The sequence below is a fragment of the Lactuca sativa genome, chromosome 3 (genome assembly GCF_002870075.4).
Source record: "Lactuca sativa cultivar Salinas chromosome 3, Lsat_Salinas_v11, whole genome shotgun sequence".
NCBI lineage: Eukaryota > Viridiplantae > Streptophyta > Magnoliopsida > Asterales > Asteraceae > Lactuca > Lactuca sativa.
The window spans coordinates 59,930,545-60,002,633 of NC_056625.2; the positions used below are offsets into that span (position 1 = coordinate 59,930,545).

General features: G+C 39.6%; 3 protein-coding genes and 1 non-coding gene across 9 annotated transcripts; 3 read left to right on the plus strand and 1 right to left on the minus strand.

Annotated features, from left to right (window-relative positions):
* The first annotated feature begins 14,973 nt into the window (after positions 1 to 14,973).
* Positions 14,974 to 15,046, plus strand: TRNAE-CUC (transfer RNA glutamic acid (anticodon CUC)). The gene has a single exon. It is a non-coding gene; the product is annotated as a tRNA-Glu (tRNA).
* Positions 15,047 to 15,071: 25 nt separating this feature from the next.
* On the plus strand, positions 15,072 to 16,906 carry LOC111904335 (uncharacterized). The gene is made up of 2 exons (XM_023900100.3): positions 15,072 to 15,230; positions 16,087 to 16,906. Exon 2 carries the CDS (start codon positions 16,139 to 16,141, stop codon positions 16,778 to 16,780), a length of 642 nt encoding a protein of 213 aa, XP_023755868.1. The 5' UTR covers positions 15,072 to 15,230; positions 16,087 to 16,138; the 3' UTR covers positions 16,781 to 16,906.
* Positions 16,907 to 18,467: 1,561 nt separating this feature from the next.
* On the plus strand, positions 18,468 to 20,198 carry LOC111904334 (NADH dehydrogenase [ubiquinone] 1 beta subcomplex subunit 9). The gene is made up of 6 exons (XM_023900099.3): positions 18,468 to 18,644; positions 18,752 to 18,793; positions 19,425 to 19,506; positions 19,628 to 19,683; positions 19,777 to 19,849; positions 19,953 to 20,198. The coding sequence occupies exons 1-5, from the start codon at positions 18,519 to 18,521 to the stop codon at positions 19,816 to 19,818; spliced, it is 348 nt and encodes a 115-aa protein (XP_023755867.1). The 5' UTR covers positions 18,468 to 18,518; the 3' UTR covers positions 19,819 to 19,849; positions 19,953 to 20,198.
* Positions 20,199 to 20,913: 715 nt separating this feature from the next.
* LOC111904333 (arginine decarboxylase) lies at positions 20,914 to 25,903 on the minus strand. 6 transcript variants are annotated; one of them, XR_002854481.3, is made up of 3 exons: positions 23,308 to 25,903; positions 22,933 to 22,977; positions 20,914 to 21,147 (listed from the first exon to the last, which is right to left on the minus strand). XR_002854481.3 is itself a non-coding variant. In XM_023900098.3 (2 exons), the coding sequence occupies exon 1, from the start codon at positions 25,501 to 25,503 to the stop codon at positions 23,335 to 23,337; it is 2,169 nt and encodes a 722-aa protein (XP_023755866.1). In that variant the 5' UTR covers positions 25,504 to 25,903; the 3' UTR covers positions 22,688 to 22,977; positions 23,308 to 23,334. The 6 variants fall into 6 exon arrangements, 1 of the variants encoding a protein (XP_023755866.1); XR_008230849.1 differs by having other exon boundaries at positions 23,062 to 25,903; XR_006189164.2 differs by lacking the exon at positions 20,914 to 21,147 and adding an exon at positions 22,688 to 22,802.
* Positions 25,904 to 72,089: the final 46,186 nt, after the last annotated feature.

The following is a 72,089-nucleotide window of genomic DNA, read 5'->3' on the forward strand; positions in this document are numbered from 1 at the left end:
GTCCTCCTGCACCGGGCCTTCAACCCACTTGGTCCACTCTCTGAGTCTACAGTATGACTAGTCCGCCCGCACCGGGCCTTTAGTCGGCCTGGTCCACTCTCCGAGCCTCGACACATATGGTCCGCCCTCTTGGGGCCTGCAGCCTATCCGGACCGCTCGCTGGGCCTTCGGAATATATGGTCCGCCCTGGGTATGTTGGCCTACAGCACAAAGCAGGACCCGCCTCAACCCAACCCTAGTCAAACAGCCATGTGCACATAAACATATAATCATATAACAATTCATAGCTAATCAACCAAACTAGCATATCACATACATAACACATCCCTACCAGGATTCCGACCTAACCGGTCACTAGCATAGCATCATCCTATAAACCAAGATACCGACCTAACCAGGTCTCTAACATATACCATCCTAACTACCAGGATGCAAACATAACAAAGCAATAACATAACAAACAACTACCCGGATTTCCATCCGATAAAGGGTCGGCCTTGGTGCCGTAGACCCTGTCAATATAGTGAGGATAACTCATCTCGTAACTGCTGACTGAAGAGATAAGATCACGCTGCTCCAACCTCCGACACGAACTTCACCACTGGTCAATACTAAATAACCAAAAACAATAATTACCAAAATATCCCTGTAAGTCAACTGGTCAACCCTTGGTAAAAGTCAAAGTCCTCAGTCAAAGTCAAACTTCATGACTGACTCTACTCGCCGAGTCAACACGCTGACTCGTCGAGTTCCCATGCTCTGAAACTCCCATATCGCGACTCAACTCGCCAAGTCGCCCCAAGACGCCGAGTCCAACAACTCTGAATCCCTTCACGCTCAACTCACCGAGTCATCCTTCGACTCGCCGATTCACTGTTCAACCCGAAAAGGTTAGGACTCCTTGACCAGACTCGCCGAGTCCAAGAACAGATTTGCCGAGTCCAAGGCAACATTCAACAGACTCGCCGAGTTGTTCTTCTAACTCGTCGAGTTCCTGCCTATCTTCATCCAACTCGTCGAGTTCCTGCCTATCTTCATCCAACTCGCCGAGTCCACTCATGCGACTTGCCGAGTATCTCCAGCTCTTAACCCATGAAGTGGCTTTCTAAGCCATGCTAGGGCTCAAATCCATAAATCTATTCTTCTTCAAGCTATCCCTCACATTAAGTTGCAAACTTTACGTGATATCAAGGAAATATAAACTCAAAACACACTAGGGCTTGGGTTTTAGACAAAAGGGGCTTCACCAATCATCCAAGGACTGATACTTTATGAAATTAGGACCCAAAAGAGGTTCAGATCTGAAGTTTCAGCTTCAGATCTAGCTTCTATAACGTTTCCCTTGATCAAGGAAACCCTAGCCTCCACATATGAACGATTCTAGAAGAAAAGGGGCAAGGTAACAGCTTAATACCTCACAAATGTGTCCCAAACTGGAGTGGGTTCTGGATCCACACGAAATCCTTGATGGTTGCCTCTTGCTCTTCAAGTCTCCTCCACCAAATTCACTCCTCAAAGCTTCAAACACTCTCCAAGCTCTCACTCACGGCTATTAGGGTTTCTGGGACTCAAAGGGAATGTAGAGAGGCTGAAGAGAGGGTATTATGTTCTTTATATATGGAAAAAACTCCGGATTAGGGTTTTTCTCATTCCAACACCAACTCGCCGAGTCCAGCCTCTGACTCGCCGAGTTGGTCACTTAACGCGTGACCAGAATCGCGACTCGACTCGTCGATTCGGCCTTCCTCATTTACACTTAGAACCCTGAACTTGCACTTCTGAACTCGGGGTGTTACCATTCTCCCCCACTTAAATTAGGCTTCGTCCTCGAAGCCTGTTGCAGCACACAATTCCCGATAATACTCCCACAATGCACCTCCTGGTATCGACCGACCCAGGTTCCTCCGATCACTGCTATCGAACCTCTATAAAGTCCAACTCTTCCCTCCTAGAGTTTTGAAAACTGATTCAAGCCGGCCACCAGCTTCTTTCTCTGATAACAACCCTCATTAACCAATGATCGCCCGATGATACTTTCATCACCCCAAATCACAACAATCACTTGACCCTTACAAAGCTAGACATCACCCTGGACCATCGGGTCCTGGCCCGGTACCAAGCTGCTACCCCTTTACTCAACTGGCCTATCCTTTATTGAATTCACTTCTGGGACTTATCCCGTTTTCTTTTCCGAATCCAACTTTTTTCTTTCCGAGCTGACAGGATGGCACATCCTTCAGCTCCTGAGCAACTCTCATGAGCTCCTCCTTGCAATCACATACGCATGCTGAATCTGCTCTAACATCCTCGGGGTGGAAAACCCGACACACTGACGATACCTCCAGACATTCCTGGGATGAATTATTGCTACATGCATAACCTCCTTATCACAACCATACTGGAAATCCAAGGCTCCATCCTTGCATCCCTTCTGAACTCCTCTGGTTCTATACCACCGAAAATTCATTCGCAACCTCAACAGACACCCAATTCGAATGTGCTTCCATACCACTGGTACAGTCACAGTGCTCAACAACCATAATTGAAATACTCTCAATCATCCATTCTCACTACTGCTTTCACTTCCGTGAACCAACACTTCCTCCCGGAGTTACATACCTTTCCCTTTCCTTATCCAAGGAAATCTATTTGCCAACCTTGCCACTTCAGACAAGTGCCACGGTGCTCACACCCCACTCTACACTATCCCTTGTAGAGTAATCGCTACTCCATGCATCGCACATGCTCTGAATCTGCTCGCAAGGACTCTCAGGTCCATGCACTGCCTTCCACTAACTTGATCAAATACCCGGGGCCAGACCCATTGCTTGCTATTGCATAGCAGCATACTCAAATCACTTTCCGCATACATCTCTATCAACACTTACAGAGTCTTCAGCATGACTAGACCACCTTACCAGGCCTTCAGCCAATCTGGACCACTCTCAGAACCTTCAGCATGCCTGGACCGCCCTCCAGGGCCTTCAGCCTGTTCGGACCATTTTCCGAGCCTTCGGCCTGACTGGTACGCCCACCGGCCTTCAGTCTCCCCGGACCGCTCAAACTATCATACATCATTCCGAACTATTCCTCCTGGGAATCTCTCCCATACATATTGTTCTAGCCCTCTATGGGTTCCGAACCCTAACTCTATTCCATATACTCAGATCTCGGCCTAATCCTAGGCCTCACAACAACCAATCACCCTTTCCGAAATCCTCGGTCTGTACTCCGCCCCATCGGTCTGTCACTTACTCATACCAGCCCACACTCTTGGTTGACTGAAACACTGTTGGATCCCAAGCAGCTAATCAAACTCTAACGCTTATCGACCCTCCTGAGAATTTTTCAATTCTCCCCCACTTAGAGCACTGACTTCCAACCACCGGTGACCCAACCGACATCACTTAAACAACCCTACTCAATATAATCCCCTTATCCATGAACTGATTCCCTCTAAAACGAGCAACCTCCCCAAAATCACTCCTCTGACATCGCACATCTCGAACTCTAAGGGAGCTCGACTCTTCACTGAACACTTCATAAATCGCAATTGCTATATCCGACAACAAGACCATACAACCAAATGTTGACCATCAATCCCTTGGATGCTAACCATATACAACTCCTTACTACTATCACTTTCAACCAACCCATGAAACACGCAGAACGGCGAATAAAATACAACACCACAAAATAACAAGATAACCAGACAACAACAAAACGTAAACATACCCGCAACCGCATCCGGCTCTGCTCTGACCTCCTCTGCTGTGAGCTGAAAAGTGCGCCCCTGAGCCCTCGGAGGCTCCGCTCCACCCTGGCCCCTGCCAGTAGACCTCAAAGTGGCCTGTGTTGGAACCTGCACTGGCCTGGAAACAAGCTGTGGACAGTTGGCCCTTATGTGACCAACCTGATGACACTGATAACAAATCCTCATATCCTGAACCGGGGCTGAATGACGGCAATCCCTCGCATAATTCCCCTCTCTCCCGCACTTGCGGCACGCACCACCGGTCCTACAAACTCCGATATAACCCTTCCCGCACTTCTCATAAGTGCGGCCGCTCTGACTGCCCAATCACTTTAGGCCCAAAATCGAAAACCCAACAGAGGGAGTATGCTGGGCGTACTTCAATTCTCGCGGACTGGAAACGGGGCACTGACCCAATACGCTGGGTGTACATCAACTTACGCAAGGCGTACACGCGCTGATCTAAAACTCCTCTTAAGTTCTTAATGGCTTAAGCTCTTAAGCCCAAACTTCAAATCCATCGACCAAACATGCCTAGGATTCATAAAGTATCAAACTTTATTACTTGGGACATCCATAAATCTCTTAACTCAAGGTCTTAATCCATTAAGACCTACCTACATCCCTCATGAGACAACCAAAGCCATTGGGACCTCATTTTTCTCAATCAAGACCTCTCCTAAGGTCTGAAAGGATAGCTAATCTCAGCCAACTCGCATCATGCATCACTCTGGGGTTTTGGGGACAATAAATGGTGTCAAAAATTGATAACACCTAGATCTACACAAAATAGATGTCAAGCAAGAGACTTTATACCTCAAAAGGGCTCCAGAAGATGATGTCTTCCCAGATCTATGAGCTCCAGCCACCCAACTCCTTCCTTGACAACTTCTTCTTTCTTCTTCAAGGCTCTCCTTTGCCAAACCAAGCTACCCAAGGTCAAATATCCCCAACAATGGAAGAAGAACGACTACTTAGGGTTTCTGAGGGTAAGAGGGCAGATATGGAGGCTAGGGTTGGAACCATAATGTTCCTTATATAGTGGTTGGCCCTAAAATTAGAGTTTCTAGACACTGGACGTACGCTGGGCGTACATCCTGTATGTTGGACGTACGCCCCCAACACCCGCGTTCACTTACCCAATCTATGTTGGGCGTAACCTAGCTTATGTTGGGCATACCCAGCCAATCACACACATGCACTCCATGCATTCCTAGGACCCCTTTGTCAAATATTCCCTTTATGGACCATTATTGACACTATCTTCAAAGTGTTATAACTCCTTTATTCTAAGTCCGTTTCCGACAGACTTTATATCCACGAAAAGGTGACGAGAAGCCCTACGCTTCTAGCAACACACCCCGTCCCGAAACCTTCTCGAATAAAACCCATTGCCCATAAAAGATCGAAATGCCCTTACTCATGATCTCGGGGGTCCATAAATAATTACTCTTAAAACGAGGAGTTACACTCATGGTGAAGGCCAATAGACTCGGGCGGACTAGCTTCATGTTAAAGGCCAAGGTGTGGTCCATGTAGGCATAGATAGGTCGGACCAACTTTATGTTGAAGGCCAGGGGCGGACCAACTATATGTTGAAGGCCATTATGCGTATGTATTGTATATGTGTTGTGGTATGGAATATTTTGAGGGAAATCACTAAGCCTTGACTTACAGTTGTTGAATAACTACTTTGCATGTTGTTCATCAAACATGGAAAGGCCTATACATGACTGTATCAACATTGAAGCATTAATAAGGTTTTATCGACTTATGCTAAAATAATCCTTTATATAATAATGATTTTTTTATATTTTGTAAGAGTTATATATTAAATAAATAAAACTAAAAAATTTTCCTTTGAAATTTTGGACGTTTCAACTCTGATACCAACTTGTAACATCCCAAAAATCAAGGTAAAATTTTCATTTTTGAAACCAATCCAAAAAACAAAAGTGTTTACAAATCATAGTTTCCAAAAGTCATAACATGAATCGGAGTATCCCAAAATCATAATCTCATAAAAATCTAGGATGATGTACACAATCAAGCCTTCGCCTTGACTCTATCCTTTGATGTACCTGAAACCATAACAATAAAATCGTAAGTCATCGCTTAGAGAGTTCCCCCAAAGTACCACACACAACCAAACAGATAACATCATGCATATACGCGCCTTTTGTTGGATTATGTGTCTAAGCTCATAACTATAATTGATATAAAGTTGAATTGATGATAACACAATTCTTTTGAGTTGCCCTCAAACCTACCAATTGGACATGATGTTTTTGAGAGAAATGTTGATTTATTATTTGATTAATAAATTGAAATAAATAATTTATTAATATATTATGAGAATAATATATTAATTAGAAAAAAGTGATATTTAAATAATAATTAATCATAAATTAATTGGAATTAATTTGGAGATTAAAGGAATTAATTAAAAGTGCATGGACTAAAGTAAAATTGTTCAATAGTCGAGCAAGACACTCCAGAACCTTCCACACATAGGTGGACGGTTTTCTATAGGCTTTAGAGTTTCTAGAATTATCCTTGGAGGATAATCAGGAAGGTGGATAATTATAAAAAACAAGATAATATTATTATATTGGTTTTGGGCTTATCTAGGGTTTCCAGGTTGCACTATATAAGGATGCCTAACCCTTTGATTTTCGGCACTCGTACTTCCCCAACGGTTGGCTGAAAATATGATCTCCTACCTCCTCTATCCTCAATATCTTTCTTGGTTGTGTTGGGTGTTGTGACATCCCCAATTTCACGGCCAGAAAAGACCGATTTGTTTATGCTTTATTTTTAAAATCAGAGTAATCGTTTAAAGAAAACTGTTGCGGAATGTGTTCCCAAAAACGAAAATATGATAACCATTTATCAAAACATTTCTCAAAGAGAATGTATTTTCATTAAATAATAAAACCTCGGGATGTCATGTTCGATACAGACCAAAAGCATAAACAATATAAAATAAACCTTACAACAGTTATTTATAGCTACCGATCTATAATCCAAAATCTCTCGTCAAGTCCACCAACTTATACCCTTGTGCCATTACCTGTAATGCAAAGAAAACTGAGTGGGTCAGGCTTGGGAGTCTGGTGAGCATATAGGGTTCTCAACCCACAATAATACATTTATTATATTCCATTATCAAACAATCAACCCAATTACCCACCCTTATTATCTTCGTTTAATCTTCTCAAAAGATATTATCCTAAGGGTCATCTCCTATATCATGTTTACCTCTCATCTCCTTACATCTTATTTCCTTATATGTTTGTTCCTAAGAACTTTTCCTAAGGATCATCGCCTGCATCATATAGACAATACTAATTCGGGGATCACTCCCTCAATATGTGAATAGTAAGGTTTAGGGTATCATCGCATGATTACACAGCCACAACATCGCCTGGACTCGTAAATCATAATAAGGGTTAGACTATCATCGCATGAATACGCAGCCACAACATCGCCTGGAGTCGTAATTCATAATAAGGGATAGACTATCATTGCATGAATACGTAGCCACAACATCGTCTGGACTCGTAATTCATCACCTATCTATCATCACCTAATTATCATCACCATTATATCCTCACCTATCTCTTATCAGAATTCTTTCAACACACATCAACTATTTCATCTACCCATGTTCTACCCAACATATTTGTAGATATAAATTACATATATAGTTTAAATCATTTAACACCTATATAAAAACATCAATTCCAAGCCCATCTCAAATAGACAAATAATATATAACACATAGCACGTATTTCATATCTAATACTTTATATTTATGTGTTAGAAGAGAGTAACCACACACTCACTTGATCAGAAGATGATCGGACAACACTACGACTTGTAAAAGTAGTATTCTTCGGTAGATCTGGAAGATTGTCACAAAAATCAGCTTCTCGCGGGCAGAGCTTCGGCTCGGGAATCGTACTTCTCGGGATATTCGGGGCCTCGGGACTTGCTTCGGGGCTCGGGAATGATACCGGGGCTTCGGGATATTTCTTGCACGAAAAATGATGCAAAAACGCGAGAGAAAGAAGAGAAATGAGCAAAGGAATGAGGCAGCCTCGACTTCCTTTTATAGGGGCTGGAACTTCGAATTACGCTGGGCGTAATCTTAGGTTACGCTGGACGTAACTTGGATAAGTCCGGTGACTCCCCCCTTGGATAATATCGAAAATTTATATTTAAATTTAATAACGAAAATATTTAATAAACTTCAAAAAATCATATATTCCTCATACGAACTCCGTTTTCGACGTTCTTTATATCCCCGCTTAGGTGAGAATATGCTCTACAACTTTCGTTTAGACTCCGTCGGCTAATTTTGACTTTATTTTTATTATTTGTTTTTAGTAGGCCGGGACAGGAAAACTCTGTTATAAATTCATAACTTCTTCATCCGACGTCCGTTTTCGCCTATCTTTTTATCGTTTCACTACAATTAACGAGATCTTCGATTCTCGTTTAGATTGTTTCGGCTAAAAACCGCTCGATCTCAAATCGAGTATTCGGGCTGCATACTGCTAAGTCGAAACTTAGAAAAATCATAACTTCCTCATACGAAGTCAGATTTGGACGTTCTTTTTATGAACGCTCACGGTTTAACGAACTCTACGAATTTCGTTTAGATTGCTAAGGCTAAATATCGCTCTAACGTAAATTCACTATTTACGTCGCGCTGTGTCGTGCCGGTTCTTTCGCGAAACTTCAACAGGTCATAACTTCTTCGTTATAACTCGGATTTCGGCGTTCTTTATATGCACGGAAACCTTGTAACATATACTATAACTTAGTTAAGATTATTCATTCTAAATAATATTTCATCAAAAATTCATTTTTAACGTCTATCGTCTCTAAATTAACTAGCCCAGATCTACGGGCGTTACATGTGTGAACCACTACAGACACAACGTTTGTAGTGCTTGCTTCCAAAAGATCAACAAAATGGATTCTTGCTTGTTTACTTCAACAATCATCAAGGTATGTGTTCTTTCTAATGAATTCAGATTTTATTAGGAAATTTTTTGTAGTTTGATAGTTCATAGTATGTTGCTTTTATGTGAAAGACTTAGATCCTTCTTAGGTTGCATGTGCCCTAATCATTTAATTGTTAAATGTTTTTCCACTTAGAACATTGTTTTTGTAACCTTCATAACCCATCAGTGGTATTCGAGCATATGGCTGCCTTTCATGTGATTGCACATTGGTGAATTTGGATTAATCGCATCTCACGACATGAGCATTAATTCTCATGACGTGGGATCTGATCATATTAGATTTTATTTGGTAAATATCTGCTTTAAATATCTTCTAAATCTGAATTTGCTGAATATTTGATGATAAATTACAAGTATTAAAGTCAGCAGATAAATCTCTGACTTGATTAATTATTTCACTCGAACCGCTAGTACGCCTTATCCACGAAACAATACTATAAGTAGAGTTTAAGGAAGCCGCCTATAAAATGACTGTCATTTGGTATCCACTCTTACCCACCGTTCTCTTGTATGGTGGAGGGTCGTTAGCCAAATGGGTTTAATAGGCCAATTAATTCTCAATAATAAGTATAATGCGATTAAAAGTAACTAAACCCTTTTATTTTAAATCATAATCTTAGTTACTTTAGGGAAAATGTGAATTTGTATGCTATCCCATTAAATTGCATATTATACTTTATAGTAGTTAGTGGAGTGTGTGTGGTTAACCGGCGCACTAATAGTGACTATACAGAGTAATAATGGGCATCTCGAAAAATATCATTAATTAATGGAGCACGTGTGGTTAACTTGCACATTAAAATGAGATGATAAATGACATCGAGGGTGCCAAGTTAATTTTCATGGTTATTCACATATTGTTTGTGATCATCGGTATCCCAGTCACAAATGGAAGATCATAATATGAGATTAAACATGTCATTGAATAGTTTTAATGAGTCTCAAAAGATCTAGGAATTTCATTTAACTTAATTTCCTTCAAATTTCGTTTTCCAATGGTGGAATTGGTAAATCGTCATTTGCCTACCTTTATAAAATTTAAAATTAGATTACGACATCCTTTTTCTAAGTTGTGAATTTTTTAGTTGGATCTTAGCCTTAATATTTCATTTTGGGTTGTTATATTAAGGATTATTCTTATCTGACTAAAACTACCTTCCTTTTACAGATATCTGCTCCAAATGATGCTTCTAGTTCCTCTTCATCTTCATATCAAAACTTCTCGTCGCTTAAGATCTGCTCAAGGGTGATATCGGATGGCACCAACTATAATGACTGGATGCACAACATCAAGATGGCCCTTTATTTCGAGGACAATGAGTATGTCCTTGAGAAAGAGTTGAATGAGATTGACGAAGAGAAGGCCAATCATGAAGAAATGACCGCCTATAAGAAGCACTGCAATGATGCAACAAAAGTTGCTTGCGTCATGGTGGCCATAGTGACTCCTGAATTGCAAATATACTATGAGGACTACTGAACGTACGATATGAACAAGGACCTTATGGAAAAGTACCATAAGTGAGCTCGTCAAGAAAAGTACAAGGTGGTAAAGTCCCTTATATCAAGCAAGATGAAAGAGAGAGAATCTGTTAGTAGCCATGTGCAGAGAATGCAACGATACATGGATCAGTTTGTCAAGCTTAATGTGAATTTTGATGAGGAGTTGGCTATCGACATAGTCTTGAACTCCTTACAAAGTTGTTATGATCAGTTCATCTTGACCTATTATTTGTTAAATAGTGAGACCATTTTGTCTCAATTTCACAACATCCTGCGAACATCTGAAGCAGGGATGAAGGGAATAAGTGTTGCCTCCACTCCTGCTAGTGCTCCCATTCTGTCTATTGGTCAAGGGAAAGGGAAAAAGAGGAATGGTCCTCCAAATAAAAAATGGAAGGAAAAGTCTCAAGCTGGGTCATCATGTAATGGACCCAAAGGTAAATCCAGTTTTGATGTCCCCTTGTCTCTAATCCTAAAGAGGCCACTTGCTTCTACTGCAACAACAAAGGGCATTGTAAACGAAGCTGCCCAAAGTATCTGCAAGACATTAAAGATGGCATGGTGAAGCCGACTTCTGCACGTATATACGCTATCTTATCTAATAACTCATCGTCTTCTCGTTCTTGGATCCTTGATACAGGATATGGATTTCACATATGTTCTGATTTGCAGGGGATAAGAATAAGTGAGGATATGGAGCATGATAGAATAAACTTGGTCATGGGGAATAGGCAATATTCACTTATCACCAAGATTGGTGTTTATAGTCTAGTGCTTAGTGATGTAGTTAGTTTATATTTATTAAATCATTGTTACTAGTCATAAAAATAATTATGCTCTCACTATATTTCTTGCCAATAAAAGGTTCGAAATCATATTTTTGAGTATTTTTATTCAAATGAAGTATATCAATTTTGGATGTAATATTTTTTAGCAAAGGTTTTATCATGAAAGGAAAACCTAAATTAAATTCTCATTTTATCCTTACTCATCATGTTTTTGAAACTTTTAAGATATACATTTTAAATTAGTTTTGACTATTTTTATTTTTGATGTATAGAAATCATAGTAATTCTTTTGTTTAATAAGAAAACAATATCTAACTTTATCAACTCAATTATCGTTATTGTAACATCATACATATTTATAAAGCTAACATTTTTTCTTGAATCTCATGCATTTGAGACCCCATTTTTTAACTTCCTTTCATCACATTCATTTGAAACTCCCATGACTTTTCAATTTCTTTATAGTAATATTATAAATAAGTTAAATAATGTTCTATAAACAAGAAAGGGTGTTTTATTACAATGTCTTCATCCCACATCGATGGTGAGCAAACAAAAGAATGTTTCATCTTCTATAAATAAGAAAGGTTGTGAAATGTTTCAAATGGACCAAACCATGAAAACTTCCTCATGTCTACCTTTGTAGGATTTTGAAGGTATTATTTGGTGAGATTGTTTATATTGGCAAGTGTACAGTTAACTTTTAGAATTCCAAAAATGGTTTTGAACCGAATTTTTTCAGGTTTAAACCGTGTTTCAGTTAGAAAAAAATTTATGTAGTTGGGCATATTGAGTTGAACCAGAGCTGGATCAATTTGGACCGATAAAGGAATCATATTTTTCCTTTCACAACAAACATTTGAAACTCCTATGATTTTTCAAATTATTTCTAATAATATTATAAATAAGTTACGTAATTTTATATAAATATAAAAAAGCATCTACCTAAACCTAAAATTATAACTGTTTGAAAAATCACTTTGATTCAAAAGCACGGAATATATACAAACCGGGTTTCACTTGAAAAAAAAATATGTAGTTTGGTATATTTAGTTGAATCGGTCCGAGTTTGATCTATTTGGACCATAAAAGAAGTATTTTCCTTTCACTACATACATTTGAAACTCCTCATGATTTTTCAAATTGTTTCCAATGATATTTTAAAAAAGTTACATAATGTTATATAACTATAAAAAAACATCTACCTAAAAATAAAATTATAATTGTTTGAAAATTCGATTTGATCAAAAGCACGAAATATATACGCAAATTATATTTTATAAATGAATACTTTTTATAATGAACTTTTGAATCTTGAAAATACATATAAACAAACTTTCTATATTAAGTACCTAACTGAATTTTATGATTTTATAATTGAGCAAAAAGTTATTCAATAAGAACTTACTTTTTTTGATAGCAACTTCCGAGATTATAGAAAAATGGAACTATTGAACAATAAAGAAAGGGTGTTTTACTAAATAAGTTGAATAATGTTTTATTAACAAGAAAGCATGTTCTATTACAATGTCTTCATCTCACATCGATGGTGAGAGTAAACAAGAGAACGTTTCCTCTTCTATAAATAGGAAAGGTTGTGAAATGTTTCTAAGAGTCCAAACCATGAGAACTTCCTTATGCCTACCTTTTTAGGATGTTGAGGGTATTCTTTGATGAGATTGTCTTTATTGGCAACTGTCCATTTAAGTTTTAGAATCCCGTAAATGGTTTTGAACAAATTTTTTTTAGGTTCAAACAGAGTTTCAGTTGAAAAACCGTTATGTAGTTTGGTATATTGAGTTGAATCGGTATGAGTTAGATCAATTTGTATCGATAAAGGAAACATTTTCCTTTAAGCACATACATTTGAAACTCCCACGATTTTTCAAATTGTTTCTAATAATATTATAAATAAGTTACCTAAACAAAAAATTATAATTGTTTGAAAAATAAATTTGATTCAAAAACACAAAATATATACAAACCGGGTTTCAATAGAAAAAACGTTATGTAGTTTGGTATATTAAGCTGAATCGGTCTGCGTTTGATTAATTTGGACCGATAAATGAAGTATTTTCCTTTCACCACATACATTTGAAACTCCCATGATTATTCAAATTGTTTATAATAATATTATAAATTACATAATGTTATATAAATATAAAAAAAATCTACCTAAACATAAAATTATAATTGTTTGAAAAATCACTTTGATTCAAAAACACGAAATATATACTCGATTATATTTTATAAATGAATTCATTTTATAATGACATTTTGAATCATGAAAATACATATAAACAAACTTTCTATATTAAGTACCTAATTGAATTTATAATTTTAGGATTTAACAAAAAGTTATTCAATAAAAACTTAATTTTTTATAACAACTTACGAGATTACTGAAAAATAGAACTATTGAACAATAAATTTTTTTGGATAACGTTTTATTTTTATTATTAAATATTTTATTTAACAAAATAAAATTATTGGCAAATAAAGAAATGAGTTTAATTAAAATGTCTTCATCCCACATTGATCGTGAGAGTAAACAAGAGAATGTATTCTCCTCTATAAATAGGAAAGGTTGTGAAATATTTCAAAGAGACCAAGCCGTGAGATCTTCCTTGCATCTAACTTTGTAGGACGTTGAGTGTATTCTTCGGTGAGATTGTCTTTGTCGACAAGTGACCAATTAAATTTCAGAATTTCGAAAATGATTTTGGACCGTATCTTTTGGATTTGGATCGAGTTTAATAAGAATCTGAGTGTCTTCTGGCCGTTTCCATTGGAGGCCGAGTTTAAGTAACATGCCGAGTATTTGGTTGTGTTAGCCAAGTTTTACAACCCTGTATGTAATACAATTTAAAGTTTTAACCTTATAAAAGACATCACTATTATCATATGTTCTACATAATTATGGTAATATTTATGATACAAAACATTTTTTTTACTATTTAAGATAAAAAGTTGTCTCTATTATGATATGTTGTATACAATGATAAAATTTAAGATAGATAAAAAAATGTTTCTATTATCATATTTCTACATAATGATAATATTTAATATAAACGTTTTAATTTAATTTGAAATTATTATTTAATAGATAACAATAACGATTTATTTATTTTTAAAAATTAATTTTTTTTTCTATTTTAATCATATAACTTTGTATATGCAAAACAACTTCAAGTTCCAACCTTATCTCTTATAATATAGTTCAACATAATAACAATACTAAAAATCATTTTTTATGAAATTATTATTTAATTGTTAATAACAATGATTTAATTATATTATTTTATACCCCTCGCAACGCGCAAGCATTCGCCTAGTTAATTACTAGGGTTGTAAACAAATCGAAGGTTCAACGAATCGTTCATAAACCGTTCGACGGGAAATTAGTTAATATTTGTTTGTTTAATAAATAAAAGAATATGAATACAAATTATTGTTTGTTTAGTTAAATGAACACATATGAACAATGATCTTGTTCATTCATTTATGTTCGTGAACGTTCATTTATATTGTTCGATTACGTTCTTTTTAAGTTTATTTATGTTCGTATATATTCAATTGTTTTCTATTACATTTGTATATTATATATTCGTTTATGTTCACATATGACCAATTCTGTTTAATTTTGTTCATTTATGTTTGTTAGCATGTTCACGAACACAAACAAATGAATACGAATAAGATAATTTGTTAAATGAACAAACATAAATAAAAAAAAATTGTTGTTTATTCGTTCATGTTCATTTAGTTTTTTTAAAAGACCTATTGATTTTTTATCATATGGTTGGTTAATTTTAGTTCTTCAAAAATGCTAAGTGACTCATGTAACAGGAACTACATATTATTAAGTGTTTTTGCTCACTTATAAACAAAATCCGTTGTAGTCTAGTTGGTTAGGATACTCGGCTCTCACCCGAGAGACCCGGGTTCAAGTCCCGGCAACGGAATTAATTTTTATCATCCATTATTTTTTTGATTTCCAATCTTAATTTTACTGCAGAATTTTAGCCAAAACCCTAATCTTTTCCAAGTCATTTTGACGATTCACTTCGCAATTTCAATCATCTTCTCCAACCTCTGCTTTCAGTTTCTTGGTGATTGATCTGTTCTTCTCTCCTCCGACGCCAAACGGTAACTTTTTTCTCTACCCTCTTCGGGTTTAACGTACGTGCCTGTGCTTCATAATTGTATGATTTCTATTCACGATTGAGAATTTTCAAAAGCTACTTATGAAACATCTAAAGCTATTATTTCTGTTGTGTGATTGGATGAGATTATTTTTGCTCTGAAATTAGATTCCATCATAATTTTGTCTGAGATATACGAAGAACATGACTCAGTTTATAAGGATTTCTATCAAGGAATAACAGTGTCTGAAGCAGCAAAACACGAAAACCATTAGGTTTTGAAGTTCGAAAACTTCATTGAAGATAGATTGTTCTTTTGTTTGGAATAGATGGTGTATAAATGATAAATCTAAGAACAGTGACAATGTCATTGCTTAAAATATGTAAAATTGTTCAGTGGCCATTCACCTATTTAGGACATGAACTTGATATTATTGAAGTATATGTAACAGATATGATTCTTAGTTTGCATTTTGTAATTTACTTTATCTAGTTAATCAGCATCATTGTTCTAACAAGTGATTAATGAGCCACACAGTTGAGTGTCTTTATAGTGCTTAATCACCTAAGAGGCTAAGAACAACTCATATAAATGGACATGATAGAATTATTTTCAGATTATGGAAACATATAAGAATTAAGATTCAGATGCTATATTGTCTGATGCAGTTATAATTTTAGGTAACTAGCTTTATAAATTTTAGGATACAAAATTACAAATATAGAAAATTTGGAAGATTCTGTCATGTTTAAGGAGGGCTTTCATGCCAAACACTGTTCAGTTTTGTAATATGATATATTTGTACTGTTGTACTAATATTGGTATTTAACAAGATTGGCTTCATTGATTATCATGTCAGAAACGATACTATTATCCCTCATAAGGCTAGTTGTTCATTGTGAGTCGTGATTATGGAGGATAATGACGAAACTGCCCTTGGTCTACAAGATGTTTACTCCAAACAAAATCAGGATCAAGATGAACTCTCTGCTGAAGATTTAGCCTGGGTGAACTCCTGTCTGATTGAAGAACCTGAAATATCAAAAACTAATATTGATTCTCTAAAAGAAGCTTTACTCAGTATTCTTGATCATCATTCTGAGATCTTCAGCCCTTATGAAAACGAACTAGAACTAGACAACTCAAATGACATAATTGACCCTGAGAATTCACCTTCTCCAACAGAGGAAGTAACAGATGCCAACGGGGATTCTGGGGATGATGAAAGTTGTGATGTTTTATCCCCATTAAATCATCCTTTTCTTCCGAATTTTAACGATGAGATGATGAAGATTGAGTATTCTGATTCTGATTCCGGTTCCGATTCCGATTTGGGTTTCCGGGTGTCAGAATTAGTGATGGAACCGGAATCGGAGGATATTTTTAAGGTTTGGGAATTGGATATTCCGGTTGAAGAAGATGAACTTGTTAAAGAGTTGAAGGAGGCTCTCTCTGAGAATGATGCTACTTCTAGAGTGCCGAGAATGAAAAGTTTGAAAATAGAGTCACTTGATAGTCTTGTTGAGAGCATTGCAGATCTTTCTTTGAAGTAAAATGTGTTGTTTGTTTATTAGTTTTAGACCAAATGTTTCATATATATGCAAATATTTGTGCTTCTTATTCTTTCACTTCTGTTTTATCTATTTTATATTAAACGGTTAGTGAACTTCAAGGCAAAATTGAGGGCAAAAGCTGATCATGAATTTATAATTTGGTTTTTTCATTAATTTATAATAATCAATTCGAAGAAATATGTCCGGGATGTTTGAGCATTGATGTATGTATTCTTGTGATTTTTTTTGGAGCTTCTATTAGTAATACAAATGAAAGATTATGCAACGATCTTATGAAAAGGATATGTTTGCCTATGTTTAATCGCTCCAAAAACCATATTGTTACGAAAACGCTAAAGCAAACAAGTAGTTGTTCAAGATAATCACACCCAAACTTCTTATTTGCATGGAAGTGACTTTCATTTGATCTGCCCAAGCATTTCAATACGAAATAGAAGAGTCAGTTGTGCAAAAATTGATCATCCGTCTCATGTTCGACAAGTAAATCAAACCCGATCCCTCTTTTATCCAAGTTATTTCTAATCGACACATTGCTTAAAGATAATTTCTAAGCCAAAAACGAAGTAATTTCCACATCTCATATATAATGGAATATGGATGCAACACAAGTAAGGTGACAAAAACTGACGCATACACACTAATCTGATACGAAATAACGGGGTTGGGTAAGATATTTCAACTCGTTTGTTTATGGGTTGACAGGGTATGACTCGAAAATTATACGAGTAAGGTTGATGTTGAGAATTTCAACTCGAAAATGATATGTTTATTTATATGCTAAGTTTTTTTTTGAATTGTTTAGGTAAAATGGAAAGAACCAAAACCAATATCATAAGTAAAAGAAAAACTTTGGTTTAAGTCATTTGTAACGTGGGAACGACTTTTATTTTCAGTTTTTCATGATTTCCCAAACTATATAGTCCTCTGGACCACTTTGCTCCTTATGATCATGCCTTTCTACCTCCCCAACTCCTATTATTTTACCTTCTAAACTTATTATTAATTTAGTTATTCCACTTCCAAGCTACTAATTTTTCCGGTTTTTATTTTTTTGCTTAGTTCTTCCTATTTCAACATGTTTTGTGTTCAACCTCATATGATACAACACATTTCAAGGGCTAACCATAAACCGAAAATAAATTGATTGACATGATACAAAACGATTATTAAACGGATCGGATTAGGGTTGTGTTTGGCGCGCCACAGTTAGCTGATAAACTAGCTTATTTTTCGAGCTTTTTTATGTTGTCGTGTTCGGTAAGCCAAAAAGTAGCTGATAAACTAGCTTTTTGAAAAGCTACTTAGACTAGCTTTTTAGGAGCTTTTTTAAAATTTTTCAAATACACCTTTTAATTAATTATAGAAACACATATTCTTACATGTCTTTTTATGTAATTTTATATATTTCAACTAGTTTTACCAAACGTTATTTTTTATCAGTTAGTTTTTTCAGTTATCAGCTAGCTTTTTATTTAACAGTTAGCTTTTCAACCATCAGTTAGTTTTTCAGCTAACAACTAGCTTTTCAACTAGTGTGTAAAATATAGTCTAGATGTAAATTTTGAAAAATAATGATTTATTGGATGACTTAAATGCCCTTGACCATGTGTTAGGTAAAACGGCGACGTATCAGTGATCTGGTCTGCGCCTCCGGTCGTATAAACTCACAGTGGAGACGCAAATCGTGTGTGTGTGAGAGAGAGAGAGAGAACCAGTGATGAGCGGAGCAGCGTCGTATCTGGCTAGGAGGGCAGCGCAGAGGGAGAAAGTCAGAATCCTCTACAGACGTGCCCTGAAAGACACTCTCAATTGGGCCGTTCACCGCCATCTCTTTTACCCCGATGTATTTTCCCTTCAATCTCTTAGGGTTTTCAACTTTTAGATTCGTTTCGATTTTCATCATGTATGTCTTTGATTTGGTTTAATCATTCAGATTATGAATTTTTTCAGGCCGATGCACTTCGTGAGAGATTCGATGCGAACAAGAACGTGGTTCGTTTCTCCTGCCTCTTGTTATACTTTAAATTTCCCCTTTTTTATTTGAATTTGAGTTATCGAATTAGCCAACGATGTTTCTTCGCTCTAGCTCTCATAAAACCCTAATATGCCAAAAAAAGAGCAAAAATGTTTGCTTCAGCTAGCAAGTCTTTTGCATTTACATCCAAGATGTTTACAAAACAGCTCATTCTTGGAAAATGCATTCCTTTTTTTGGTATTAGAGCAAGAATGAATGTTAGTTTGCAACTGTATTAAATCACTCTTGCAATAGGTCATTGGAAGTGTATCTCATTAGTTCTTTACCTGTATGGATGTTGTATTGTGCTGAAATATCCCATTTGTGGCTATAATTATTAACACCAGGGACATGATTTTTGTGTGATCTAGAGTTGTATATTGAACAAAGAATTAGTTCCTTGCTTCACAAATTTCCTCTTGAAGGCAATCTAAAATAATGGATTCTCTTAGTTGTATGTTCAAAGATCCATTGCATTTGCAGTTCAAAACTCCCCTATGCTTATGTGTTTGTGGTTAAAATGTTCCTGCTTGAGTTGTGGCTACAAATGCTCAAATTAGAATTGTGATAATCATCTGATTTGCACTGTGTGTGTGTGTGTGTTTGCAGGAAGATATTGAAACAATTGATAGAATGATTGCAGATGGTGAGGCACAGTACAATAAGTGGCGACACCCTGATCCTTACATTGGTAAGCTACAGTAAAATCTAAGTTTTATATTTTGACTGGATTAAAACCAAATTTATATATATGCAAATGTCACTTCTTTTCTCATTTTTCTTTTTATCCCATTCCCAATTTTTTTTTACAGTTCCATGGGCTCCTGGTGGCAGCAAGTTTACTCGCAACCCTACACCACCTTCTGGGGTAATAATATAATCTTCTGCTTCTTTTATGATTTTGCATGTAGTTTTGTATGTGTCTTTATGCTTATGTTGTTCATTTTTGTGGTTATTGTAGATTGAGATTGTGTATGATTATGGTCGAGAGGATCACATTTGAATCTAATATGGCTCCATAGCAATAAATCAAGGTTAATTCTCATTACCCAGTTCATCATTTTATTAATTATGATTGTTATAATAATAGTCGAGTGGCTTATTATTATTATTATTATTGTATTTTGTTGTTGGCAGGTGGTTTGAGTAGCAAATGTTTTGTGTGACTTTTTGTCATCAAAGACAGACATAAGACATTGGTATGAATTGTTTTAATGAATATGTGTTTTGATTGGGGCATGAATGTTGATGAAAACTTTCTCCTTTCATTTCATGGCTTTTTGCAATATTTCTTTTTTTCTTTTGGGGGAACTTTTATGGACGACTTTCATACTTGTCTGTTATCATTATTATGAATAAGTTGATGATACTGATTTTTCAAAATACCAACTTTATTTCTTTTCCATGTAAATGCTTCAATCTTCATTATTTATATAAATAGAAAATATGCAACGAAATAGATTTGAGTGCATATCTTTTCTGCAGTATGGAACAATTCTTACTACTTTGCATGGAAACAACAAGGTAGAATTTTTCTTCTATAAATCTATATCTCAAAAAAATATCTTACAGAAATATCCAAAAATCTAAATATAGAAATAACATAGCTAACAGGAATGACATGAATAAATAATTTCTATTCGACTCGATATTAAGTGACTCAGTGATGTTTTTAATTCTTATACCACTTATATGCAATGAAGTGGATTTTTTTTCATAAATTGATAAATTTTCTTATGAAGTTGGAATGTAGTTTTTCTATTGGATTTTTTTGTTTGTTGTTTTTTCGGAGTTTTGTATCGGCAATTTGTATTTAATTTAGAGAAAAATAATCAAAATTGATATGATTGTGGAAAGAATAAACATATAATCCATATTTGATTGAGTATGTAATTAAAAACAAAATACACCAAGTACACCTAGCAGTTTTATCTTTTCTTTCTTGCGAATTGGTACGTACACCTTACTTGTTTCATATCGTACAGAAGATAAGCACTCAAACTTATACTTACATTTTGAATTAAAAAGATAGCATGGAACATAAATGTTTAGTTTGGAAAATTTTATGATTCAGCCTCTAGTTGGTAATATTATCAAGTGAAGAAGCAACATAAATATTGATTTTTTGTTGGTATACAAATACAAGATTTATGATATAATCCTGGTTTCATTTGCTTATGAAGTTTAAAAAATGATTAGGATTAATGTTACACGTAACATAGCTTAACATAGTTTCAACACAAACTCCCCTCCCTTTGTCTTCTTGTCTTCCCCAATTATGAGCATTATTGTCCTCCATTCCAAGTTTCCTCTCTTGTCCCATTCCATAGATCTTGTTTACAAAAAACATTAAAAAGAAAAAAACAGTAGATGGTTGGTTAGCTTTATTTCACCAATTTGTAAATCTTACAACTAAATAACCACATATAAACGTAACATTTTCATGCTTAAGTTTGTCAGTTTTTTTTGTATGGATTGCATCGACTCCAAAGTAGGTTAAATTTACAAGGGCTAAAGCAACATATTCCATCTTATCTCCATGATAACAATCAGAAGAATCCGGCAAGAGGCCTAAAGGAAAGCTCAATAGTGACTACTTCAAAAGAAAGAATATGTCCATGCATGCAATGATAAGTTGTAGGGTACAATCCGACAATACATCCCAAGACCCCTGTCAATTCTCATCACCAATAAGCATGAGTAGTACTCATGTAGGTCATGATGCATTTAGTTGTTGTGAGAATCTGGTAATTTGCCCCATGTTGGGCGTGGGACCCTTTTATCATTAGGAAATAAGATGATTAGAAAAGCAAATCTAGCTATTTAATTTTGAATTTGATGCTTGGAGGCATGAAAGGTCCGGATGCAAGATGGAAGTTGCAAGTTGAGTCCATTTGTTGTGTAGTGTAGCAAACAGCCAAACACACACCCATTTCCCCGTTGCCACATCTGCTTTTAACAAACACGAATGTTGAACATATCCTAGCAGACCCCATCATGAGTCACCAAACCCCATAACAAAATACTATTCTATAACCCAAAATTTTAACTTTGGCCCACCACACCACACCAAAAAAGAATACTCTCATCATGTTAATGTTAGGACCACATATTTTGTGGCTCACCTCACATTATATGCCTTATGCTAAATCCCTTTTCCTTTTCTGTATATTCCAAGATCCCCTGTCAACTAGATGCATCTTCTAACGCGTATCCTAAATTTTAAACACACACATGATACGAATATCCATATAATGCCTATAATAATAATCCTCTATTTTAAACAACACCTCATTTTACTGTTTCTTGACTTTTCCCCTTCACCATCTCCATTTCTGGCATTGCAAACCCTCCCTTCTTCGTCATTTCTTCTTTGTTTCCTTCATTATTATTATTACTATTATTCTTTTTAAAAAAATGATATATAATAGTGGGTATACCAAGCTCATATGATGTAGGAGTGGTAAGTATACCATATGACCTTAAATAAAACACCATTTAAATCTATGCGTTTGGGTTTTAGGGTTGTTTTATTTTACTTAATAGACCAAGCACTTAATATGGATGTTTCTTTTTACTTAATCCCGATTTAATCACCTACCAAGTCACTGTACCTGTTTGGCCTTTTTCTTTTTTCCTCCAAACTCCTCTCACTTTGTTGGAATGTAAAGGCAAAATTGTCATTTAGTGTTGTATAATACATACAAACTTTAATTAATTGGGGAAAAAGAAACAACCCTTGGTCTTTTTTGTTGTTAAAGCTTGACCCTTAACACGCTAATTAAGTCGGCAATTGGTATAGATAATGATATAATATGTGTGTGTGTGTGGGGTATATGTGTCACAAGCAGCCACCAAAAGAGATCACAAGGTTTTCCAACAAATTAACTTTAGCCAAATGGATGGTTACACGACATACAAGTAAAATTAAAAACCACTTGTGTAAATATAGGAAACGGGAATCAATTGTCACTTTCCACGAATCTTCTTTCCTCACATGGTTGGTACCAATTGCATAATTAAGATAAGAGGTCAAAACAGACGCAACATATTCAAATCTTTCAACAATATATCATATGCTTTATGCTTGCTAATCATAATAGACAAGAAAACATACCTTCCATCAAACATAAAAAGCCTGACCATGTGTACGTATATGGTTCTGCAAGGAAGAATTCATAAGAATCCGTTTATTAAATTAAAAAAAAATAAACAAACATAAGCAAAGAACTTGTTGTATTATTACCATAGAGAATAATAATAGACTACAAGGTGAAGAAAGAGAAGGGGAATTAACAAATCGGGCTACATAAAAAACCCCCCAACTCTTTATCTTCACAAATTTATCAGAAAGATCACCAGCTCTCTTTTTAAATCTTGTTAACGGATAAAAAGAGAGCAGACCCAAATTAAAGATAACTCTCTACTTTAATTAACTAAAAACAAGAAAACCAAATAAAGTTTGCAGAAACAGAAACAGAAACAGAACGACCTCACTGACAAACACCACCCATCACCATCACGCACCCACATATGACCACTGATCATCATCCTCACCGGAAACCACCTCACCTCCGGCGGTGAAATCCTCATCAGAACAGTAATAGTATCCCTTATTGCCACTTGCAGCAGTTAAACAGCAAGAAGATCCGACACTTAGGTAAGGCATGTTGTGGAAAGATTGAGCAATGCCACCTGCAATCATATCACCTTCTTCATGAACATACTCTTCGATTCTGTGTTTAAGGGTTTCAAACATCATCTCTGGTTCATGATGCATTGAACGAAGAACATCACTGCAAGACGTCCCTGGGACAGCTCTAGTAACAGCAAACCCGAAAGGACCATCACTTTGAGATACACGAATCACACTAGGGCCGCCGAATAGATTGTGGACACCACCCATAGCCTCCTGGTATGCCCCTCCTAAGAACATACCCAGATAGTACTTCATTCCATTCTCTCCTTCTAATTCATGGAGGGGTAAGCTGGATTCACCTCCGATGAATTTATCAATCTTTCCATCACTGTCGCAAGTTAGATCTGATAGAATCCCCTTTTTCGATGGGCAATCGGTAAGTCGGTGGATTGGAAGGATAGGGAAGAGTTGTCCGATGCCCCAGAAATCAGGAATCGAAGTGAAGACAGAAAGATTGACATGATAAGTGCTTACAGGATTGGATACTCCAATTGCCTTCGCAACCAAATCACAGAACCCATCAATAGCAGCTAACTGTTCGATGTCCATTAATCCATCTTTGAATTTCTCGACGCATGTCTGCTTTAGTTGATCGGAGTAAGCCAAACAAGCATCGTACTCGCCTCTCACAGCAGACTGGGACAGATTATTGTAGTCGGAATGAGCGTCCCCAGGGAGCTGCTCGATGAAATGCTGGACGTCGTGAGAGGACATGGTTGGAACTGTATAGTTGCTAGACGAAACTGCCTCGAATATCAGAATTGAATGGTGGGAGACGATGGCACGGCCGCTTTCGCTGCAAATCACAGGATGCTTCACGGAATTCCGGTCACAAACGAATTTTACTGCCTGAACAACCGCCATTGCGTATTCTTCTAAAGTATAAGCAACGGAGACATCAGAATTAGTGGATTTTGAACCATCGTAGTCGATCCCAAGCCCACCACCTATGTCGATAACTTTCATGGAAGCACCAAGGCGGACTAATTCGCTGTAAATCTGGGCGGCTTCACCTACACCATCAGCAAGCAAGGATGTCGATGGGATCTGAGAACCGATGTGGAAATGGAGCAATTGGAAGCAATCCAACATGCCACATTGTTCAAGCTTTTTCACAACACGGAGAATTTGCGTCGTTGTGAGACCAAATTTGCCCTTTTCGCCGGAAGTCGATCCAAAATGGCCGGAATGTTTAGTCCGCAGCTTAGCACGGACCCCGACGACGGGACGAACGCCTAGCTTTATGCTTATATCAATCACAGAATCCAGCTCTTCCTCTTGTTCGAGAACAATCACGGTGTTTAATGATAGCTTTCGAGCTATCAAAGCTAGCGAGATATATTCCGCGTCTTTAAAACCATTGCAAATCAGGAGGGATTCGGAGCTACCTTTGCAGAGGCAGCTCATGGCCATGAGAAGCTCAGGTTTGGATCCAGCTTCCAACCCGAACCTGAACGACGATCCAAATTTGACAATGTCCTCGACGACGAATCGGTCCTGGTTGCATTTCACGGGATAAACGCCTTGGTAATGAGAGCTGTACCCTTGTGATTTAACGGCATAATTGAACGCCGATTGGAGACATTCAAGGCGGTCCTTCAGGACGTCTGGAAACCGGATGATGAGAGGGAGCGGGAGGTCTAGGCCTCCTATGGATTTGGAGTCGGAGGCCTTCTTCACGACCTTTAGGAGATCTATCTCCTGGTGGTCCATGGTTCGGGAACCGTGTGGACGGACGGTGACGTTACCGGATGTGTTGACGGAGAAGTAAGGCGCTCCCCAGGCGTCAATCTTGTAGAGAGCATTAGAGTGGGATGACGTCCAAGGAGTGAGGGATGATACAGATACATCATCCAGAACGGTGTTTGTCGATGGAGGTACGCCGGAGAATGGCTCCGGCGCGGGAAGAGAGCTATCCCAGGCGGTATAGCCGGAAGGAGGAGAAAGAGCGGCCATGGCGGCGTCAACACAAAACGCTAGGGCCGGCATCTCTTCCCCGATCTGCTTGTAAGGGGGTTAAAATGAAAGAATCAAAGAATTGTAAGGGTCGAATTTGGCAAGGTTTGTAAAGGTAGGGGGCTTTACAACCCGCCGAGGCCGGAGCCCCGGCTACCCCCTCAAAAGAAGCAGAAGGAGATCTGAATCAAAGGAAAAACAAACCCTACGCTCCTGATCAACACCGATATCCCCACAATTACCGCTCAGAAGAAGAAATCAACAAATTGAAAGAGAATTTCGAGGTTCAAAAAGAGAGGCGGAAGCAAATCTAATGGGTATGCACCGATTCCACCATGCAGATTTTGAAACAGGTAATGAGAACGGAAACCTAACGGCGGCGAGATCAGAGAGAGAAATAGAAATGAGAGAAGTGGGCGAGAATTGCATGTGAGTTGATGGCCGTTTATATAGGGGGCCGTTTATATAGGTTGGCCAGAACTCTACCTTTTATTTATTTTCTTTTTTCATTTCTTTTTAATTCCAGAAGTTGGAAGAATTCAAGTAAACGGTAAATAAAAAACACCTCGTGTTTATTGGTTAGACGATAATGCCCTTTATGCATGCTATCCTCCTCCCTCCCTCCCTCCCTTCAAGTGACCTTCCTTTAATTTCCTTTCTTACACAATAATAATAATAATAATAATAATAATAATAATAATAATAATAATAATAATACTTCATTAGCTTAACCTCATTAATTTGTTAAACTGTTAAACCAATAAATGTATTTAACATAACTTGTGCGTTACATATATTGTATTCATTACAATATATATATTGTATTCATTACAGTATATTTAGGTCATGATTTTACTTGATAAATGTTGATAAGAATGTATAAACATGATAATTACACGTGATAATTTGTTTTATGTGTATTTTCTTTATCTAATTTGAATATAAAGTTTTTTTAAACTAATTATTTTGAATTTATTTTCAGTTATAATATTGATTTAAATATATATTAGTTAAATGTCCATAAAGTGATATCCTAGGATAATAAAATAGTGGATAATTGAATTAGTTGTTAGTCTTGATTAATGAATTCACATTTATGTATATTATAGTTGTAAAGAAAAAAAAATAAAGGGCTCGTGTATGAGATGCATTTTTGTTTCGCATGATATACAGTTGATTAATATTGATGATTTATAATAACTTCGAATGGATCCAACATGTCTAAAACTTTGTTTAAACATTTAATTTCATACTATTTAACATCATTAAGAAGACCAATTTATGAATTGATGATGTAGTCATCGTCTTATTAAGCTAAACCTACAATATATCAAAAAAATGACCATTAGAATGAATTTTTGTCAATTATTTGAACACGAGACACTTGAATGTATATAAAGATCATATTAGATCACAAAATTTATCATCAATTTCGAATTAGATGTATCATAGGGCAATCCAATATTAAAGAACACTAAAAACTTAACTGAAGCTTCACAACTTCATGGATAACAATTTACATGAGTTTTTTCAACGGTTTATATGTTAACCATTATAATCCATTTCCGAAACACAATGAATCCATAATTCAACAACAATTTCATGATATATGGATCCAAAGGATGATCCACAAAGGCACAAATGTTTGAAGTTAAAAACTCAAATCAAAACATCAAATGAAGAAGGATACCACCTCACTTTATTAGTTAGATTAACCCTTATTTCCATTGAACTTGAAATGAATCACAATTCTCTCATCATAAATCAGAAGATAGAAGACAGAAATTGAAATTGGAAATTAGGTGGTTGCATGAAAAAACCAAAATCTATTATATTATGAATTAATTTTTTTGCCGTTGAAAACATCATAATCGGTTTTTCTTCCCAACACGATGCTTATTCCAGAAGAATCACACATTCCTTTTGTTTTGCATCTATTTCCTTTCCTTTTTTGCTTAGTCGTTAATCCGTTAGGCCATCCGGTATGGGGGCATCAAACTACGCGTGATGTCCTATGTGGCATAGTAGGCTACACGTGAACACCGCCCCAAAAATGGGTGAGTGTCTTGTTGCGTGGTACCCACTACAGAAGAAGACGATGGTTGTGATTGGTGGAGAATTTCTTTGTGTCTATCTCTCTCTTCTCCACCACCACTTCACTAGTGAACACCATTTCCACAACCTGGTGGGTTGGTTGTGCAATGGTTAAAATAATAACGTGACCTTTTTTCCTTCCCTTCTCACGCGTAAGGATACCTTTCATCCTTATATATGATATATTAGTTATTTTATATTAACACTAGGTTATAACCCGTGTACCACACGGTTAGTTGATATAGTAAACAACATAGGACTATAAAATCGTACTCATTAATCATAAATCATAAATTTACAAATAATTATCTTTATATTAATTTGATGTTTTCTCTATGTATCTATTATCATTATTTTTACATGCAACAATCAATTAGATAAATGACCAAATCAATTCAAGTGTTTTGCTATGAGTTCTCCTTCCAGTCTTTAAACAAAACCAATATTGGTAAGGTATTGTGGTCTTCCCCTCTTCCAACCCTTGCTATGGATCTTGTAACGACCCAATTTTTTTTTTTGATATTACTTTAGAAAACATTAATAAATAAAAACATTGTCTAAATAAAAAGAAACATTGTTTGTTCACACCATAACACATTGCAACCATGTTCTCAAAAGCCAAACCGTACATCCCATCAAATATCAGAGTACAATCCCAGTAAGTCTCATAAATGCGGAAACCGAAGAGTGTGTGTATGACGTGCCGCTACCGCGCCGGCTCCTTCCCCTTCGATGCAGAGGTACCTGAAAACAAAACTGTAAACGTAAGCACAAAGCTTAGTGAGTTCCCCCAACGTACCGCATACCATACAAACACATAACATATATACTGCCAGGCTATTCTGGGGTGCCTGACTACCCGGTACGGCCATTCTGGGGTGCCGACCTACCCGTGTCAAGCCATTCTGGGGTGCTGACCAACCCATACGGCCATTCTGGGGTGCCGTCTTACCCGTGTCAAGCCATTCTGGGGTGCTGACTACCCATCGGTCCTAACAACCGATCCTCGGGGACTATTTCACCCCTACTACTACGATCACATATAACAGAACAGGCCAGCATGCATACATATCGTCACATACTGTCAGACGTATCTGGGGTGTCTGACTACCCTTCGGTCCGAACAACCAAACTCTACTACTATCACATACAGCATATCATGCTAGCATATAACATGTCAGGTACTAGCGAACTTAGATGATATCACAAAGACAATCATCTATCATACAACTCCTACTGGTGGGTCGGCATTGTGGCCTTAGACCCACCGCTACTGGAAGGTAACTCACCTCAAAGTAGCTGCTGAACTGATCGGGAACTAACTGACTGCTGCTGCTCCGGGAGTCCTCCGGCTGCAATTTCCACGACATACTCAATCAAACACTGCTAACTGTCCTTTAGGTAAAATGACCATTTTACCCCTGGATTAACTCTAAGCCAAAGCTGGAGTCAACTTTCAGTTGACCCGACTCGCCGAGTGGATCACCACTCGCCGAGTCCCTAGCAAACCAATGTCCTGGGTCCCTGGTTCTACTCGTCGAGTCGGGCTATGACTCGACGAGTTCGCCTTCTAACCGCCATTCAACACCTTCATCCTACTCGCCGAGTTGTATGAACAACTCGTCGAGTTCATCTTCATCCGATGAACACTTTATGCTAAGACTCGCCGAGTTGTATGAACAACTCGCCGAGTCTGTTCTTGAGCTATGAAGATTGCCTTGGACTCGCCGAGTCAGGGCATTGACTCGCCGAGTTCTAACATGGGTGAGTTCAGCTCCCAACTCACCGAGTCACCCCCTGTGACTCAAGGCTCAACTCGACACATGAGGAAGGGACCAATTCGGTGACTCGCGACCAGACTCGCCGAGTCACCTATGCGACTCGCCGAGTCGTCGCCATGCACTCCTTAAATATACCGATTTGCTCGGTTCCAGACCATGCCATTCATAGATCCGGACTTCTAGGACACGAATCACACGTAAAGTTTCCAACTTTACGTGTGGATATTCACCAATATGGATTATAAGGCTCAAAATGTCTCAAAATGGTAGATCTAGGGCTAACAAGCCTTATGGGGCCAAAAAGCTAACAGATTTGAGCTCCTGGAGCTCAATCTTACATAGATCCAAAGGCCAAACGCCTTATTACAACATATAATGAACATGCAAACTTGGGAAATTGACCAAGAAGGACCCAAATGAAGTTTTAAGCATAGAATCAAGGGGAAAACGGGTTATACCTCAAAGGAAATGTTGAAATGACACAAGGATGGCTGATCTCCTTCTCCTCTTCTTGATCTACTCCTCTTACTCTTCAAAACCTTCAAGAACACACCAAGAACACCTCAAACTCTCAAGAAAACAAGGGAAAACGATGTAGGGGGAGTTCTGGGGGTGAATGGGGACGAGTTGGGGCGGAATGAGAGTTTAAATAGGGTGCAAACCCTTGAAACTTAGGGTTTCATCCCGCAGCGGTGACTCGCCGAGTCCAGGATATGGACTCGTCGAGTCGCCTACTTAAAACGCGTCCTGAGTCTCGTCCCTACTCGGCGAGTCGGACCCTATGACTCGCCGAGTCTAAGGCTAAATTAGGGCAATGCTCAAATAAAATTCACATACCGGAAACCAGGTGCTACAGATCTTCAAGCTTTCAACCCTTGCTATCGATCTTCAAGTTATTCTTTAACAGTATACAAATATGGTTTAAAATCCAAAGTCTATTGAACTCCTTATTCCCATTCAACTCTTAATATTGTTAGCCATTTACGATGGATATGAAAACCCAAGCAATAAAAGTTGATGATCGGGTCAAGTGATGTTGCATCCAAGACTAACTTGCAACTATTCATTCGACAAGTGATTATCAACTGAGAGAATGCCAATGAATAATGAAAGACACCTCTATTTTGGAACTCTGTTGGGTCTTGTGGTATGTTCGGCATAAACTAAGTTCATACATGTTCCAATGAGTCCAATTAGAAAATAAACACTTAATTTGAAGAAAAAAAGTATAGCAAACATGCCAATTTAGAACCAACACGTAATGGATAAGTGGATATACCAAATTTTGAATTCACTTGACTGCACAAAAAGATTGCACTATATAATTAATAATTTATTTAAACCACATCATACAAACCAAGATATTTCTTCATTGGAAAAACATGATATGTCGATAATAAAATCTTCCATTCTTTTAGGAACAGTATAACTAATAACTAATCCAACAAAATATCATTCTACAACGGCATATAATAATCATGAATAACGACACCTAGTATTCTGAAAGTGTCTGGTTTTTTATGAAAAAAATCTAGTTAGTACTACCTAATAATAAAAAAAAATATGTGATTATGATATAACGAATCCTACCATGCTTTTCTAATTTAAGTTAGAGTATCCGTTGTTTAAATTTTAGACCATGTATACTCCACATCAAGCACTACAACTTTAATTATAAAACATATTGTAATTGTATGTTGTGACAATCAATTTATTTTACTTGTATCACTTGATATATTCATTCGAATCTAAACTACAATAAGGTTTCAATAAACTATTGTAATCATCTGAAATTATCTTATAAAATCTTTTATTTTTAATTCTCTATCAAAGTTTTATTTCTACATAATTAAATCAAGCATATTTTTCCGGTCAAAGTTTAATTTTTAGCAAAAAAGTTTTATTTTCTTACTTTAACCAAACCCAAAATCAAGCTAAGACATACAAAACTCAGATTCGACTACAAGATTTTTTCTAAAACTTTAACTCAACTTAATCATGGTAATCAATCTTTTATTAGGACTAAGACAAACATGATAAAAATCCAGCATATTAAAGAAAATCACAGTCAAGCATTTCACCAAACACTTACTGTGCAGATAATTGGCCACGGGTTACCAGTGCTAGTGATAAACCCCTGAATCATGGTAATCAATCTTTTATCAGGACTAAGACAAACATGATAAAAATCCTGCATATTAAAAAAATCACAGTCAAGCATTTCACCAAACACTTACTGTGCAGATAATTGGCCACAGTTTACCGGTGCTGGTGATGAATCCCTGAAGAACCAGATCTCTTGAAACAAATGTGCTCATCCTTTTAAGACAATTTACGATAATCAATTTTCCAAAGAAAACCTAATTCGTGAAAATTGCTATCAAACCAACAAACAAACCACATTACCATTACGTAAGAGTAAGTTTTCAAAAGACGGTGGAAAGAAAAAGTAATTAATGAGAAACACAAAAGGGAACATAGGGCTCACAATTAAATGTAGGACAACGTCTTCAATGTCAACACAGACTTTAAATTTTAAGAAATTATTTGCTTACACAAAGCAATTTGATTGAAAATGGCATCAGAATTGCTCGATTGACAGTAAAATCAGAAAATAAAGATGTAAGTTTCAAGGAGAAAAGCAATGCTACAAATCCCAGTTAATCTTAGAACATGTGATGCCCTAACCGCAACCGTCGCTACGGTGCTGAACATTGATGCATTGTTTGCAGAATCACCAAACCTTGCGAGTTGCGACGGCGCACCCAAAACCTAAGTAATGCGGGAGGAAGCAAAGATAATTTTCTGGATATATAGTTGTGACGAAATTTAAGGCAATCAATAACTGAGAGATAGGAGTCGAGATCCAAGAAATCGGGATAATCGAAGGCGATAAACGATAAGAATTCAGAAATTATGTTTAGCAAGAGATATGATCATGATGCGGATGTGGATTCTTTTAGTGGGCGGGAAAACGATTCATAAGATGGCTGAAGATTTGACACGTGGAACAAAGAAGGTTTAGAAAGAAGACACGTGGCAGTTTAAGAGGCTTTTATTAGGGATAGGGATAATAGGGTATATAAAAATGGGGCCTTGAATAAATATTAACATCTTATAACAAAAAATTGGATTGACTGAATTGTTAATAAATTGACAAAAAAAAAAAAAATAATAATCAATTCACTTGAAATATATGAATAAAAATGATACTAGTACTTTTAATAAAATTACGATTTTTTTTTCTTATAGATCGATATAGTCTATGAACTAGGAAACCGAAAATGTCAATATCATGATAAGAAACCAAGTTTGTTGGACTTTGAATCTCAATTATTGACTTAGAGGTTGAGCAACTTAGGTTTGCTTTTCTTGGACACTCCACATGCAAAATGGAATTTTAAGTCTTACTTCATTTGACCAATTCCTTCTTTCACTTCGACTACCCATATACTATTCTTTAAAAAGTTGATCTAAGATATAATAAAGAATATTAAAAAGTGTTTGAGATTATGTTTTAAAAGATAAAAATAAAAATACTAAAAAAAATACTAAAAGGGTATTTGGTAGCCGTAAAATTAGCTAATAAAAAATAATATTTGATAAAAAATAACTGATAAGTTAATTGAGAAATACAAGATATCATGTAAAATCATGTAGGTTTAGAGTTTAGTAAACTTGATCATTTTTTGGTTTCGTACGAGATTCTCTAGAGCTTTCCTATCTTACTGGTATGGTTTTAGAAAAGAAACTTTTGGATCATCGACCTATTTTTTTGTTGGAGCACATTGCGGATTTTGGGCCTTCTTCTTTCCGGTTATTTCATTATTGGTTCGAGTTGGATGGTTTTGACCAAATTGTGCGGGATTTTGGTCTCAATAATTTGTGGCGTTGGACAATCTATGGGTTATATTTAAGAAAAAGTTACAATTTCTTAAATCTAATCTACGAGTTTGGAATTTTACTACTAGAAGTCGGTTAGAAGCGATGAGGCGGGATATTCAGTCTGATATGCTTGATGTGTGTCTTATGGATGATAATGGAGATTCGGCGGTTAGAGAGCATCGCCTTACTTTGGTTAAGGATATGTCAGAGTTGCATCATCTTTCTAGGGTGGAGTTAGCTAAAAAGGCTAAGGTCCAATGGAGCATTGGGGGAGATGAAAATTCTAGTTTCTTTCATGGAGTTTGAAGTGTAAGAGATGTTAGTTAGTGGTTCAAGGTATCCTAGTTAATAGTGTGTGGGTTGATGAGCTAGCTATGGTGAAAGAGGAGTTTCGTTTATTCTATCGTTCCGTATTCTTCAAGCAACTTGGCAGGAGGTCTGTGACTAATCCGAACCTTTTTCGTTTCCTTTCCGATTCTCAGCTTTAGGTTTTATATGCTAATTTCTCTTATGATGAGATTAAAAGAGCGGTGTAGGGTTGTGGTTCGACAAAAGCTCTTGTCCTGATGGTTTTTCTTTCGAGTTCCTTAAGCATTATCGGGATCTTATTACTAACAATGTGGTTGCATTTGTTTTGTTTTTTCCGTGGGAAGCCTTTTGTCCCAAAGGGCTGCTGCAATGCTTCTTTTTTCACAGTTATTCCCAAGATTCGTGACCCCAAATCAGTTTCTGATTATAGAGATATTAGTTTAATTGGTTTCCAATACAAAATTATTGGTAAGCTTTTGGCTAATAGGTTATCGGAGGTTATTGGTAGTCTTGTTAGTTTGGAGCAGTCCGCTTTTATTAAAGGCAAACAGATTATTGATGGCCCTTTCCTTATGAATTAGGAAGTAGCTTTTAGTAAGGCTTATAAAAATCCCCTAATGATCTTTAAGGTGGATTTTTAGAAGGCGTATGATTCTCTTTCTTGGTAGTGCCTACTGGAGATCAAACCCTAATTACGGGGTTGTGAACCCTATTTAAGGACCTTAACCATTTGAGGCCCTTCTTATGTTCAACCTCCACTCCCATAGATGTAATGCCCGTAGATTTGGACTAGTCAGTTAAGATATATTTAGCGTTAAAAATGAATTTTTGATAAAATATAATTTAGGATAAATAACCTTAATTAAAGTTATAGTGTATGTGACAAGGGTTCCGTACATATAAAGAACACTAAAATCCGACTTCATATGAAGAAGTTATGCTTTTTCGAAGTGTCACGATTAAATTGGCACGACTCTGTGTGTCTTAAAAAGTAAATTTTCGATAGATTACTTTTTAGCCTAAGTGATCTAAATGAAAGTCGTAGTACTCATTAAATCGAGAGCGTGCATATAGAGAACGTCCAAATCTGACTTCATAAGAGGAAATTATGATTTTTTGAAGTTTCAGAGCAGCTGTATATGGCTCTGAAACCGAAGTAGAGATCGGTTAATTATTAAGAAAAACAATCTAAACGAGAGTTTAATGTCTCTTCCATATGGTTTCGTCAATATAAAGACAGTCGAGAAAGGATACCAAATGAGAAAGTTATGAATTTCTAATAGAGTTTAACAGTCTAAGCATATTAAAAATATAGCTTTAAAAATAAAATCAAAATTAGCCGACGGAGTCTAAATGAAATTTGTAGATCTCCTTGAAAGCTTTCCAGGGATATAAAGAACATCGAAAATGGAGCTCGTATGAAGAATTTAATGCATTTTGAAAATCTAGAAATCACACGCACGAAGTGCGCCGCGCGCCACGATGACGTGGCACTATCTGGGGGCGACACGTGACAGTGTCGGATGCCCCTCTCTCTTCCCAAACAAGGCGACGTGGCCAACGGAAATGGCCACATGTGGCACCATGAAATGGTGACACGTGGCGACTTCTAGAATAAGGAGGTGTGGACGGATCAGCATGTGACATGTGTCGTGAGCTGGGAGCAGCCAGCAGGATAAGAGTGCACGGCGTGCCTCTTGTCTGTACACGAAGCACCTCTTGTCTGTGCATGTTGCGCCTTCCAAATGACTATATATAGCTTCCGAATTTCCTTCTCACTTCCTCACCAATTCACCAAAACTCACTCAGTTGATTTCCCTTCTTAAGATCCAACTTTTATGGGTTTGTGAGTACTCTAGCGAGACTTTGGCTGATCCTTACTTTATAGATCTTGATGTATACATTGAGGTTAGTATGGATCTTGTTGGGTTTTTATTCAAAAAGTAGTTTCAGCAACATAAGATTTAGCAACGGAAGACTTTAAAATTAGAATAAACATAAACCAACTTTATACCCACCAATGATTTTCTTGAAAAGTTTGGAAACTAAACAAGCACCAAAGAGGAAGAGGTGTTTAACAACCTTTATAGACTTTGAATCCTCAAGGGGAGGCTTGGAAGTTGATGGAGAATGTGGAACCTTTGAGACACCAACAAGTTGTCAATTTGATTTTGTAACACCCCAATTTTTGGTATGTATGCTTTTGCCCCTTCATTTATCAAGTTTTACATTTTTGCCCTTTAAGCTGGTATGCGGGGCGTACCACTTGGTACGCTCAACATACTGGCTAGAGTTGGATCCGGACAAGCGTGTGTGTACAATGGGCGTACGCTAAGGTACGCTTGGCATACTTGTGTCTTTTAAAAACCATAATGTAGGGTGTTGCACCCTATATATTCATCCTTAACCTTTAGGTTTGGCCTCATCTTTTGTCCCTCAACCTCCAGAAAACCCTAATTGTCCCCTTAGCCTCCATTTTGCATCTTTGAGCTTTTGAAGAGAAATTTGTGTTGTTTTTGGATCCATCTTGAAGAACCAAGAAGATAGTGAAGTTCATATCTTGGTGGGAGATTTGAGATCTAGAACTCTCCATCACATTGCAAGCTTCTCAAGGTATAAAGTTCAAAAATTGACTTGTCAATGTCTAGTTTCCTTTACGGGTTGATTTGGTTCATTTTGGTATGTTTTTCATGGATTTATGGTTTGGGTCGACTTGATGGGATCATTTCTCTAGATCTGACCTTGCTAGAGGTTTCCTTGGAATAAAGGTGCCAACTTTATGGGGTTTTAGTCATCTTTCATGCATTAAGCCATTCACTAAATCATTTCTAAGCTAAATATCTTCATGTAGCCATGCATGAACGTAAAGTTAGCAACTTTATGTGTTATTTCAGCTCATGGAAGTCCAATCTATGTTTTGGGACCTTATCTTAAGGTATTAAGTGCTTAATGGGATTTTTGGCTTAACAGAGGAGTACGTTGGGCGTACAAGCCAGTACGCGCAACGTACAAGCCCAAATGTGTGTAGGCTTAGCGTACAGTCGAGTACGCCCTGCGTACTCAGTTTGTGGGCTTTGTGGTTTTAGGCTTCAAGTTTGGGCCACCTTTTTGGGCTTAGATGCTTGGGTCCTATTTGGGCCATCTGAGTGTTGATGTTTTGGGCCAAGTGAAGGATTGGGCCTTAAGGAAAAGCCCAAGATGAATTTGGGCCCAATTTGGAAAATTAGGCCAATAATGGGCCTTGGATGGTTATTTAATGATTGGGACTTTTGGACCAAGATTTGGGCCTGGGTCTTAGCCCAACTGAGGAATAAGGGTAAAGTAGCCATTTACCCTAATATTGGACTATCAACTTAGATTGTAATCTAAGTATTGATTGGATGATTTTATGTTGTGATAGTGCGGAGATTTTAGTGAGCTAGCAGTCGGAGACTTCCAGTGTGATTTCAGCAGTGTGAGGTGAGTGTTCCTCACTGTACTTGTTGGGTCGAAGGCACTAAGGCCGACCCTTTTGGATTTTTATCCTGATTATTGCATGATTGAGTATCGTAGTGATCTGTTAGATATGTATCCTGGTAGATAGGATGATGATATGCTTAGTGATATGTAAGATTTGTCTGTTTGTTATTGGTTGGATAATAGTATGATTATCTGTTATATATATATATATATGTATATATATGTGTGTGTGTGTGTGTGTATCGACACAATGTATGAGTGGTTGGGTTGAGGCGGACCTGCTTTGTGCTGAAGGCCAACAGACCCAGAGCGTCCCGGATAAACTGAAGACCAGTAGGGCGTACCAGTCAGGCCGAAGGCCCGGAGAACGGTCCAGATGGGCCAAAGGCCGATGTGGCGTACCAACCATGCTGAAGGTTTTGTGAGCGCACTAGGTAGATTGTAGGTCGGTGTGGCGTTCCATTTAGACTGAAGGCTCTGTATGCATGCTGTTTATTGTTATTATTCTGGTTGTGTGATGTGTTGGTATTTAAGGGGAACTCACTAAGCTTTGGGCTTACAGTTTTGGGTTATGTTTCAGGTACCTCAAATGATCGTGGGAAGGCGAAGGCTTGATCGTGCACCTTCTCATGTTTTGTTTATGATTTTAGGAAAACTCTGATAATTGACATGTTTTGGAAAACTATTTTTGTAAACAATTGATGATTTTGGGATATTTTAATATTTTTGTGAATAGTTGGATGTTACAAGTTGGTATCAGAGCCTTGGTTTGAGTGAATCGGAGGAACACTCATTTGAATCCAGTCTCAAACTAAGGGAAAAGATTTTAAAATGATTTTTGAAATGGTTTTCAAAATAATCAAGGAGGATGCGATGTGTACGATCAGCCGGTGCAAGTAAGTAGACCCTAAAATACCATACTGTTATTTGATATTGTAATATGTTTGAACAACATGCTAGCGATAGACTAGGGATCTTCAGGCTTTTGCATGATAGAATTGCCTGATTATATGATGCCTGGTAGCCTAGGTATCTTCTTCATATTGATTGCTTGCATAATCATGTAATTGACTTTGAATCCAGATTATCTGAGATGTGCACATAGAAGCAACAATATATTTAGCCTCAAGTTTCGAAATAGAAACACATGTCTGCTCTTTCGATTGCTAACTCACAAGTTTCCTGTCTAGCAATTGACATCCTCCTGTAGTACTCTTCTGATCCAATTGACAACCCCTAAGATCCGCATTATAAAAAGCTTGTATAAAGAATCATGTTTTCACCGGATACCATAGTCTTAGCATTTTTGTACCCTGGAGGTATCAAAAGATATTCTTCACAACTATAAGATGGGGTTCTCTTGGGTTCGATTGGTACCTGGCATAATACATACAAAAAACATAATATCAGGTTGACTTGCAGTTAAATACAAAAGCGAACCTATCATGCTTCTATATGTCTTGAGATTTATAGCAGGCTTATCCAACGAAGGACTTAAGCACGTGCCAACCACCATAGGTACTTCAACTTTCGTGTAATTTGTCATCCCAATATTTTCAAGCAGGTTTTGTTTATAGTTATCTTGATTGATAAAATTTTCTTCCCTGATTTGACGAATATTTAAGCATAAAAAGTGATTTATCTTACCCGTCATGCTCATTTCGATTCACTCTTAATTAACTCCTCAAATTCCTTAGACAGTGAAGGATCAATCGAACGAAAAATAATTCCATCAACATAAATTTGAACGAGCATTAGATGATCCCCTACTTTCTTATGAAATAAATGTTAGATTAGGTGTCAAAGCCCATAACTATAATTGGTACGTACTTGATCTGATAGTAGCATGGTCCTTTTGGGTTGTCTTCACCATAGCAACTTGACAAGATGACTTATGGAGAGAGAGGTTAATTAATGATTTGTTAATATATTATAAGAATAATATATTAGTTAGAAATCATATTAATTAATTAGTATTTAATCAGAAATTAATTTGGTATTAATTTTGGGATTAAACGAACTGATTTAAAGTAAAGGGACTGATTATGCCAATCATTGATAGTTGTAAACTGGACTGCTGGACTTCCTTGGAATGGGTTGGACGAAATCTATAAGAGGCCCTATAGAAATCGTCCAAGGCCTTCTAGAAGGAAGTCCATGGGCTACTTGGAGTTTAAGTAAGGAATTAGGGTTTCACCTGGAAACCCTAGCAGTCACAAGTATATAAGGGCCGCTAGACCTCTTGAAATCGGCCACTGTCTCACAAGGAGAAACCCTAGCCAATTTATGCCCCTCTCTCACTCATCCTTTGCTTTTGGTGTTTGTGATTTCATTAGAGGTGCAACACACGAGTCACTCAAGCTTTCAAGAGTTAAGATCATTCATAGATTACTTGTTATTATGAGATAACAAGAAAGGTAACAATCAAACCTTAGTTTTTCATATTGATGTATGAAATTGTATGCTAGTGTAACGAACCAAATTTCACGCCCAAAAATTTCGTTTTTAAAATCAATACTTTGGAAAACATTTGTAAATAAGACACTGTCTGATCAAGACATTTCATAACATACATCGTGTATGAAAACCAAAATATGAAAACAACCCAATATCAGAGTATAAATCCCAGAACAAGTTCGTAAAGCAGAAAAATAGTGTGTGTGTATGATGTGCCGCTACCGCGCCAGCTCCTTCCCCTTCGATGAAGAGGTACCTGAAACCAAAACTGAAAACTGTAAGCACGAAGCTTAGTGAGTTCCCCCATCGTACGACATACCATACAACCCCATAACATACATATATTGTCAGGCATATCTGGGTGCCCGACCTACCCATTCGGTCCTCTCGACCAGATACTGGCTAACATATATAGGTGCCGGCCTCCCCTTCGGTCCTCTCGATCGAATGCTGACTAGCATATCTGGGTGTTGGTCTCCCCTGCGGTCCTCTCGACCGGATGCTGACTAGCATATCTGGGTGCTGGCCTCCCCTTCGGTCCTCTCGGCCGGATACTGGGGACAATTTCACCCCCACTACCACCACATAACACATATCACATATCACATAATCTATCTAGCATGGTTGGGTATGACTTCCCCTTCAACCCTATCGACCGGTAATCTGGGGACTATCTCCCCTACTGTCACTAGCACATAGCATCATATCATACTAGCACGTAAATATACCAGGTAGTAGCAAACCTAGATGAATATCACATAGACAATCATCTAATCGTACAACTCCTACTAATGGGCCAACATTGTGGCCATAGACCCACCGCTACTGGAAGGTAACTCACCTCGAAGTAGCTGCTGATCTGCGCGGGAACGGTCTATCTGCTGTTGTTGCTGCTCCGAAAATCCTCCGGCTGTAATTCCCACAAAACAGTCCATCAAACACTGCTAACTGTCCTTAGGGTCAAATGTCTACTTTACCCCCGACCAAGTCAAAGTCAAAGTCAACTACCAGTTGACCTGACTCGCCGATTTGGCTTGCCAACTCGCCGAGTCCCTATCCTTCCATTTGTTCTTACACTCGTCTCTACTCGTCGAGTTAGGCGATGAATCGACGAGTTTTCCTTCTAAATGGACATCGACCAAATCTTCATCCGACTCGCCGAGTTGTATGAACAACTCGTCGAGTCCATCTTCAACTGATGAACAGGTCTTGTCCTTGACTTGCCGAGTTGACAACTCGTCGAGTTCATCTTCATCCGCAAGAAGATTGCCTTGGACTCGCCGAGTCTACTCATGCACTCGCCGAGTCTAATCTTGACCAATTCCATACAGTCGATTTAAATGAGATCTAACACACCAAAACCATAGATCCGGCCTCCTAATGTTCACTTTATACGTAAAGTTCCAAACTTGATGCACATGCATGGGGTTTTTAGCTCAAAAATCCATATAAAGTGTCCTACAATGTGCATGGGGCTCTCATGGCCCTAAAGTTGGCACCTTTATGCCATGAGACCCCTCCTAAGGTCCAGATCTAAAGTCAAAACCCACTCAAGACTTCCAAATCCGAAATATGACTTAGAAATCCAAAGAGATCCCAAGTTAAAGATGAATAAACACATGGATGAGTCAAGACAGGGGCATTATACCTTGAGGCTGCTGAAAATGAAGTAAAATCCCTGGATCTACTGGTCCCAACTCAAGTTCCAAGCTCCTTCCTTCCTTCCAAGCTTAATAACCACACAAGAACACCAAAAATGGCCTCAACAAAGCACAAACGGCTAGGGTTTCAATGAGAAGTGTTTTGGGGAGCATAAGGGACAATATGGCCATCATAACATTGCTTAAATAGGGTGCAAACCCTCGGATTAGGGTTTTTGTCCGAACAGTACCTACTCGCCGAGTCTGGGACCCAACTCGCCGAGTCCATCACTTAAGTCCCGCGTCTTATCCCGCTTCTACTCGGCGAGTTGGTCCTTCAACTCGCCGAGTCCAAGGCCAAAAATGCAAATATTTAAAGAGTTAATTACAAAAAATACGTACCAAGAACCAGGTGCTACAGCTAGTATTAGGGTTATGGCTTTGGAACTTCTATTTGCATGTATAACTAGAGAGAAACTTAGATCCAAAGCAATTAGAGTTGCATGAACACATAGGAATGTTGTTGTGGTCAAAACCCATCAATGGTATTAGAGTCTATGATGTTTTTCTGTTATATTTGATGCAATAGTGAACTGTCCAAATCAGTTGCAAAGCAGAGATCATTTTATGCCTGATGTACACGAAGAGTCCCATGAGGAACTCGACGAGTTGGATGAACTCGACGAGTTCATGCCTTGACTCGACGAGTTGACTCGCCTGTTAGCAAAATTTTCAAATTTTTGATCTATTTTGGATTAGGAAAATTACCATAAATTGTTTTTATCACCATAAACTGATTTTCTTAAATGGTAATATGATTTCTGTATCTAAATAGATGGATTTGATCAAATTATAAGAAAATAACAAATTATATGATTAATTAATTATTTAAAAATTGATGTAGTAATTTTGAAAAGTTTCAAATTGCACCCTTTAAGTTTCGGAATTTAAAATTTAATTAAAAGTTTAATTTTGAAATTTTAAATTCTAAAACCCTAAGTATCTTAAAAGTTTAAAATCCAACCCTTATACTATTATAATATATATATATGTATATATATATATATATATATATATATATATATATATATATATATATAAGATGAGTCATTCTTACCGTTAGTAGGCCTCATTTACAAAGCTGGTCTATAAAGGGTGTTTAAGGAAGTGACATATAAAATGACCGCCATTGTCTTACCCACCGCACTCTTGACTAGTGGATGGTCGTTAGCCGAACAGGTAGGATAGGAATTTAATTCCCTTATTAATAAGTATAATAAAAAATATAAAGTATCTAAATGTTTTTATAAATTCCCAATCTTAGTTACTTTAGGAAAATGTGAATTTGATGCTAATCTATGAAATTGCACACTGCACTTTGTCAAGTCGTTAGTGGATCGTGTGTGGTTAACCGACACACTAACTTGGACTAACAAGGGTGTGGAAATGGGTAGCTCGTAAATTATCATAGATTAATGTAGCGTGTGTGGTTAACCAACACATTGATTAGGTGGTAAATGACATCGAGAGTACCAAGCTAATTTACATGGTTATTCACACCTTGTTTGTGATCCTCGGTATCCCCGTCACAAACTTGAAGGGCATAATCTAGATTAAACATGCCATTGAATAGTTCAATGAATCTTAAAAAATCTAGGAATTTTATTTCATTTAAAACCTAATTATTTATTTTGTTTTTCGTGGTGGAATTGGTAAACCGTCATTTAACTACCTTCAAATAATTTACAATTGGATTACGGCATCCCTCTTCCGAAGTGTGAATTATTGTGTTGGGTCCTAGCCTTAATATTTCATTTTGGGTGTTATATTAAGGATTCCTTATCTATTCAAAACTTTGTCTTTCTTCTTTTGCGGATGTCTACCTCAAACAACGCTTTCGTTCCCTCCAAAAACAACTCCAACAATTCATTCTCGCTCTTGAACATTTATGCGAGGATTACGTTTGATGGTTCCAACTTTAATGATTGGATATGGAAAGTTCGTATGACCTTGCGTTACGAGGACAAAGAATATATCCTCGAAAAACCGTTGAACAAGATTAGTGAGTCCAAAGCTACTCCCAAAGAAATAGTTGAGTATGGGGCTCATTACAAGGATGCTACTAAGGTGTCCTGTATTATGGTAGCCACCATGACTCCTGAGCTGCAATGGTTCTACGAAAATTACTGGCCCTACGATATGTGCAAGGACTTGATGGAAAAGTACCTTCAAAGATCGCGTCAAGAGAGGTACGAGATAGTCACCTCGTTCTTCACCACTAAAATGAGGGATGGTGAGTCCATCACGACCCACCTGCAAGGAATGCAGAGGTATGTGGATCGTTTGCTCAAGTTGAATGTCAACTTTGACGAAGAGCTGGGTATTGACATAGTCATACACTCTTTGCAACCTTGCTATGATCAGTTCAATATTACTTATCATATGAGCAATGAGGAATTCACATTTAGCAAGCTCCAAGGTTTGCTAAGAACTGCTGAAAGTGGATTGAAATGGAAAAGTGTCAAATCCACTCCTACTCGTGCTACTGCTTCTGTCCTGGCTATTGGAAAACGAAAAGGGAAGAAGAGGAAAACTCCCTCAAAGAACTGGAAGGGAAAGTCTCATGATGTATCTTCTACTAGTGGATCCAAAGCAAAAACCGCTTATGCCACTCCCTCCTCCAATCCTAAAGAAGCAACGTGCTTCTATTGACATGATGAGGGGCATTGGAAGAGAAGCTGCCTAAAATACTTGCAGGAAATCAAGGATGGGAAGATAAAACCCTCCTTCACAGGTATTTATTGTTGGATAGTGTCTAAGGTTGTAACTATATTTGGTAAGTACTTGACCCGGTTGTGCATGGTCCTTTTGGGTTGCCTTCACCATAGCAACTTGACAGGATGATTTGTTAGGAGAGAAGAGATATTATTGTTAATATATTATGAGAATAATATATTAAAGGAATAATAATGTTATTTGTTTAATATAAGTCATATATTAATTGAGAATTAATTTGGTGACTTAAAGAGATTAATTGAACAAAGGGGGATAAACTGTCAAATGTGTGATAGTTGTGTTTTGGGCTATGTATCCTTATGGATATAAGGGTGGACGGATTTTAGGGTTAGGTGACCATAAAATTGTCCAATCCTAATATCTAGGAGGATCTTGGATTGCTTAGGGCCTAAGTTATTCAATTAGGGTTAAAGGTGAAACCCTAGTAGCTCATAGTATAAATAGATCCCTTGGGTGAGGGAAATCGGCACTCATGCAAGGCAAGAAACCCTAGAGCCAATTTCTCACCCTTCTCTCTCTCTCTCTCAAGATCATTCTCTTGCTAGTTGGTGTTTGTAAGCCATTAGAGGAGTGACAATTGTGACTCTAAGCTCCAAGAAGAAGAAGTATCAAGCAAGTAATCCAAGGTATTGTTCTAGATCCGAATTCATATGATTAGATTCAATTGTTTACATTAGATCTAGCATTGTAAGTCTTGGATACAATGCATGTTCAATTAGAGAAACCTAGATCCAAGCATTAGGGTTTGCATGTGCACATAGGAAAGTTCGTAAGGCTCAAACCTATCAGTGGTATCAGAGCTTTGATTGATTTCTATTGAATTGATGCATTGGTTGATTGCTTGTTGCTTGAAAAATTCGATTTTTGTGATTCTACCTGATGAACTCGGCGAGTTCCATCGTGGACTCGACGAGTACCTCCAACTCGACGAGTCCATAGAGGAACTCAGCGAGTTCGAGCGTCAGAAGGAGGTAGTTTCGGGATTTCTTGCTGTTTTACTTGAGGATACTTTCCTTAACTAATTTGGGTCATTAAAATCCGATTTTAATCAAATATATGAGTATATTCTTGACCAAACAAAAGATAATTACCAATTAGTTGAATAATAATTTCCTTATATGATAATAATTGATTATTTGAATTGAATTGGTGAATTGTCTTGCAAGTAATATTGAATAAGATCAAATTGAGATTATCTAATTAGTTGATTTATATTATTTGCTATTTGATCCTCATGCTTTGAAAAGTTTAAAACTTGTCCTCAAGTTTTGAAATTTAAGTTTTGTGATTAAAAGTTTAATTTGAATAATTTAAATTTCAAACCCTGGAATTTACAAGTTTAATATTCAACACTATACTATTATATTACAAGCTTAATATATATATATATATATATATATATATATATATATATATATATATATATATATGTATGTATGTATAATTTAAAATGATAGTCTTGCCGTTAGTAGGCCTCATGCACGAAGCCGGTCTATAAGGTGGGTATAAGGTTGCTACCTATAAAATGGCGCTTAATGGGTGTACACTCACACCCACCGCTTGCTTGACTGGTGGAGGGTCGTTAGCCGAACGGGTAGGATAGGGCAAATCTCTTCTCATTAATAAGTATAATGAATCTATATAAAGTAACTAAACGTGTTTCATAAAATCCCAATCTTAGTTACTTTAGGAAAAGTGAATTGATGCAATCCCATGAAATTACACTTTGCACCCTTGTTAAGATGTTAGTGGAGCGTGTGTGGTTAACCGGCACACTAATTGGTTCTAAGCAAAGGTGGCAAAGGGTGATTCATTGTTTGTCATAGTTCGGTGGAGAGTGTGTGGTTTACTGGCACATCGAATAGGTGATTGTAACAATGAAGGCACCATGTAGATTTGCATGGTTATTCACACCCGCTTTGTGATCCTCGGTATCCCAGTCACAAACTAGAGGGGCATATCGAGATTTAAACATGCCATTGAAAGGTTCAATGAATCTCTAAGAAATATAGGAATTCTCAATATATTTAAAACTGAAGCTTATGTTTTCATGGTGAAGAATTAGTGAATCGTCATTCACTTACCTCCAAATTATTTGCATGTTGGATCACGGCATCCCTTTTCTAATGTGTAGATAATGTTGTTGGGTCCTAGCCCTAAATTTTCATTTTGGGTGTTAATTAGGGACTTAATTCTAATCAACTTTAGATGTCTAACGCAAACAACGCTGCTGCTAGCTCATTCACGCTAATGAGCCTTTGTCAAAAAGTGACTTTCGATGGATCGAACTTTGGTGAATGGATAAGATACATTCGCACAATCGCGCGTTACGAGGACAAGGAGTATGTTGTCGATGAGAAGCTCGCGAAGATCAATCCAGAAACTGCTACTCTCGAAGAAATGGCTGTCTTTGAGACCCATGAGCGTGATGCAACGAAAGTCCATTGCATCATGATAGCCACAATGAACTCAGAATTCCAAAAGTCCTATGAGGACATGTATCCTTATGAGATGCATCTAGACTTGATGGAGAGATAGCACCAAAGCACGAGGCAAGAGCGCTATGAGATCATAACGAATATGATTACTTCTAAAATGGGAAGTGGAGAGTCTCTAACCGTGCACTTGCAAAAGATGCAAAGGTATGTTGATCGTCTTCGCAAGTTGAATGTCAACTTTGGGGAAGATTTGGATATCGACATTGTTCTTCATTCCTTGCCCTCATGCTACAACCAATTTAGGATGACCTACCACATGAACAAGGAAGAGGTCACCCTAATCAAACTCCAAGGGCTCCTAAGGACTGCTGAGAGCAACCTCAAGGACAAGTTTGTTGCACCAACTCCCAATCCACCTGGTGCTCCTATTTTGGCTATTGGACAGGGAAGGGGCAAGAAGAGGAAGGCTTCTTTGAAGAAACACCGCAAGGGAAAGTCCCAAGATGGTTCCTCTTCTAGTGGGAAAGGTTGATCCTGCTAAGCCCAACCCAAACCCAAAGGAGGCAGAGTGCCATCGTTGCCACAAAATAGGGCATTGGAAGAGAAGCTGCCCGGAATATCTGCAAGCCATCAAGGATGGGAAGATCAAGCCATCTTTCACAGGTATTTACACAATTAAATCTAATGATTCATCTCATGCTATTTCTTGGGTTCTTGATACAGGATGTGGTTACCACATTTGTTCTGATTTGCAGGGACTAGGAAGAAATAGGGATGTGGAGCTTGGAAGAATAAATCTAATCATGGGGAACAGAAGATCGTCGCATGTTACCAAGATTGGAGTGTATTCTTTAGCGCTTAGTAATGGATTGAATTTAGATTTAAATAATTGTTGCTACTCGCCAGATATGGCAAGAAACATCATTTCTTTTCATGGTTTATTTAGACAAGGATTTATATATTCGTTTAATAATGAGAATGGTTCGATTTATGGTTATCTAAATAGTGTTTTATATTTTGAAGCAAGGCCTTGTAATGGAATTTATAAAACTGTTATGGTTGTAGATAACCTAGGAAATGATGTGTTGTGTATGGATTCTTCCAATAGTATGGATAAAGCATCCTTGTGGCATTGTATTCTTGGACATGTCAACAAGAAGCGCATAGCCCAACTCCAAAAGGATGGAGTGTTGGAGTCATTCGACCTTAGGGAAGATGACACGTGCGAATCTTGTTTACTTGGAAAGATGACCAAGTCACCTTCACTGGCACTTGTGAGAGGGGTGAGGGTTTATTGGATCTCATACACACCGATGTGTATAGGCCCTTTAGATCCATCACAAAGGATGGGAACCGCTTCTACATGACTTTCACCGATGATTATAGTAGATATGGGTATATTTACTTAATCAAGCACAAGTCAGAAACGTTTGAAAAGTTCTAAGAGTTCAAACATGAAGTGGAGAATCAATTGGGTAGGAAAATCAAGATGCTTCGATCCGATCAAGGAGGAGAGTACCTAAGTCTTAAATTCCATGACTATCTCAAGGAATGCGGAATAGTTTCGCGATTGACGCCACCTAGGACACCGCAGTTGAATGGTGTGGCAGAAAGGCATAATCGAACCCTGTTAGACATGGTTCATTCTATGATGAGTCGTGCTTCACTACCTATCTCATTTTGGGGGTAGGCCTTAGAGACTACCGCCCATATCATTAACCGAGTCCTTACAAAGAAGGTTGCCAAAACACCTCACGAGATGTGGACAGGGAAAGCTCCCTCGTTGGCACATATCAAGGTTTGGGGCTGTGAGGTTTCCATAAGACGAGAAGCTCACGACAAGCTCAAACTTCGTAGTGAGCGATGTATTTTCATCGGCTACTCGCAGAAATCCTTTGGATATCTCTGTATAGACCGAGTGACAATGTTGTCTTCGTTGCGAGGATAGGGGTTTTCTGAGAGCGAGAACTCATAAGCCAAGTGTAACAACGCAAATTTTCAAACAAATTTTTCATTTTAAAAATAAAGTATTTCCATTCAAAAAAGGCATAAATAATGTAGGTGTCATGTCAAATACAAATTGTCTAAATCCCAAGATCATAAAAAACATCCTTCAGTGTGTACTGATCACGCCGGCGCCTTCCCACGGTCCTCGCTAGTACCTGAAACACATACATAACAACTGTAAGCATAAATGCTTAGTGAGTTCCCCAATATACAACTTACGCACATACGCCTTTCCAGGCCCTGACCTTCCGGTCCTCAACACAACGCCTTCCGGCCCATAACATAATCGCCTTCCGGCCCATCACATATTGCCTTCCGGCCCACATAACATACATAGCACATATAACAAATAACTTACCACATATAGCATACATATCACATATCATATCTGACCTTCCGGTCACACAGTCAAACCCTTCCGGGTACAGTATAATGAGAAGACTCACCTCGCGAATGCTGAAAGCTAGCATATCCTGAAATCACTCGTGCACAATCCGTCGAGCTACAACTTCCCTATAACATCACATATCTCTCATTAACACTTATATCTTCTAAGTGTGACTATCCCTAAGAAGTCAGACTTAGGTCAACTCTGGTCAACGGTCAACGGTCAACTCGACCGGACTCGGCGAGTGCCATGGCGACTCGACGAGTCTAGACGTCCTCCAACTCTCTGAGATTCCCTATCTACTCGTCGAGTATCCTCCTTGACCCGACGAGTTACTCCTGGAAGAATCGCAGGGCCACCCCGACTCAACTCGCCGAGTCTGAAGAACAACTCGACGAGTCCCAGTTAATCTTCAAGCTACTCGCCGAGTCTGTTCATCGAACTCGGCGAGTCCATGCCATGCAACTGCTCAAACTGCATAATAAGGTCAGAACTGCTCCGACCATTCCTAGGTCTGGCCTTCCTAGGCTAATCCATCACGTAAAGTCCTCATTTCAGTGCTCATGATACACCCTATGATTCATAATTTACATTTTGACCTAAGGCATAAGGATTCCAATCCAAAACCTTCATCAATTCCCGAAATGCACAGACATGGGACATTCTGGACCTCCAAAGGTCCCAATACAGGGTTACAATCGATTAGGGGACTAGGGTAACATTCAATCTATTCACAAAAGGGTTCCATAAACCCTAATTCCATAATCACATCAACATAGCAGAGTATACTCGAATTCTTACCTGGATGATGTATTCTCTGTGTCCCCAATCCTTAGAATGTGACTCCCTTGCTGTTCCTTTAGCCAATCCCTTCTCTTCCTTGCACAACAACTCTTCTATAATCAACAATGGCCTATAATCCTTGCTCCAGATGCACACAATCGATTTAGGGTTCTTCTCAGAAGGCTAAAATGAACAATGACGGCCAATAAGTCCCCTTTATACGTCCCAAACCTGAACGGTTAGGGTTTTCGCTAAACAGCGTAGACTCGCCGAGTCCATATCTGGACTCGTCGAGTCCAGTCGCGAACCCGCGACCAAGTCTGCGATCCTACTCGGCGAGTCTAGGCTCCAACTCGCCGAGTCCCCTCTTAAATCACCCCAAAAACATAATTTAACAATATCTGAGATTCCGGGCTGTTACAACTCTCCCCCACTGGGATTAGACTTCGCCCTCGAAGTCTCACTCTGAAAATAGCTCCGGATGCTGCTCCCGCATCTCACGTTCCGGCTCCCAAGTCATTTCCGATCCCTTCCGGTGTTGCCACTGGACCAACACTAGAGGTACCTCCTTGTTCCTCAGAACCTTGATCTTCCGATCCCTGATGGCCACTGGTCTCTCAGCATAATTCAGGCTCGCATCCACCTGAATATCCTCCAATGGAACCACTGCCGACTCATCGGCTATGCACTTCCTCAATTGCGACACATGAAAAGTGTCGTGGATCTGTCCCAACTCCGCTGGCAACTCCAACCGATAGGCTACCCGGCCTATCCTTGCAATCACACGAAATGGCCCAATATACCGGGGCCCCAACTTGCCCCTCTTCCTGAATCGAATCACTCCTTTCCACGGAGAGACCTTCAGGAGAACGAAGTAGGAGAACGAAGTCGCCGACTTGAAACTCAAGCTCGGATCGACGCCTGTTTGCATAACTCTTCTGTCGGCTCTGGGCGGTCAATAACCTCTGTCTAACTTGCTGAATCTGCTATGACGTCTGAAGCACGATCTCTGTGCTGCCCATCACTCTCTGTCCCACCTCTCCACAATCACCCAAATTGCATCGACTCCCCTGGCAGTCCTTGGCAATTTGGTGATGAAATCCATAGTGATCTGTTCCCACTTCCACTCGGGAATCTCCAATGGCTGCAACTTGACATGCGGCCTCTGGTGCTCGGCCTTAACCCTACGGCAGGTCAAGCACCTCTCAACGAACCATGCGACGTCCCTCTTCATACAGGGCCACCAATACTCCTTCCTCAAATCCAAATACATCTTCGTAGCACCGGGATGGATCGAGAATTTCGATCTATGAGCCTCTTCCATCAAAGTAATACGTGTACTGCCCACGAATGGTACCCAAATCCGACCCTGAAACGTCAGAAGCCCTCGTCCATCCTTAACGAACTCTGAAATTAACCCAACGACTCGCTCTTTCTTCTGCATCTCTGGTCTCACAGCCTCGGCCTGTGCCCCACGAATAGCATCCCATACTGGAGTCATCACAGTCAGTCTCAAACATGCATCTCGCAATGGAGTGCTCTCCGCCCTGCGGCTCAATGCATCGGCTACCACATTAGCCTTGCCTGGGTGGTACAGGATCTCACAATCATAATCCTTGACTACATCCAACCACCTCCTCTGACGCATATTTAGGTTGGGCTGATCCATCAAATACTTCAAGCTCTTATGGTCCGTGTATATCGTACATCGAACCCCATACAGGTAGTGACGCCAAATTTTGAGAGCGAACACTACTGCCCCCAACTCTAAATCATGCGTGGGATATCTCGCCTCATGAGGCTTCAGCTGCCTCGACGCATAAGCTATCACATGACCCCTCTGCATCAACACTGCACCCAGTCCCGAAATCGATGCGTCGCAATATACAACAAAATCTTCCATCCCTTCCGGGAGGGCTAATACCGGGGCTTCGCACAACCTCTGGCGAAGTGTCTCAAAGGAAGTCTGCTGCTCGGGTCCCCATGAGAATGCAACACCCTTCCGAGTCAATCTGGTGAGCGGCACTGCGATCTTGGAGAAATCCTTAATAAATCTCCGATAGTACCCTGCCAACCCGAGGAAACTCCTGATCTCAGAGGGTGACTTCGGCACCTCCCAACTCATCACTGCCTCAACCTTGGCCGGATCGACCAATATCCCTTCCCGATTAACAACATGTCCTAGAAATTGGACCTCCCGCAACCAGAAGTCACATTTGGAGAACTTTGCATAAAGCTTCTCCGACCTCAATACCTCAAGGACCTCCCTCAAATGCTCCTCATGCTGCTCTCTAGATCTCGAATACACTAGAATGTCGTCGATAAATACAATCACTGACCGATCCAACATCGGCCTGCATACCCTGTTCATGAGATCCATGAACACAACCGGGGCATTGGTGAGCCCGAAAGGCATCACCACAAACTCATAATGCCCATATCGCGTCCTAAACGCTGTCTTCTGGACGTCCTCATCCCGCACTCTCACCTGATGGTACCCTGACCTCAGATCGATCTTGGAAAACCAAGATGCTCCCTGCAACTGATCGAATAAGTCATCGATCCTCGGTAACGGGTAACGGTTCTTGACCGTCAACTTGTTCAACTCCCGGTAATCAATGCACATCCGGTGTGAACCATCCTTCTTCTTGACGAACAGAATAGGTGCTCCCCACGGCGAGCTGCTCGGCCGAATGAATCCCTTCCCCAGCAACTCCTGGAGCTGCGAGGACAACTCTTGCATCTCTGGAGGTGCAAGACGATAAGGCACCTTAGCAATAGGCGCGGCCCCCGGAACCAGATCGATACCAAACTCTACTTGCCTCACAGGAGGTACTCCCGACAGCTCCTCGGGGAAAACATCTGGAAACTCACACACCACTGGGACCTCCTCAACTGACCTCGGTCTCTCGGAAACCTCCCGCGTATCCATCACATACGCCACAAAACCCTTACAGCCCTGCTGTAGACACTGCCTCGCCCTAGCGGCCGAACAAAAAGCTGATCCCGAACGAGTACCCTCGCCGTACACCGAAAGAACTCCCCCACTATGGTCTCGTATAGTCACCAGCTGACGCTCACAGTCGATGACAGCGCCGAATCGGCTCAACCAGTCCATGCCCACGATGACACAGACGTCACCCATCGCAATAGGAATCACGTCAATCGGGAACTCAACCCCGAAAATCTCTAGCACGCATCCCCGAAGAACCCCCGTGGCACAAATCACTTTCTCGTCAGCTATAGAAACTCTCAAAGGTCGACTCAACGACTCACGACTAACGCTGATATGCTGACTAAAGGCTAAGGACACAAAGGACCTACTTGCACCCGAGTCAAATAACACTAAGGCAGGCACAGAGTTCACAAGGAAAGTACCTACGCATATAATAACATAAGCATAACATCTCGACATTAAAATAAATACATGAATTACAGCATACCTGCCACAACATCGGGCGCAGCGCGGACCTCCTCCGCAGTCAGCTGAAAGGCTCTCCCACGAGCCCTCGGGGCCTCGACCTTCACCGGTCGAGTCTCAGTAGTCCTGGCAGCAGGTGCAGATCCCTGACGAAGCTGAGGGCACTCGGCCTTCCGATGGCCGGTCTGGTTGCAATGAAAGCAAACCATAAACCCCTTGGGGCACTCCTTAGCAATGTGCCCCTCCTTGCCGCACTTGTAGCAAGCACCAGCTCGACACGCCTCATCGTGACCCTTGCCGCACTTTCCGCAAGTGCGGCCCTTCGGACCTCCCGTCCTCGAATCGGTGGACTTGGTCCGCTTGGCTGCCGGCTGAGACTGAGCCGGCCGCCGGTCCACCTGTTGAGACTCGGCCTCCTCCCTGGCCTGGGTCTCCAACTCGATCTCATGCTTCCTGGCATTCGCCTGAAGCTCAGTAAAAGTATGATAGGTGGAGTTCGACACAAACTCCCGGATATCCCTCCTCAAAACACCCAAGTACCGGCTCATCCGAGCCTGCTCTGTGGACACCAGCTCGGGGCAGAACATCGCCGTCTCATGAAACTTCCGCGTGATCGCTGCAACCGAATCAGTACCCTGCTTGAGGGTTAAGAACTCCTGAACCAATCGTTCCCTCTCCACCGGGGGAACGTACTCGTCCCTGAACATAGCAGTAAACCCCTCCCATGTCACTGCTGTAATCTCTGCCAGAGTGAAGTTCGCCGTCACGAACTTCCACCAATCCTTCGCTCCCAGACGGAGCTGGTTCAAAGCGAACCGTACCCTCAGGTGCTCCGGGCATGAACAAGTGTAGAAGCACCCCTCTATATCCGCGATCCACCTCATCGCAGCAATCGGATCCTGCGTCCCATCGAACTCAGGTGGCTTCGTGTTGCTGAACTCTCGGAACAACAACGAATCACCCCCCTGTGGCCTGGCAGCGGCCACAGCTGCGGTAGCTGCAGCGGCTGCAGCTTCAGTCAATGCGGCGTACCGCTCCTCAAACGTCTCCATCAGGGTGGTCTTAATAGACCCAAACATCTCCGGGATCTCAGCCCGGATCGCCGCAACTACCTCCTCGTGAATCATCTGACGAATCTCCTCGTCACTCACACCGCTCGAACTCGCTCCGTGGCGTGGTCTAACCATGATGTCTCTGAAATACAACATAAAACTATCAGAGACTCCATCGAGTATAATCGTACTCGATAACGCAGCCCTACTCAGTCTCCGAGATCCAGGGATTCTTACTTGGGTCTCCCACTGACCCGGTGTCTTCGGTAGTACGGGCCCAATACTACCGACCACACCGCATCAGCATTCATCCCAAATCCTCCTCCCCAAACCCCGGATAGTGAGTACTCTACTTCTGTTATGCACTATCTACTCGTATACTAGCAAAGCATCTCATATCGGCAAACTTCCCTAGACTAAGGCATCACAAATCAGGCCACTCTAGTCCTATCATGAATACCTAGTCTTCTAGCATGCATAACAATTCATATCATATAATATTGTAAGGTATTTTGGGGATCTTTACCGTTCGGGCGCTGACTGATCGTACACACTGCTTCTTTCTTGCTTACCACAAAACCATTTACAAAAGTTTATGCCTTTATTTAAAAAGTTTCCTCAAATCCTTGGTTTGAGTTCAGTTACTCCCGAAGGTGCACCCGAATCCCTCAAACCAAGGCTCTGATACCAATTGTAACAACGCAAATTTTCAAACAAATTTTTCATTTTAAAAATAAAGTATTTCCATTCAAACAAGGCATAAATAATGTAGGTGTCATGTCAAATACAAATTGTCTAAATCCCAAGATCATAAAAAACATCCTTTAGTGTGTACTGATCACGCCGGCGCCTTCCCACGGTCCTCGCTAGTACCTGAAACACATACATAACAACTGTAAGCATAAATGCTTAGTGAGTTCCCCAATATACAACTTACGCACATACGCCTTTCCAGGCCCTGACCTTCCGGTCCTCAACACAACGCCTTCCGGCCCATAACATAATCGCCTTCCGGCCCATCACATATTGCCTTCCGGCCCACATAACATACATAGCACATATAACAAATAACTTACCACATATAGCATACATATCACATATCATATCTGACCTTCCGGTCACACAGTCAAACCCTTCCGGGTACAGTATAATGAGAAGACTCACCTCGCGAATGCTGAAAGCTAGCAAATCCTAAAATCACTCATGCACAATCCGTCGAGATACAACTTCCCTATAACATCACATACCTCTCATTAACACTTATATCTTCTAAGTGTGACTATCCCTAAGAAGTCAGACTTAGGTCAACTCTGGTCAACGGTCAACGGTCAACTCGACCGGACTCGGCGAGTGCCATGGCGACTCGACGAGTCTAGACATCCTCCAACTCTCTGAGATTCCCTATCTACTCGTCGAGTATCCTCCTTGAACCGACGAGTTACTCCTGGAAGAATCGCGGGGCCACCCCGACTCAACTCGCCGAGTCTGAAGAACAACTCGACGAGTCCCAGTTAATCTTCAAGCTACTCGCCGAGTCTGTTCGTCGAACTCGGCGAGTCCATGCCATGCAACTGCTCAAACTGCATCATAAGGTCAGAACTGCTCCGACCATTCCTAGGTCTGGCCTTCCTAGGCTAATCCATCACGTAAAGTCCTCATTTCAGTGCTCATGATACACCCTATGATTCATAATTTACATTTTGACCTAAGGCATAAGGATTCCAATCCAAAACCTTCATCAATTCCCGAAATGCACAGACATGGGACATTCTGGACCTCCAAAGGTCCCAATACAGGGTTACAATCGATTAGGGGACTAGGGTAACATTCAATCTATTCACAAAAGGGTTCCATAAACCCTAATTCCATAATCACATCAACATAGCAGAGTATACTCGAATTCTTACCTGGATGATGTATTCTCTGTGTCCCCAATCCTTAGAATGTGACTCCCTTGCTGTTCCTTTAGCCAATCCATTCTCTTCCTTGCACAACAACTCTTCTATAATCAACAATGGCCTATAATCCTTGCTCCAGATGCACACAATCGATTTAGGGTTCTTCTCAGAAGGCTAAAATGAACAATGACGGCCAATAAGTCCCCTTTATACGTCCCAAACCTGAACGGTTAGGGTTTTCGCTAAACAGCGTAGACTCGCCGAGTCCATATCTGGACTCGTCGAGTCCAGTCGCGAACCCGCGACCAAGTCTGCGATCCTACTCGGCGAGTCTAGGCTCCAACTCGCCGAGTCCCCTCTTAAATCACCCCAAAAACATAATTTAACAATACCTGAGATTCCGGGCTGTTACACCAAGGGGACAGTGGGAGTCAAATCGATATTGAAGAGATTCAAGAGTCGAGCGATGAAGGAACCTCTAACGTTGGCGCTCAACCCGAGGAGGAAACTCCGGTTGAACCGATTGACGAGTCCTTACCTCTTAGACGTTCCGAAAGAGTTAGAGTTCAACCCCAGTTTTATGGCTTTCATATTACTACCGAAGGGGACACGTATATTAGTGATGGTACACTAATAAATCTAGATGAACCTAATAGCTATAAGGAAGCCATGGTAGGCCCAGAGTCTGCAAAATGGAAAGAGGCGATGGACATCAAGATTCAGTCCATGTATGATGTGACAACCTGAAACTTCTAACCTATGTAATTGATCTGTGTTTCAGCACTAAAACTTGAGTTCATTGTCTTTTATTAAATCTTGTGATTCCTTATGGGTGTTTTAGACTCAGTATAATTTAGATATGAGTCTTAGGAAGGGTTGGAGAGTGTTTAGTATCACAAAAATCGGGCCAAAACTCACCAAATAAGGCGTGTGCGGCCACACACCCAACCTCAAACACCCTCAACCTCACACCCAATTCAATTTATGGATGGATACCTCTTCATTCATTCATTTAGATGTTCTCTTCCCTCTCTCTACTTTCTCTCTCTAAATCATCAACCAAGAACACTTGGAAGGCTTCATAATCATGATCTACTTCATCTTCAAGCTAAGTATAGTGGTAAACACTTGAATCCCAAGCTTAAAACTCATTATGTTCATCTTATTCATCATCCCATGAAGGTGTACGGCCGCACACCTTCATATGGGGGCATCACATATTCAAAACTCCCAAGAATGAAGAGCTTACACTTCAAAGATCAACATATGGACTCAAATGAGGAGTGTACGGCTGCACACTCCTGTGTACGGCCGCACACACCCTCTGTACGGCCGCACACTCTTGTGTGCTGCCTCACACACACTCCTGGCCGCACTCCCCAGCTGCACACTCATTTTTAAGACCATACACCCACTCTAATACCCATATTTGGTCCTAAACTTGCATAAATCATTAAGTTTGGATCATAGGACTCTTGTTCTTAATAATTCCAAGCCCTAAGGATGTTTTCCCATCATGTTTAGTCATGAAACACCTTAGTTCTAACTCATTTATGGGCCATAGGAGTTCAAGGCATCCGGTGACACCCAAACTCTACATTAAGCGGTGAGTTCATACCCCTACCCTTTTTCATCGATTTTAACTATTTTCAGGGGGGTGGGGGAACACAAGCAAAGTACAAGGAGTTTCTTGCACTCAAAACTTGTTTTCATGTGTGTGTTTCACATTTTATATGCTTTTAACACTGATCGTTACAACCGGTAACCGTTTGAACATGCAGATCACGTAAACATAAATTTGTGAAATGGAATTTAAACTGTTATGTTTTACGTATATTTCACAAATGATTTTTCCATATTTTATCAGTTAAAAGCATGACATTGAACCTTTGAGCATAGAACTTGTACACTGTTTTGTCCTCAGTAACACTCCACAGAGATACGCGAGTAGAGGATTAGCATATTATTACTAGTAAATTTGTTAGTCCTATATGATTGGAGACACGTCCTCGGTGAACACTCCACAGAGATACGCGAGTGGAGGACTACACCCGTAACCAGAATCTCTGGGATTAGAGAGCGTGACTTGAGTGTATAGATCTATACGGGGCTAACTACCCCACACCTGGCTGCTAGCTACAGTCGAACCGAAATGGTTCAAGGGTGACGAAAGTCATAAGGTGATGTGGACTACTTATTGCCATATCTAGTCTATTGTATGGTTATGGAACTCGCAATTAGGATAACAGAGATTTACTTAGCAAGTAATAATGAATAATTTAACTCATTTCACAAGATAATTAGGTTTCAGAATACTTCTTTTACATTGATAAAACACAGTCAGGAAAGTATGGTACTTTCTTGGGGATACAATGGTACATAACTAGATCAGTATAACAAACCAGATAACATAACTGTACATTTTCACAAGAGTAAACGTATTTTCAGTGTACAACTATACTTTACATGTTGAGAACAAAAAACAATCTTTTTAAGAAAATATGGGATTTTCTTGGTGTGTGTAACATTTTTAGAAACAGAAAGGAAACTTGAACACTTTCACAAAACAAAAACCGCTTATGAACTCACCAGCGTTATGCTGATTTTCAAACCGATTGTGTTCTCAGGTCAGCGTTAGAACAGGTACCCAAAGATCATTTTGTTCCAGGATGGAGTGTGCAGAAGACCAGTTCGTTTTGTTATTATATACTATATATCACAACTATATAACTTTACTTTTGAAACAAATGTAAAACTTTTCAATATGTAATGTAATGGTTGTTCTACTTTACTTACTATGTGCAGTGGATTTGATACTCAACGTGGAGTCAACCCCGAAAATGTTTCCGCCTTCGGTTTTCGGGGTGTGATAGATTGGTATCAGAACCCTTTTTTATAGTGAATAAAGTATACCAAACCTTAAATGGTATAAAACTATAAACACTAAAAGGGCCTAAGTGCTCTGAATTAAAAGTATCTTCAAACTATAAGTATTTTCAAAAGTATACAAGTATACCGAACCGTCGAAATCCGTAACTACAAGTAGAACAAAACATAAGTAAATGGGTGTTGTGTACTACGGTTAAACCTGGGCAGTTATGTAGTCGTGTCTAGGATCAATATAGCCTGGCCAACTATATTCATTCGAGACACGGCCAACATGTGCTTGGGAGTGACTGTGGTATGCGGCATACCTAAAACGTACCCTAATACCACAAACATTGAGCCAGTGTTGTAGCGAATCATGAAATACTATGGGAGTATTTCTCGAGCCAATCCTTTGTAGAAATCCTCGTTCACGTATAGATCCTTGATCATTCCGTTAGCGATAGTTTACCTGCTTTGATAACTCTTTCCTGCTTTATCGCTTATTCGGAATATATATCTGTCATATCTCTCGATTCAATTCAGAGGACTTATCATCCTCTCTTTCTTGATCTTATTAGATCAAGATGCCTCCCAGAAAGAGACCCACCTCCAAGACCAACAACTCTCCGCCACCACCTCCTCCTGAAATTGACCCCGTGGTATTTCAGGCAGCTGTTACCGCCGCGGTGGCAGTTGCTATGTCCCAATTAAACACCCATGGTTCCGGTGGTTCAGGAGGTGGTACTCAAACTCAGGATCAAGAAAGCAATCAGGGATACCGAAAGGAGGGTTCATATAAGGACTTCATGAATGCGAAACCAACATCCTTCGATGGCACTGGAGGTGTCATTTCCTTATCCCGATGGTTCAAAAAAAATCAAATCCATTTTTGAAATCTATGCCTGTGCGGGATCTGATAAGGTCAAATTCGCAGCCTGTACCTTTCTCGACAAAGCATTGACTTGGTGGAATGGCCGAGTCAAATCTCTAACCCTACCCGTAGCCAACGCCATGGGCTGGGAAGCCATGAAAGAACTCTTGATAGCCGAATACTTCCCCCGTGGTGAAATGTAGAAACTAGAGTACGAGCTCTGGAACCTGAAGATGAAAGGTTCCGACATTGCTGCATACACTTCCCGATTTGATGATCTCGCACTTCTCTGCCCGGGACTTGTCACTCCTGAAAGTAAAAAGATCGAGAGGTTCATTTGGGGGTTAACTCAACCAACAAAGGGTCATGTCTTAGCTGCTCGTCCGGATACCTATGATAGTGCCAAGACTTTAGCCCAAACCCTAATTGATCACAGTGATGATGTCGAGGAAACCACTACCACTCCTGAGCCGACCAAGAGTAGTGGTGAGAAAAGAAAATTCTGGAAGAAGAAGAAGGGTTAATCTTCCCAATGGTCCTCCAAAAGACAGCAAACAGTAGCAGTCCATGCTGCTACTACCCCCGTTGCTGCTGTTTCTGTTGTGGGATCCACAGCTCCAACTCCTACTAGCCGGTATGCTGGTAATCTTCCCCTCTGTGACTAGTGCAAATACCATCACAACCCCGTCCCCTGCCGAGAATTATCATGTACCAATTGTGGTAAGAAGGGGCACACGATCCGATTCTGTAAAGCTCCGAGCCAATCGGCCAATCAATCATCTTGAACAAGCGTTGGTCAAGCCTACTATAACTGTGGAGAGGTTGGGCACTTTAAAAGGGACTGCCCCAAGAAGTCTACAACCGATAACACCGGGAGAGTCCTAGCCATAGGACAGGAGGAAGCGGTCGCCGATCCCACTGTTGTCTCGGGTACGTTCCTTCTCGGCAACTCATATGCTAGTATTCTTTTCGATTCAGGTGCTGAAAGAAGCTTTGTTAGTCATTCATTCAAACATAACCTAAAACATAATCCCCAACCTTTAATTGAAACGTTTACCATCGAGATGGCTAATGGTGAGAAAGAAAGCGCTAACGAGATATTCGTAGGTTGTACCCTTACCCTGAACGACCATTCATTTCATATCGATCTCATGCCGGTTTCCATAAAGAGCTTTGATGTCATCATTGGCATGGATTGGTTGAGTCCTAATCATGATGATATCCTCTGTTTCGAAAAATCCATCCGTCTCAACCTTCCTTTGGATCAAACTCTCATAATATATGGCGATAAACTCAGTTCCAATCTTCGTATTATTTCCTGCATCAAAGATCAAAAGCTCCTGCGAAAGGAGTGCATTGCGTTCTTGGCCCATGTAATCAATGAGAAAAAGGAAGTTAAAGACCTCGCGAGCATCCCCGAAGTCTGTAACTTTCCTGATGTGTTTCCCAAAGAGCTTCCAGGAATTCCTCCCGAGCGTCAGGTCGAGTTCCGTATTGACCTAATTCCTGGAGCTACTCCCGTAGCGAAGTCTCCGTATTGCTGAGCTCCAGCAGAAATGCAGGAGTTATCCAACCAACTCAATGAGTTTCTCAGTAAAGGATTCATTAGACCGAGTTCCTCACCCTGGGGAGCTCCGGTATTGTTTGTCAAGAAGAAAGATGGATCCTTTCGGATGTGTATCGATTATCGTGAGCTGAACAAGTTAACCGTCAAAAACCGATATCCTCTTCCGCGAATAGATGACCTCTTCGATCAACTCCAGGGATCCAGTTACTTCTCCAAGATAGACCTTCGGTCAGGGTACCATCAGCTAGGGATGAGATTTAGAACCAGAAAACCGGACCGGAACCAGAACCGAACCGGAACCGGACCCGTTAGAACCGGAATATATAGAAACCGGGTCCGGTTCCGGGTAATCCGGGTTTGGGTCCATTGGGTCCGGGTAAACCGGGTTTGAAATCCGGAACCGGTTTTTGGAACCGGAACCACTTTTAGGGCCGGAACCGGTTTTTGTGATACGTTTACAAGATGCATATCTTATTCGTTTCAACTCCAATTGACATACGGTTTTTTCCAACATGTAGTTTAGAGTTTGTACATGATTCTAGACTATAAATTTGTCATTTTTAGTTTTATATTCATTGACTTACAGTCCTCAAAAGTCGAGATATCAAAGCTGGAAATTTTTAGTTTTTTAGTTTTTTTGTATTCGGTGAAAGTTTTAAAACATGCATATCTAATTCGTTTGAAGTCGGATTGACATGTGGTTTTTTCCAACTTCTAGTTTACAGTTTGTACATGAGTTTAGACTATAATTTTTTCATTTTTGGTTTAACATTCAATGATTTACAGTCCTCTGAAGTCAGGATATCAAAACTGAAAATTTTCAACTTTTCAGCTATTTGTTTTTGTACTTTGTATTATGTGAAAATACTAACACAAGCATATCTCATTCGTTTAAAGTCGGATTGACATGCGGGTTTTTCCAGAGTGTATTTTAGTGTTTGTACATGATTTTAGACTCTAATTTTGTTAATTGTGGTTTTGTATTCAATAAGTTACAGCCCTCCAAAGTCGGGATATCAATATGAAAATTTTCAAAGTTCAACCCACTAAGTAGTAAGTAATTACCAAAAAATTTCGGTTTTTTCGGGTTTTCCGGTTCTAAACCCACTTTATCCGGTTCCAACCTACCCACTTTGATGTTTCCGGGTTTTCCGGTTCTAGACCCACTTTACCCGGAACCATACCCGGAACCGAACCGAAACCGGTTCCTATATACCGGTCCGGTTTTCGGTTCTATAAAATCCCGTTAACCGGTTCCGGGTTTTCCGGGTCCGGGTCCATCCGGTCCGGGTTTGGACCCACTTTGATCCCTACCATCTGCTACGAGTTCATGAGAGTGATGTGTCCAAAACAGCTTTCAGAACTCGATATGGACACTACGAGTTTGTAGTGATGCCCTTCGGTTTAACTAACGCACCGACAGTGTTCATGGACCTGATGAACTGGGTGTGTCGTCCTTATCTGGACAAGTTTGTCATTGTGTTCATTGATGACATACTAGTCTATTCCCGAAGCGAAGAAGACCACAAACAACACTTGAGGCTAGTGTTGGAAACCCTGCGATCCGAGAAGTTGTACGCGAAATTTTCCAAATGCGAGTTCTGGATTCAAAAGGTAACTTTCCTCGGTCCTGTAGTAAGTGAGGAGGGTATTCATGTCGATCCTTCCAAGATAAAGGCGATAGAAAATTGGTCAGCACCGAAGACACCCACAGAAATCCGACAATTCTCGGGTCTCGCCGGCTATTATCGGAGATTTGTCCAGAACTTTTCCAGAATTGCCAAACCCTTAACCACTCTAACACAGAAAGGTGTACCCTTTTGTTGGAGTGATAAGCAAGAAACCGCGTTCCAGACGTTGAAGAAAGCCTTGTGCAGCGCGCCTGTTCTGTCCCTACCCGAAGGGACAGAGGACTTCGTTGTCTTCTACGATGTGTCCAATCAAGGCTTAGGCTGTGTGCTTATGCAAAGAGGAAAGGTAATTGCTTATGCCTCTAGACAGCTGAAAGCACACGAGGTCAACTATACCACGCATGACTTGGAATTAGGAGCCGTAGTCTTTGCATTGAAGATTTGGAGACATTACCTCTACGGAACCAAGTGCACGATCTTCACTGACCACAAGAGCCTGCAGCACATCTTTGCTCAGAAAGACTTGAACATGAGACAACGACGATGGGTAGAACTACTCAGTGATTATGAGTGTGAAATCCGTTACCATCCCGGCAAGGCCAATGTGGTAGCAGATGCCCTTAGCCGAAAGGAAAGTTCGGTCCGCAAAGTGAAGAATCAGACGATGACCATCCATTCCAAACTATCCATGCAAATCCGAGAAGCCCAGTTAGAAGCCCTCAAACCCGAGAAGATGTCGATCGAAGCCTTAAGAGGAATGGAAAAGAAACTTGAGATCAGAGGTGACGGAGTCTATTGCTTCATGGATCGAATATGGATTCCAAAGTCCAGAGGATTTAGGGAGATTGTTATGGAGGAAGCACACAAGACCAAATACTCTGTTCACCCGGGTTCGGACAAGATGTACCTGGATCTCAAGAAACAATACTGGTGGCCAAACATGAAAGCTGAGATAGCTACATTCGTGGGCAAGTGTCTGACTTGCGCCAAAGTGAAAGTCGAATATCAGAAACCCTCGGGTCTGCTCCAGCAGCCCGAGATACCTGAATGGAAATGGGAGATGATTACCATGGATTTTATCACCAAGTTACCCAAGTGTCCGAGTGGGTACGATACCATTTGGGTAATTGTCGATCGTCTGACAAAGTCCGCTCACTTCATTCCGATCAAAGAATCATTCAAGATGGAAAGACTCGCGAGAATTTATATCCAAGAGGTAGTCTGACTGCACGGTGTACCTACGTCCATTATCTCTGATCGAGATAGTAGGTTTACCTCTAGATTTTGGCAGTCACTCCAGAAAGCTTTTGGAACCAAACTAGATATGAGCACGGCGTATCATCATCAGACCGATGGACAAAGTGAGAGAACAATCCAAACCCTAGAGGACATGCTTAGGGCATGTGTCATTGACTTTGGAAAGTCATGGGACACACATCTACCTTTGATCGAGTTCTTGTACAACAATAGTTACCACACCAGCATCAAGGTTGCCCCGTTTGAAGCCCTCTATGGTCGTAAGTGTAGATCCCCTCTGTGCTGGGCCGAGTTAGGGGACACACAGCTAGCCAAGAGTTGAATCCCCGACAGCTCTCTCACTGGTCCTGAAATCATCCGCGAAACCACTGAGAAGATCATCCAAATGCGAGAACGATTGAAAGCTTCACGAGATCGCCAAAAGAGTTACGCTGATAACCGCCGCAAACCTCTGGAATTCCAGGTTGGAGACCGTGTCCTGTTGAAGGTCTCGCCCTGGAAAGGCACGGTATGCTTTGTGAAAGCGTGGGAAACTTAACCCTAGGTACATTGGACCCTTCGAGATCCTCGCCAGGATCGGTCCGGTAGCCTATAAACTTTGTTTACCCCATGAGCTCAGTAACATCCATCCTGTCTTCCATGTTTCAAATCTCAAAAAGTGCCTATCCGATGAAACCCTAGTAATTCCTTTAGACGAGATCGAGATCAATGAAAACCTCAACTTTGTGGAGGAACCGATCGAAATCATGGATCGAGAAGTCAAACGTACAAAGCAAAGCTGCATCCCGTTAGTGAAGATCCGCTGGAATGCCTAGCGGGGAACGGAGTTCACTTGGGAGCGTGAAGACTCGATGAAACAGAAGTATCGACATCTCTTTCCAGATCCATGATTTGTATCTTGACTTGTATCTTAATTTTGAATTTCGGGACGAAATTCCCTCTAACAGGGGGATAATGTGACAACCCAAAACTTCTAACCTATGTAATTGATCTGTGTTTCAGCACTAAAACTTGAGTTCATTGTCTTTTATTAAATCCTGTGATTCCTTATGGGTGTTTTAGACTTAGTATAATTTAGATATGAGTCTTAGGAAGGGTTGGAGAGTGTTTAGTATCACAAAAATCGGGCCAAAACTCACCAAATAAGGTGTGTGCGGCCACACACCCAACCGCAAACACCCTCAACCTCACACCCAATTCAATTTATGGATGGATACCTCTTCATTCATTCATTTAGATGTTCTCTTCCCTCTCTCTACTTTCTCTCTCTAAATAATCAACCAAGAACACTTGGAAGGCTTCATAATCGTGATCTACTTCATCTTCAAGCTAAGTATAGTGGTAAACACTTGAATCCCAAGCTTAAAACTCATTATGTTCATCTTATTCATCATCCCATGAAGGTGTACGGCCGCACACCTTCATATGGGGGCAGCACATATTCAAAACTCCCAAGAATGAAGAGCTTACACTTCAAAGATCAACATATGGACTCAAATGAGGAGTGTACGACCGCACACTCCTGTGTACGGCCGCACACACCCTCTGTATGACCGCACACTCTTGTGTGCTGCCTCACACACACTCCTGGCCGCACTCCCTAGCCGCACACTCATTTTTAAGACCATACACCCACTCTAATACCCATATTTGGTCCTAAACTTGCATAAATCATTAATTTTGGATCATAGGACTCTTGTTCTTAATAATTCCAATCCCTAAGGATGTTTTCCCATCATGTTTAGTCATGAAACACCTTAGTTCTAACTCATGTATGTGTCGTCAGATGAAAAATAGGGGCCATAGGAGTTCAAGGCATCCGGTGACACCCGAACTCTACATTAAGCGGTGAGTTGATACCCCTACCCTTTTTCACTGATTTTAACTGTTTTCAGGGGGGGGGGGGAACACAAGCAAAGTACAAGGAATTTCTTGCACTCAAAACTTGTTTTCATGTGTGTGTTTCACATTTTATATGCTTTTAACACTGATCGTTACAAACGATAACCGTTTGAACATGCAGATCACATAAACATAAATTTGTGAAATGGAATTTAAACTGTTATGTTTTACGTATATTTCACAAATGATTTTTCCATATTTTATCAGTTAAAGCATGACATTGAACCTTTGAGCATAGAACTTGTACACTGTTTTGTCCTCAGTAACACTCCACAGAGATACGCGAGTAGAGGATTAGCATATTATTACTAGTAAATTTGTTAGTCCTATATGATCGGAGACACGTCCTCGGTGAACACTCCACAGAGATATGCGAGTGGAGGACTACACCCGTAACCAGAATCTCTGGGATTAGAGAGCGTGACTTGAGTGTATAGATCTATACAGGGCTGACTACCCCACACCTGGCTGCTAGCTACAGTCGAACCGAAATGGTTTAAGGGTGACGAAAGTCGTAAGGTGATGTGGACTACTTATTGCCACATCTAGTCTATTGTATGGTTATCGAACTCGCAATTAGGATAACAGAGATTTACTTAGCAAGTAATAATGAATAATTTAACTCATTTCACAAGATAATCAGGTTTCAGAATACTTCTTTTACATTGATAAAACACAGTCAGGAAAGTATGAGACTTTCCATTAAGGAAAGCGGTGTTGACATCCATCTGCCATTGCTGCATTTCATGATTATGTGATATGGCAGATGGATGTCAACACCGCTTTCCTTAATGGAAAGTTGGTTGAGGATGTTTACATGGCTCAGCCAGAAGGTTTTGTCGATCCGAAGCATCCCAATAGAGTGTGCAAGCTTGAGAAGTCCATTTATGGACTTAAGCAAGCATCTCGCAGATGGAATCTTTGCTTCGATGAGAAATTCAAAGAGTTTGGGTTTGTACAAAGTGAAGATGAATCATGTGTATATGTCAAAGCCAGTGGGAGTATAGTTAGCTTCCTCGTTTTGTATGTCGATGACATACTGCTCATAGGAAACGACGTCTCGACTTTGCAGGAGGTTAAGTCCTGGGTCGGGAAGTGCTTCGCTATGAAGGACCTCGGAGAGGCTTCCTATATTTTGGGAATAAGGATAGTGAGAGAACGAAGTAAGAGACTAATAGGACTTAGTCAGAATACTTACTTGGATAAAGTACTAAAACGTTTTAGTATGGAAAACTCGAAGAAGGGAGAACTACCGATACAGAGTAATGCCAAATTGAGTAAGACTCAAAGTCCGAGTACAGAAGTCGAGATAGTTGAGATGAGCCGAGTACCCTACGCTTCCGCAGTTGGCTCAATCATGTACGCTATGACTTGTACTCGCCCTGATGTGGCCTTTGCTTTGAGCATGGTCAGTAGATATCAAGGGAACCCTGTCAAAGCTCATTGGATTACGGTCAAGAATATACTTAAGTACCTTCGGAGGACCAAGGAATGGTTTTTAGTCCTCGGAGGGAGTGATGACTTAAAGGTGAGAGGGTAGTGACGCCAGCTTCTTGACCGACAGGGACAACTACCGTTCGCAGTCGGGCTGGGTCTTTACCCTTAATGGAGGAGCAGTGATTTGGAAAAGTTCCAAGCAAGAGACCGTAGCTGATTCAACGTGCGAATTAGAGTACATTGCAGCGAGCGAAGCGTCAAAGGAGGCGATGTGGTTGAAGAACTTCATTGGTGATCTTGGAGTTATGTCTACCGTAAAGGAGCCTATGGAATTTTTCTGTGATAATGAAGGAGCGGTTGCCTTGACCAAGGAACCGAGGGATCATGGTAGATCTCGGAATATCGACATAAAATATCACTTGATTAGACATCGAGTAGAAGAAGGACACCTCGTAGTAAAGAGGGTATCGTCAGAGGATAACCCAGCAGACCTGCTTACGAAGGGACTGAGCAGGGTTAAGCATTTGCAGCACACTAGGAGCATTGGGCTGAAAGATGATATTAGTTTAGATTAGATAGTTTTGGAAACATGTAATAGATAAATGTAATTGACATTTGATGATTAAATAAATGAGTATTATTTATGAGTAAAGCTACTGTCATATGTTAATTGTTTAACTATTGTTTCATTTTGCATGTTTTGACTTCCTGAATAATTGAGTTATTAATAATCGAATTATTCGAATGGTCCACAATCGTTCATTTGTTGGAAGTAGGTATGAATGGAGATTGTCATGAATTGGTGTGTAGATTGTCTAAAAGGTATTAGACATAGCAAAGGTTCGCTACACCGTTCATGAGTGCTTATGAACAAGTTTTGAGCATTGGAATAAACCTGCGCTTGCTGGAATCACTTTATGGAATGTGACACAAGTGATCGCAAGACGATAATATCATATGGTCTAAAAACCATGATATATGGTTTATTGTTTATTAGTTGGTTGTGCATTGACAATGCGAAACCGCGTCAGTAAATTGATTTCATAAAACGCATTGTTGTGTATGACTGATTAGTAAATAATAAATGCATATAAGTCGAAGTTTATCTGTTACTTTTATCCTAAGAGGGTAAAAGCGATATCAGGGCCCCTCGATGATTTGATTTGACTTATGTGTCAGGCCCGGTCAGGACTGAATTGATGTTTTCAATTAAGTTCTATGTTAAATGAATCTGAGATCGAGAAACCAACTGCTGGACAATAAGTTCCATGAGATTGTCCGCATAATATCTAAACAGAGGACTGTACGATCCCTTATCTAAAGGACAGGATACTGATAAGATCAGAGTTTGACAGCGTCTTTGAGAGCTAGGATTGCTAATCAGATTGTGTTTGCATATATAGTTACTAGACTTATCCAAGCGGGAGACTGTTGGATTAGTGTCTAAGGCTGTAACTATATTTGGTAAGTACTTGACCTGGTTGTGCATGGTCATTTTGGGTTGCCTTCGCCATAGCAACTTGACAGGATGATTTGTTAGGAGATAAGAGATATTATTGTTAATATATTATGAGAATAATATATTAAAGTAATAATAATGTTATTTGATTAATATAAGTCATATATTAATTGAGAATTAATTTGGTGACTTAAAGAGATTAATTGAACAAAGGGGCATAAACTGTCAAATGTGTGATAGTTGTGTTTTGGGCTATGTATCCTTATGGATATAAGGGTGGACGGATTTTAGGGTTAGGAGACCATAAAATCGTCCAAGCCTAATATCTAGGAGGATCTTGGCTTGCTTAGGGCCTAAGTTATTCAAGTAGGGTTAAAGGTGAAACCCTAGTAGCTCATAGTATAAATAGATCCCTTGGGTGAGGGAAATCGGCACTCATGCAAGGCAAGAAACCCTAGAGCCGATTTATCACCCTTCTCTCTCTCTCTCTCTCTCAAGATCATTCTATTGCTAGTTGGTGTTTGTAAGCCATTAGAGGAGTGACAATTGTGACTCTAAGCTCCAAGAAGAAGAAGTATCAAGCAAGTAATCCAAGGTATTGTTCTAGATCTGAATTCATATGATTAGATTCAATTGTTTACATTAGATCTAGCATTGTAAGTCTTGGATACAATGCATGTTCAATTAGAGAAACCTGGATCCATCCATTAGGGTTTGCATGTGCACATAGGAAAGTTCTTATGGCTCAAACCCATCATTTACACCATTCTATCTAATAACTCATGACATGCTAGTTCTTGGGTCCTTGATACAGGATATGGTTATCACATTTGTTCTGATTTGAAGGGGGCTAAGAAGAAGTAGGGATTTGGAGCATGGGAAGATCAACTTGAATATGGGCAATAGGAAGTCATCTCCGGTTACCAAGATCGGAGTTTACTCTTTAGTGCTTAGTAGTGGGTTAGGGTTAGATTTGAATGATTGTTGCTACTCGTCAAAAATGACAAGGAATATTATTTCTTTTCATGGTTTGTACATACAAGGATTTAGATATCCATTTAATAATGAAAGTGGTTCTATAAATGCTTATTGTAATGGTATTTTTTATTTTGAAGCATTTCCTTGTAATGGTGTATATGAAACTGTGATGGTTGTTGATAACTTAGGAAATAATGTGTTGCATATTGATTCGTCTAATGGTTTAGACAAGGCATGCTTATGGCATTTTCGTCTTGGACATGTAAAAAAGAAACGCATGGCCCAACTCCAAAAGGATGTAGTGTTGGAGTCATTTGACCTAAAGTTAGATGACACGTGCGGATCTTGTTTTCTTGGAAATATGACTAAATCCCCTTTCACTGGTGTTATGAAAGAGGTGAGGGGTTGTTGGATCTGATACACACAGATGTGTGTGGGCCCTTCAGATCGACCACAAGGGATGCAAACCGATTCTATGTGACTTTTACTGATGATTATAACAGATATGAATATATCTACTTAATAAAGAACAAGTCAGAAACTTTTGAAAAGTTCAAAGAGTTTAATTAAGAAGTGGAGAATCAATTGGATAGGAAGATAACGATGCTCAGATCTGATAGGGGTGATGAGTATCTTAGTATCGAGTTCCACAACTATCTTAAAGAATGTGGAATTGTTTCACAATTGACACCTCCTAGGACACCGCAGCTTAATGGTGTGGCTAAGAGGCGCAATTGAACCTTGTTGGACATGGTTTGTTCTATGATGAGTCGAGCTTCGCTACCAATCTCATTATGGGTGTATGCCTTAAAGACTGCCGCTCATATCCTTAATCTAGTCCCAACCAAGAAGGTTGACAAAACATCTCACGAGATGTGGACAGGGAAGGTACCCTTGTTGGCAGATATCAAGGTTTGGGGTTGTGAAGCTTTTGTAAGATGAGAGACTCACGACAAGCTTGAACCTCATAGTGAGTAGTGTATTTTCATCGGTTTCCCACATAAATCCTTTGGATATCTTTTCTACAGACCTAGTGACAACATGGTCTTCGTAGCAAGAAGAGGAGTTTTCCGCGAGAGTGAACTCATATGCCAAGAGGATAGTGGGAGGAAAATTGATGTTGAAGAGATTCAAGAATCAAGCGGTGAAGGAACCTCTAACACTAGCGCTCAACCTAAGGAAGAGATTCCTCTTGAACCCATTGACGAGTCATTACCTCTTAGACGTTCTTCTCGAGTTAGAATGACACTAGAGTTTTATGGTTTTCATATTACTACGGACGGTGATATGTTTATTAGTGATAATACACTGGTAAATTTGGATGAGCCTTCTAGCTACAAGGAAGCAATGGCAGGCCCTGAGTCTGCCAAATGAAAAGAGGTGATGGATAGCGAGATCCAGTCCATGTATGACAATCAAGTTTGGAACTTGGTTGACAATGTACCAGGTCGGAAGACAGTTGGGTGCAAGTGGATTTTCAAGATGAAGACCGACATGGATGGAAAGGTGCATATGTTCAAGGCACGGTTGGTTGCGAAGGGATTTACTCAAACCTCAGGGGTTGACTATTATGAGTCCTTCTCACCAGTGGCCGAGATCAAGTCTATTAGGGTTATGTTATCCATTGTTGCGTTTCATGATTATGAAATCTGGCAGATGGATGTCAAAATCGTTCCCTTATTGGGAAGTTGGCTGAAGATGTTTACATGTGTTATCCAGAGGGTTTTGTAGATGCTAAATACCCCAATAGAGTGTGCGAGATTGAAAAATCCATTTATAGATTGAAGTAAGCATCTCACAGATGGAATATTTGCTTCGATGAGAAATTCCAAGATTTTAGTTTCTCTAGGAGTGAGGACGAGTCATGTGCGTATGTCAAAGCTAGTCGGAGTATAGTTAGCTTTCTAGTATTGTATGTCGATGACATATTGCTCATAGGAAATGACATTCCAACCTTACAGGAGGTTAAGTCCTGACTTGGGAAGTGTTTCGCTATGAAGGATCTAGGGGAAGCTGCTTACATTCTAGGGATAAGGATCTTGAGAAATAGGAGTAAAAGACTAATTGGACTTAGTCAGAGTACTTATTTGGACAAGGTGCTAAAACGTTTTAGCATGGAGAATTCCAAGAAAGGGGAGTTTGTTGGGTTTTGTTTACTACAACATCCTATGGTGCACATACAACCCTAAATGCCTTGGATCTATGTTTTCTCTAATTATACATGTAATGGTATTTCCAGTG

Excerpts from the sequence above, each read along its gene's own strand:
- LOC111904335 (XM_023900100.3), top strand. The coding sequence starts at position 16,139 with ATGGAGGATAATGACGAAACTGCCCTTGGTCTACAAGATGTTTACTCC.
- LOC111904334 (XM_023900099.3), top strand. The coding sequence starts at position 18,519 with ATGAGCGGAGCAGCGTCGTATCTGGCTAGGAGGGCAGCGCAGAGGGAG. Across the intron at positions 18,645-18,751 it reads GCCATCTCTTTTACCCCGAT|GCCGATGCACTTCGTGAGAG; the intron begins GTATTTTCCCTT and ends GAATTTTTTCAG. Across the intron at positions 18,794-19,424 it reads TCGATGCGAACAAGAACGTG|GAAGATATTGAAACAATTGA; the intron begins GTTCGTTTCTCC and ends GTGTGTTTGCAG.
- LOC111904333 (XM_023900098.3), bottom strand. The coding sequence starts at position 25,503 with ATGCCGGCCCTAGCGTTTTGTGTTGACGCCGCCATGGCCGCTCTTTCT.